Source organism: Thunnus thynnus, chromosome 1 (assembly GCF_963924715.1).
Source record: "Thunnus thynnus chromosome 1, fThuThy2.1, whole genome shotgun sequence".
In the NCBI taxonomy this organism is placed as follows: Eukaryota; Metazoa; Chordata; class Actinopteri; order Scombriformes; family Scombridae; genus Thunnus; species Thunnus thynnus.
The window spans coordinates 1414063-1485956 of NC_089517.1; the positions used below are offsets into that span (position 1 = coordinate 1414063).

The following is a 71894-nucleotide window of genomic DNA, read 5'->3' on the forward strand; positions in this document are numbered from 1 at the left end:
GCGGATGGTGTCACTGTGCATCGTTCAACAATTCAGCGCACTTTGCACAGGGAGAAGCTGTATGGGAGTGTGATGCGGAAGAAACCTTTTCTGCACACACGCCACAAACAGAGTCGCTTGAGGTACGCAGAAGCACATTTGGACAAGCCAGCTTCATTTTGGAATAAGGTCCTGTGGACTGATGAAACAAAGATTGAGTTATTTGGTCATAACAAGGGGCGTTATGCATGGCGGCGAAAGAACACAGCATTCCAAGAAAAACATTTGCTACCCACAGAAAAATTCGGTGGAGGTTCCATCATGCTGTGTGGCTGTGTGGCCAGTGCCGGTACTGGGAATCTTGTTAAAGTTGAGGGTCGCATGGATTCCACTCAATATCAGCAGATTCTTGAGAATAATGTTCAAGAGTCAGTCACAAAGTTGAAGTTACGTCAGGGCTGGATATTTCAACAAGACAACAACCCAAAACACTGCTCAAAATCTACTCAGGCATTCATGCAGAGGAACCAGTACAATGTTCTGGGATGGCCATCCCATTCCCCAGACCTGAATATCATTGGAAATCTGTGGGATGATTAGAAGCGCGCCGTCCATGCTCGGCAACCATCAAACCTGAACTGGAGATGTTTTGTAAGGAGGAATAGTCCAAAATACCTTCATCCAGAATCCAGACACTCATTAGAGGCTATAGGAAGCGTCTACAGGCTGAGTGCCCAAATTTATGCACCTGTCTAATTTTGTTTTGATGCATATTGCATATTTTCATTTTACTCCAATAAACCTCATTTCACTACTGAGATAATGCTGTGTCCATCAGTTATTTGATTGATCAAAATGAAATTGCTGATCCAAACACCCAATGATTTATAAATTAAAATAATGGAAATTGTCAGGGGTGCCTAAACTTTTTCATACCACTGTATAGGAAATGTTATACATCAGCTGTGCTACTGATCCAACATGTAAATCAGACAGCCAAGTTATTTAAAGGTGTATTTTTCTTTTTTTAATGGAACTAGGCTAACAGTTTCCTCCCTGCTAAGCTAGGCTAAACACATCTGTACTGGGTGCACAGAGATAAAAGTGAGATCCATCTGAAATATCTGGAAAAAAACAAGACGATTTCACAAAATATCAGCGTGTGTTGCTTTAGCTTAAATAAATCAGAGCTCAGAATGTTTCCATAAATAGCTGCTCTTGTACAGTTTCTCACGTTAGCTGAGTATTGATAGATTTTGTCCAGTGCAACTCGAGCAGCTCGATGAACTCGTCTGACTCAGAGGTTGTGTTGACCTGTGGGACAAATATTGACTGTGTGTTCTGTTCTGAGATCAGATAAACTCTCCATACTGATGCTGTTATTGAATCCCAGCAGAGAAATAATTTACAGTTTGAAGCCTCCAGAAAGTCTCTGCTCTCTTTATTACAACTGCAGATCAGTTTTACAGTTTTCCTCACCCAGAGAGACTGACAGTGAGGACAGCAGCTGAGCCGAGAGCATGAGGTCAGAGGTCACAGCAGCCAGATGATACATTAGACCATCACGCTGTGGCCTTTAAAGGGTCAGTATGACCTTTATTTTGTCATTTATTCCAGATGTGAGCTTCTTTTTTTATTTGTTCTTTCTTTTCTTCTTCAGTTTAACAATAGTTTCGGAAACTGATGTGTAGCTGCACATTAATAATAATGTTTCTGGAAAAGATTGTTTAATTTGGTCCTAACTGATTCATTTTCAGTCAGTGCACAGTGAGTAAAATTTGTCTCAAACATCCAATTCAAAATGTATTAATGGTAACACTTCATGTCCACCTATTTTATCATTGATAATAGACTATAAATAGTTAATAAATGGTTTATAACTCTCAATAATGCAGCTGTCAGCAGATATAAATGTTTATTAATGTATTAATCAACAGCTATAACTCCCCCTGTGGACACATAGAAGTGTTTGCTGCTGTATAAACAGATAATTAATGACAATATAGTAAAACACAGCTTCATAGGAGAAGTTATAATAAATACTGAACATTAATAAACACTTAAAATGTCCTTATATCTGCTCATAACTCTGTTATGATGTTCTATAAACCATTTATTAACTGTTTATAGATGATTATTATTGATAAATATGATAAATAAGGGGACTTGAAGTTTTGCCATATGAGGAGTAAAGTTTCAAATAATAACTGAAAAATTAATATTTACATGGTTTTATAGTCAACACAGCTAACTGAACTCATATAACTGACTCAGAACTACTTTGTGTTTAGAGCTAATTAGTTGTGGCATGCTAACACGTTAAACCAACAGACTCACATTATACCTGCTAAACATCAACATATTAGCAGTTTCATTGTGGACGTGTTAGCATGTCACTTTAGCATTTAGTTCAAAGCACAAGCAACAAGCATCAGTGATGTATGACGCACATAAGGACACTAAGTGTTTTCTATGTAAACCACAAACTGGCAAACTGACAAGTGCATCAGGATACACTTTCTTATTTTCCCAGCGTCGACACGCATGAACTCCTTACTGTGTTCAGACAGAACGCACAAGCACATAGATACACACACACACACACACACACACGTAGATATATATATATATATATGCATGCGTATATATATGCATACATACATAAACATATACATACATACACACACATACATATTAAACGGGATAAATATCAGTTAAGACATAGTAAAGGAGTAAAAGACAAATTCTAGCGAAGGGATAAAATCATAGTTGTAAAACAAAATCAATTAAAGGCGAGGTCATAGACGTAGGTTTTGAGTTGCTTCTTGAAACTGTCAACCGAGGTGGCCTGTCTGATATGAGGAGGGAGCATGTTCCAAATCCTCGGTGCATAACAACTGAAGGCAGCGTCGCCGTACCTCCTGCTGTTCGTCAGTGGCACCTTCAGCAGACCAGCACCGTGCGATCTGAGGGAGCGATTTGGAACCCACTGCAACAGGCAATCTGACAGGTAGGAAGGTGTTAGCCCATTCAGAGCTTTAAAAACAAGTAAAAGAATTTTAAAATCTATCCTCAATGTTACTGGGAGCCAGTGCAGAGATGCTAACACAGGAGTAACGTGAACTCTTTTACTGGTTTTTGTTAGAATTCTTGCTGCAGAGTTTTGGACGAGTTGCAGTCTATCAATCAATCAATCAATCAATCAATCAATCTTTATTTATATAGCGCCATATCACAACAGAAGTCATCTCAAGGCACTTTTCACATAGAGCAGGTCAAGACCGTACTCTTTAATTTACAGAGACCCAACAGTTCCCCCATGAGCAAGCACTTGGCGACAGCGGTAAGGAAAAACTCCCCTTTAACGGGTAGAAACCTCAAGCAGACCCCGGCTCTTGGTGGGCGGCCATCTGCTTTGACCGGTTGGGTTGAGAGAGAGAAAGAGAGAGGGAAAACTATCAATAGTTTTTTTTGGCAGTGTACAGTGCGTTGCAATAATCTAACCGTGAGAGTATTAGACGCAGCATGATTAATGCAAAATTAATACAAAGACGCAAGTAGATGCAAATTTGCCAGGGTGGCGCAAATTCATGTGAATACATTTGCACAAGTAGGTATATCCCGGGGCTTTGTGAGTGTGGCTGCAAATCGCTGCAGTGTTTTTAATGATGTTTTTATGGTAAAATACTTTTCAGTCACCGATTTCTCAGCTGTCTGATGAAGATTTTAAGATTGTGTTCTTAATGGATGCAACACTGATGAAGTTTTGGAGAATGATTGTACTTTCTGTCATCTGTTCCTCTCTTATCGAGACAAACTGAGTCCGAGTGTTGCAGCTAGGGGGCGCTATAGCGTGAAAAACTAAGCGAAGACTGACCTTTAGTTTAGGTTCACTTCATGCTGAGCAGATTGACGTAGCTCGAACTGTTCGGCATGAGATGTTCATGAGATGTTACTGCTGTAGTCATGGAAACGCTCTGATTAGCTTGAACTATATTGCCTCCTTCAGCACTGATCACCTCTCACCTGTACGTACCTGTTTGCGTACGTGCATGGAGCATGTTCATCTTGTTGCTGTGGTCAGGGGATGAAGTCGTGACTGTAAACTGATGGATATCAGGATAACTTTCAGGATATTACGGTCAGAACATCTGGTTTATATGAAGGAAAAACATTCAGAATATTCCTCTGAACACTCTGAGAAAGTAATCGTCATCCACGTTTCTGCTTTGATTGATTGTCTTGTCTCGTCTCTGTCACTGTCTGTGCTGTTCTTTGTCAGTGTCAGTGCATCCTTGTCTTCTTTGTCATCTTGTTTTGTTTTGTGTCCAAGAAGAAATTCAAGAGGAAATTAATTTTTACAGCCTTGGCACATAAAGAATGTGTTTAGGGGAAATTACATAACAGGATGACAAAGCAAATAGACGTCAGCAGGCATTTTTTAATCCTTATAACTCAGCAGAGACAGTAAGCATCAACGTGTTTTTCTACAAACTATTTCCGACTTAAATTAAATCTTTCTTCTTTTTACAGTGTGAGGAGGTCGAGGAGTTTGGCTGACTGACGGCTGCTGACAGGAGGACAAACAACTGTAATGTCAGATGTTTTATGAACTGAATTAAAAAAAAACAAAAAAAAACTTTTCCTCATTGTTTCCTCAACCCACACAAGAACCAAACTGGAGCCAGCCTCCTGCACATGAACAGCTCAGCATTTCTAACTGCAGGACAGAGCTCGGCAGTAAAGTAAAAAAGACTTTTTGATGATACAATGCACTTTCACACTGGGAAAGTTTCCCTTAGATAGTATTAATCCAAGCAGGAGAGAGTTCTCATCCTTCCATTAAAGCAGAAGGTAAATCCCACGTTGGTGTAACACTAACACCCTCCCTTGTCACTAATCATTGTGTCTGTCTGAGCTCCTCATCCTTTGTGACAGCAGTAATTCTTGTTCTGCTGTTGGAGAGATGATTCAGTCCTCACTGTGTTTCTGCAGTAAAGACGTTGTTTTCACTTGTCATGAATTTATTTCTTCCGCGAGGCAGAAAAACACGTTACACGAGCCTTCAGAAAGTGCTGCAGGTTAAACTGAGCCAACCAAACAGTTTAATGACTGAGCACTTCCAGAATACAGATCAACTTTCTATTAATCACACACAGAGTGTTACATGGATTAGCTCCAAGCTACATCTCTGACCTGCTAAGCTCATATATACAAGAGCAAACGCTTCCGCAGAGAAACTCTTATTGCAGAAACACATTAATGTTTACAATATCATTTCTTTTCAAGCTAAAAATGCACCTTTTTAAACTGGCTTTTAACTGTTTTAACCGTGTATGATTTTATATCACCTGGTTTTTAATATATTCATTTCATTTATCTGCTTTTACTTCTTGCTGTATAATTGTATTACTGTCTCTCATGTCCTTTCTTAAAGCACTTTGTAACTGGGTTAAGAAAAGTGCTCTACAAATAAAGTTTTTGTTAAGTTATAAAGGCCATTTCATGGTTGCTGTATCAGCAGACTTTCAGACGGACGTACAATCTTGGATCTGTGGACATTAACGTGTTCCACTGTGCACTAGAGAACAAGATGGCAACCTCACAATAGCAAGAGAGAGAGCTTTTGTTGTTGTATTTGGAAGAACAAGAGAAACAGAGAATAGGAGAATAGGACTAAGGAGCCTACCAGGGATCCAGTACATACATACAGTTCACCAAACAACCATGATTTGCTTTAGTAAATCACTAGAATGAATTCTAGTCAAATCTTACATATTGCACCTTTAAAGGACGGGTCCCGAGTTTTTCAAGTGTGTCTTTAACCAACAGTCAGGAGCCCAAATGAAAAGTGAAACATGTTTATCTTGCTGTAATCATTCCTCCTGTTCATACTGACCATTAGAAGATCCCTTCATAATGACCTTACAATGGAAGTGATGGAGGACAAAATCCACAGTCCTTCCACCGCAGCTCAACAGGGAAACACTGTCCGAAGAAACACAAAGAGGGAATTTGATGCTAAAAAGACTGTAAATGTGTCAGATATCCACTTGATATGACTAACTCAGACTGCTGAAGCTGAATAGAAGCTTCACACAGACTTTTAAATGACTGTGTGGACACACTGTGGATTTTGGCCTCCATCACTTCCATTGAAAGCACATTTGAAGGATCTTTTAATATCCAGTATGAACAGGAGGAATGATTACAGCGAGGAAAACCTCTTTCACTGCTCACATGGACACCTGACTGGACTCCTGTAAACTTGATTTTATGTCTGTAACCACACAATCACACAGTGTGTTCAGTTTTCTTCAGGGCCTGTTCCTCTGGATCTGCTGCTTTCCCAATCCTGCCTCCATCAACCCCCCTCTCCCCCCTCCCTCTCTTTTCTCTCAGTCCATTTTCACTTCTCTAACTCTCCTTTTGTGTCCAAAACGCCTCTGAACTCCTCCAACCACCTCCTCCTCCTCCACCCCCGCACATCAGAGCTGGCAGCTCCCAGCGCTGCGGGGAATGTTCTCCTCCTGCAAAACCTCCAGCTCTTTTTGCACATTTTTATTTCTGCCTCCACCCCCCTCCTGTTGAATTGTATTTACTGTTGAAGGGGTTTTGATGATGAACAGCCGTGCAGCACTATCTGCTCTGCTGGGAGGAGGCCGAGTCGGGTCACATGACCTCCACACTGGAAAGAAATGGGAATGAAGGCAAGGATCCAGAAGAGGATCCAAGCTGTACTGACACTTTAAGTGAAATGCAAGATTATTTTACTCACTTTACAAACACAATAATAATAAAACACATAATAATAGTAAAGGCTGTTTGGATGTAACAGCTCTTCAGTGAGTCTCTAATTAGATATTTGATATAAACCCAACAAACTTTATAACTTACAGCCCAGAAATCATCATAAGCTTCATTATGTTGAAAGTTGAAAACCGACTTCAGTCAGTCTGTCTCTCTCTGTCTCTGCAGCCAGCAGGACAAAGTCCGTTTGTCCTAATCAGATTTTCAGGGAATTCGATGCGATAAGCTGCAGGCCAGAGACCAGAGGGAGGTATGAGAAACCTCCACACAGAGCAGCAGCCAGCTCTCTGACAGCTTATCACACACACACTTCCACTCTTTGCTTCCACACATCCTCCTTTCCTCTCCTACCACCTTATATCCTTCCCTCACTTCTCCTCTCCTACCACTTTATATCCTTCCCTCACTTCTCCTCTCCTACCACCTTATATCCTTCCCTCACTTCTCTCCTACCACCTTATATCCTTCCCTCACTTCTCTCCTACCACCTTATATCCTTCCCTCACTTCTCCTCTCCTACCACCTTATATCCTTCCCTCACTTCTTCTCTCCTACCACCTTATATCCTTCCCTCACTTCTCCTCTCCTACCACCTTATATCCTTCCCTCACTTCTCCTCTCCTACCACCTTATATCCTTCCCTCACTTCTCCTCTCCTACCACCTTATATCCTTCCCTCACTTCTCCTCTCCTACCACCTTATATCCTTCCCTCACTTCTCCTCTCCTACCACCTTATATCCTTCCCTCACTTCTCCTCTCCTACCATTTTATATCCTTCCCTCACTTCTTCTCTCCTACCACCTTATATCCTTCCCTCACTTCTCCTCTCCTACCACCTTATATCCTTCCCTCACTTCTCCTCTCCTACCACCTTATATCCTTCCCTCACTTCTCTCCTACCACCTTATATCCTTCCCTCACTTCTCCTCTCCTACCACCTTATATCCTTCCCTCACTTCTCCTCTCCTACCACCTTATATCCTTCCCTCACTTCTCCTCTCCTACCACCTTATATCCTTCCCTCACTTCTCCTCTCCTACCACCTTATATCCTTCCCTCACTTCTCTCCTACCAGTTTATATCCTTCCCTCACTTCTCCTCTCCTACCACCTTATATCCTTCCCTCACTTCTCCTCTCCTACCACCTTATATCCTTCCCTCACTTCTCTCCTACCTTCTTATATCCTTCCCTCACTTCTCTCCTTTTACACCATATTATCCATTTTTCTGCCTCAGTTTTCCTTCTCTACCTTCTTGTTTCTCCTTCCTGCTCCATTCTCCGTTTTTTTAAATCCTAATATCCTCTCCTTCTTTATCTTCTCTCCTGGTTCTGTCCTTCCCTCCTTCCTCTTTTTCTTTTCTGCCTCCTTCCATCCCTTCCTCCTCCCTTCTTTCTCCATTCCTTCCATGCCTCCTAATGCCTTCCCTCCCTCCTACCTTCCCTCTCTACTTCCCTCTTTTGCCACTTTTTCCCTCTCTTCCTTTCCTCTCCCACATCCTGCCTCCTCATTTCCTTTCCTGCTTTCTCCTTTCCCTACTTCCTTCTCACCTTCTCTACCTTTCATTCTACTCTTATTCTTCTTCTCCTCTAGTTCCCTTCTTTCTTCCCAACTTTTTAATGTTCTTCTCCTCTCTCTTGCCTACTTCTTCCTTCCTCCATCTCCTTCCTCTCTTCTATTTATCCTTCCCACCTCACCTCCTCCTTTCCTTTCCTACCTCTGCCTCACCATTTTCTCCTCCATTGCCTTTTTCCTTTCTTTCTTTCCTTCTGTATCTCCTCCATCTCATCTCCATGTCTTACCAACCTCCAAATGTCTTTCCCCATCTCCTCTTTTGTTCTTCTTTCCTTCCTTACACTTCCTCTCTTTCTTCATTTGCTCTCATCTTTTTCCTCATAGGTCCTTCCCTATTGCCTCCTTTCCTTCTGTGACCCCTTTTTTCCATCCACGCCTCACCCTTTTTTCTTCCATACTCCCTCCTTTCCTTCTCGCTCTTCTCTACTTCCTCCCTTCCTCTCTTGCTCCCTAACTTCCTTTACCATCACCTTCTCTCCTCCTCTCTGTCTCTTCTCTATCTCCTCTTGTCTGTCACTCTATTCTCCTTCTTTATTTCAGTCTTTTATTCTTCTTTCCATGCTTCTCTCCTGCCTTTCCTCCACACTCCTTTTTTCACAAGCACACCTCATTTCCATCTTTACATCCTCCTTCTTTCTGTTTGTCCTTCTTCATCTGTCCTTATCCTTTCCAACCTTCTCATTTGTTCTTCCTACCTCATCCTTTCTTCTTTACTTCCTCCCCTCTTTCCTTATTACCCTCTTTCCTCCTCTCCATCTCTTCTCTGTCTCCTCCTTTCCTTTTCTATTCTCCTTCTTTATTATAGTCTTCTGTGCTTCTCTCCTTCCTTTCCTCTACACTTCTTTCACAAGCACACACCTAAGTTCCTTCTTTACATCCTTCTTTCTCTCCCTGTGTTTTTCTTTCCTTCCTTTTCCTTCCTCCACCTTCTCCTTTTTACTTTTTACCCACAACTTTCCTTCTCTACCTCCTCATTTTTTCCCTACCTCATCTTTTGTTTCCTTCCTCCAAACCTCACCCCTTACTTCCTTAATCCTTTTCCTTCTGCATGTCCTCATTTCCCTTCCTTCCCTGCTTCCACCTTTTAACGTTTTACCTGCTTCTCTCCGTCAATGCCTTATCCTTTCCTTTCTTCCATACCTACTCCCTCTCTTCTCTACTTCCATCGTTCCTTATCACTTTCTTTCCTCCTCTCAGTCTCTATTCTCCCTCTTGAATGCAACCTTTTATCCTTCTCTCCGTGCTTCTCTTCCTCTCATTCTTGGGATTCTCTCTCTCAGTGACGGTTGCGGTGTGTTGCCTCATGCAGCAGAGCTGCAGAGGGAGATCAGAAGCAGCTCTTAATGCTTTAGTCATGAGTTTTCTCTGCAGCAGCTTGAACGTTTGTCTCTTTAATATTTCAGGCGGCTGCTGCCGGCTCGGCATTATCACACCATGATGACATTTAGAGCCGAGGAGGTGTAACGCTGCCTCGACACAACCTGAGGACACGAAGAAGAGCTCACATCCTTCACTTCAGCACAGGATGTCAGTTCGTCTTCATTTAAGGTCATTTCAGGTTTAGGAAAAATAAACATGTATGATCAGTGAAATTAAATCAAGCATCAGAAGTAAATAATATTTATTTTTGCATGTTAACAGAAGTACATTAATGTATATGTTCAAGTTGGATCTATCTCTGACTCATTTGCCAATAAAATATCAGAAAATAGTAAAAAAAAAAATGCTTGTTACAGTTTCCCACAGTACATGATGATGTCTTAAAATGTCCAAAACCAAAAGATATTCCGTTTACTGTCAGATATGACAAGAAAAGCACTAAATACTCACACCTGAGAAGCTGGAACCTGCAAATTTTGGGCATTTTTACTTTAAAAATGACTAAAACGACTAATCAATTACTAAAATAGTTGCTGATTAATTTACTGTTGATCAACTAATCTGCACAACCTGAGGACATAATCAGCAGTAGAAGAACTCACTTCCTTTAATTTAGCGCAGGATGTCAGTTCCTCTTCATTTAAAGTAATTTCAGGGTTTAAAAAACACCTTTTCAGTAAAATCAAAAACAAAATCACTTTAAAATCCTTCATTTTGCATGTTAACAGAAGTATGTTAATGCTCATGTTTGGATTAAACTCTGACTCTATTGATCACTGAATTTATAGTAATATGTCTTTATTATAGAACTGCAACTAATGATTATTCTTTTCATTATCAGTTAATCTGATTATTTTCTCAATTAATTGATTAATGTTAATGTTAATGTATAATTACAAGTTCAAGGTTACGTTTTTAAATGTCTTGTTTTGTCCGACCAAAAGGCCAAAACCAAAAGATATTCAGTAAACTGTCATGTATGATAAAGAAAAATCACACCATCATCACATCTGGGGAGGTGGAACCAAAAATGATATTTTTTAATAAATAGTTTCAGATGAATTTACTGTTTATCAATTAATCGTCTAATCGTTGCAGTTTTACTTTATTTGTATGTCATGTAGAGAAAAGCTGAGAGAACCAGTGCTGATGTAGGACACAGAATATCATATTTATGTCTATACAGAAGAAATGTTTTAAACTGTGAATTATTCATATTTTTAGACTTTTGATGAAAAAGGCACAAAAACAAGTTAGAATAAAATCACTTTACATGGAAATGGAATGTATTATCATCTTATTTCTCATGTCTCTGTCTCTATTTGAATGTCTTTATCCTTCTCTCCCTCTTGTGTGAATAATGAATTGTCTCTTCTGGTGTGATGTGAGTCTCCCCTGTGTGTGTGTGTAGTCTGTCCTCCTGCCAGGTCTCCATGGTGATGGAGGTCACATGGCTCAGGTCCTATTCTGTTCTGGTGGCATCTGGAAGCTGCTCTTCATCCTCTTCATCACATTCTTCATATATATTATAAATCCATTATAATTTTGTTACTCTGTCCCATGCTGTCTTTCTGTTACTTGTCTTTCTTGATATACTCTGTACACACAAAATTTATTGCGCATCTGTCCGTCCGGGAGAGGGATCCTCCTCTCTTGCTCTTCCTGAGGTTTCTTCCATTTTTTTCCCATTAAAGGGTTTTTAGGGAGTTTTTCCTTATTTGAATCGATGGTCTAAGGACAGGATGTTGTGTTGCTGTAGTCTATAAAGCCCCCTGAGGCAAATTTGTGATTTGTGATATTGGAGTACACAAATAAAATTGACTTGACATGTTTTTCTTCTTTATTTGTGTGTATGAATAGTGAAACTACATTTTATACAACCTTAAAATGTTTCTATAATAATTTTTTCAGTGATTATCACTAAAGATTTGAACATGTTGTTTATCATGTTATCGTGATGGTTTTTCTTATTGGTTTTGTGTATAATTACATATTGACAGCTGCTAAAAACAACATGAATGCATTGAAAGTTGACAAAAATGAACCAAAGTGAACCTATGCTTTCCAGTTTTGAGGAGTCCCCTGCTCTCAGATCAGTTAAAGGATCATCTGCTCTTCTACAGGTCGAGTCAGTCTAAAATCTCTAGATAAGGTGTAAAAATTATGGTTTCATCAAACTGAAACATGGCTGATATTTTGGAGATGCAACACCTGACCACACCCGATAACTGTCATATTTATCTCATGTTATATGTCCATATAAATATAGTAGAAGGAATGCAGTGCAGTAAAAGGAACAATATTTCCCTCCAAAATGTTCTGAGTGTTCAGAGCTTTAAACTTGTTAACTGTGTGCAGATGGTGACACCTGGTGGTCAAAGGCAGGATTGATCTAAACACCTTCAACTCTGCTGATGTTTAAAATATTTGTCCTTACACAAACAAATATATGGTGGTGCTTAGGTGCAAAACACAACAACATTGGGTGAAACCCATTAACAAAATAGAAAACACAACATTCAGAAAACACATTCAGAAAATACATCGCTGCATACAACAAATTGACAAACCTTACTATTTAAGGTTTGTTACTATTAAATCACTATTAATCTCATAGTGATTTATGCCCATAGACCATATAAAACATCTAAAATAAAAGTAAGTTGTCTAAAAAAAATTGTAAGTAAAGCGCTGCAATGTGATAACAGTCTATAGTGCAAACAACAATAAAATCAGAAATGGGCTTTCACTGTCAATGATCGTGTGACAAAAGAGATGACACAGCGTCTAGGCTACATGATGAGGCAGTAAATGGACCAGGGGTTGCCTCCTTCCCTGCTCAGAGGTTTGCAGAGATGTGGGTAAAAGAAAGCTGGTTATCATTACTGATCACTTCCTAAATGAATCATTTGTTTATGAATTCCAGTTGCTAAGTTAGCATAACCTAAAGTCTTTTAGTCAGTTCACAGCAGGTCAGCCAAACATACAAACATGTTTTGTCTACAGAAAAACATACAATTAAACATAAAGTATATGAGAATAAAGTTTTCAATGATAAATGACTATGGTCGAAATGTAAATCTATAAATAGAACCAAATTACAATTAGACAACTCTTTATTGGACACTTTGAAGAAAATAATAAGAAATTATAAGAATAATGATCCTTTAAAATAAAGCGTAACCAAAAACTCAGGTGGCGTGTCCTGGTGGTCCAGTGGTTGGGCAAAAAAATAGAACAGATCCACAGATATCCACAACAAAGTTAACACAGTTTCACTCAAATACACAAAGAAAGAAAAAATAAATACAATCATAACATACAATCAACAATAGATGTATACATGAAGGTGAAGCTTGACACAGGATAAAATGCTGCAAGTTAATTTATTTCCACAGATGTTTCTGCAGTTAGATTTTGGTCTTTGTTTCCCACCACCCTCCCTTCAGAAGTGTATAAAACTTCTCAAAACCAATGTTACAGAATGCTTTACAGAAAACTAACACAAACATACAGGAAGAAAATGAACCAGTAAAACAGACATAACAGTCACATTTAAGATGTACAGCATATAACACAAAAATAATCAGTAGATCAGTGGATAAAAGTGAGTTTTAAGAAGTGATTTAAAGGAAGATAATGACTTAACAGACTGAGCTCCTCAAACAGGTTGATCCACAGCCCTGACAGCAAAGACCAGGGCCCATACTTATCTGTGCTGATAATCAGCACTGATTCATCTCCCAGAACTCAGTGTGAAGTTACAGAAAAACAAGCTGCATTCATGCAAATTGTGGCTTTATTTGTTTAATGATTCGTTAGTTTTAAACTGCTGATGGCAGGGATATGTTGAAGAGACCTGTAAGGACATATAAGTCAACAGGGGGTTTAGCTGGAGATGAGTTGGACAGTGGAGAAGATAAATTTCATGTTTTTAATGAAGTTGTGCCCACAGTCCATTTGCATAATCATCGCTGTGTGCAGTGTTGTACAATACACGCAAGATGCTGCACTAATGTAGAAAAAAGATGTAAAGGATGTGATTGCATAGGGCTGGATCACACAGCTGAATCACATGATCTCGCCTACAAGTTTAAATTATATAGTTATTGTTAAAGCCACCTGATTGGCTTACCAGTGTTTACTTACAGCCCAATACAAATGACTTGTTAAATATCATTATGAGATATGAACCATTCATTCTGAAATCATATTTTTGCATATAAAAGCTAGATACCTTTAATATTTACATACAAAGCAACTCTGAAATCTGGAGCCATGAAGAGCCTTTAAAAGTAATCAATAGAATGGAGTAATGTGATCTCTTTCCCTGGTTTTAGTTAAAAGTCTGACAGCAGCAGTGTTCTGTGCTAGTTTTACATATTTTATTTTAATCTTTTTTAATGGGGAAAACAGGATTGGACATGCTGCTGATATGATCATCAAAACTTAGACTGGAATCAAAAAATATGTTTTTCCACCACAGGCTTGATGTTGTTATCAACAGGACCAAGATATGATTTGACCTGTGCATGCAGGTTTTCTGGACCAATGATAAATTCTTTCAGAATTTAACTGAATAAAATTTGCGGGCTTCCAATCTGTCACATCTTTCACATCTGGGCCCATATTTATCAAGCATCTCAGAGCAGGAAATCACTCCTAACTGGCCAAAAATGGTTAAAGTGATGTATCTCTGGTCCTACTTTTAGGAGAAAAAGTGTTTTATCAAAGTTCCAAACTTGGTAAATGATTCCTATCTCTGTCAATATTTAGGAGCTGCGGGAGATGGAGTTCAGGCAGAGATATTCCCTGAGAGGAGAGATGTTTTGGGAGCGCTTGATGACAGTGAGCTTATTAAAAAATTATTTGGGCAAAAACAGAATAATTTCTGAGACTGACTTTGTGTGTGATGCAGACAGTGAGAAAACTACAACACATCATCATTATTTCTACTCTGCTGCTCTGACTGTTGTAAAACAGCGATGTCTCATTCTCTCCCAGGAGTAATCCTTCTCCTGCTGACAGTCAGAGTAAACTGCTTCATAAATTAGATTTAGTCCTCGGTTAACTCTCAGTGTGATTCTGAGATGCTAGATTAATATGGGCCCAGGGCCAGGGGTTTTTTTTATCTTTTCTGCATCAAACAGCTCATGTATAACAAATTTGTTAAGTGCTGACTTCAACGAAATCCAGAGTTCAGTTTGTAGTCAGTTCCTCTTGTAGATGTTTACCTTGCAAGGCAGCTGGATTTGTGAGATTACAACATCATGAGATCACAACATTGTGAGATCACGTGAGAATCCATCCTGTCAGGCTTCAAGTTATGCGTTTGTGTCCAAACCACAGGTGATTTAAAGTGCCTGCCCTTTTCCAAACAGTTTTAATGGATGACTTCTCAAATGGTTCTGTGTAACAAATCATCTGGCATGTCAGGTAAGTCACTTAGGCGACTTAAGTGAAGATGACATAATCCAGATCAAAACTCATGACAGATGGATCATCAGGTTACTGCTGATCCTCCGTCAACACACAGTCCTGGATGTTCACTCACACAGGGCACCTCCCCTTCCAGCTGATGAGAGAAAAAGAAACAACAGAGGTCATAAATCAGCGTTTAGTGAGACTCACTTCATCAGCTGTCAGTAAGTGATGCAGCACATCCAGTATAAAGAGCAGCAGGGACTTCAGTCCTGTACAGACCAGAAGTTGAACAGCTGTGCAGCGTAGCCAGCTTCCTTTCAGCTCTCATTTTAACATGTTGGAGTGAACACATTGAGCTCCAAGCTCACAGACCTGCAGATAATTTTGGTATCAAATCTGTTTACTCTGCAGATTTCACACAAGTACACAGAGGAAATAAACTGCTAAGAGTCATTAACACATCATTACTGCAGAAACAGAGACATTCACTCATCAGTTTACTGATGGATTTACTGTTGATACATGTGAACTGTCATAAAAGTTTAAAAGCTACAGAGTCTCTGTGGGATTTGAAGATCTTTCCTGCTGTTAAATCATCACACGACAATCAGTCAGAGCTCTTAGCTAAACACCTGCTGTGACTCCTGGACTTCAGCAGACATTCTGGTCTGTATAAAGACCACATGGTTTCTAAATGTAATGATGGTTCTGTGAAATCAAAGTCAGTGATTAACAGACTTCAGGCAGACTGATCTTAGAGCTCTCATAATGAACTGATCAATTCTTTAGTGTTGAAATGAGAGAACAAACACTTTCAGATCAGATTTGATGGTACAACAGTTTGATGATGAGGACCACTGTCTCTATACATTTTGTAAGGCTGTCAGCTGTAATCCAGCTTTATTTCCTGCAGACATGAACACAGCAATAACAGTCATCTTCATATCAACTCAAACACATGATCACAACAAGCTTCTTGCTGATCTGATCGGCTGACTGTTCTCTCTCTGTCTGTCTTTCTGTCCAATCCTGAAGTCCATCACCATTCTCCCCTCACAGCTTCAATGAGGAAAGCAGCCACTGAGAAGGTTGGAGGTTCACCAAGTAATACTAGATCTTTGCTTTGATACTGACTGTGTTTAATACAATACTGACGAAACCAGAACAGACTGACTCCAACTCTCTACTGACCTCAAAGTCTCCAGTCTACAGTATCGACTCTCCTTAAGGTCAGACAGCAGCTTCATGTCTGAACCCTGCAGCTTGTTTCCTCTCAGATCCAACTCTCTGAGATGGGAGGGGTTGGACTTCAGAGCTGAGGCCAGAGAAGCACAGCTGATCTCTGACAAACTGCAGTCACTCAATCTGAATAAAGAATAAATTGTGTCACTTTAGAAGACAAAGTTCATGCTTGAAATCATTCAATGTTTCGTAATCTGTTCAGAGCTGATGAAAGTTTAGAATCTAGAAGTTTAGAAAATGGAAACTCCAAACACCTGAACCCAACTGGATGCAGGTTAAAAACTATCAAATACAAACAGTGAAAAATAGCTCTCAATATTAATGACAACATGTTGCTTCTTCAATAAAGACGTAGTGACTTCACCTCTTAAACTCTGATCTCTAGATCTCCTACGAGACAGCCAGAGTCAGCTGAGTCACAACAGTCCTGCAAACTGCAGCAGGTCGACAGACTGAAACTATTCACATCACGGTTGATGGGATTGTGATGACTCAAGGCAGCTAATATAGCAGCTAGCTTCTACATTACTTTTAACTTAAAATTTTAAGTTGTAATAACTTGATTTCCACATAGTCAACATTTGACACATCATGCTACTCTAACTGAACCATTTACAACAAGTAACCACTACAGACACACAACAAAATGTACATGTACAAATTCACTGAGTAAAGGCTCAAATGCAAAAATTGATCTCTGGATATCAAGAAATCATTGTTGATCATTCACATAAGAATCGTGATTAACCAGAAAATCTATTTTTTGTCTAGCCCTAAAGTTTAGAAGACGGAAACTCTGAACTCCTGAAACTAACAGGGTGCAGGTTAAAAACTGTCAAATATAAAAGACAAAAAACAGAGTTTCAGAGGTTCACAGTTAATTATGACTAAATGACTTTATCTTCTCTACCCTCCTAGATTTCTTGTTCTTCACTGAAACCTGGTTGGAGTCTGATGAATATAGCCAGCCCTTAGAACTTTGTCCCACTGATTGTGACTTATTTAGCTCACCCAGGTTTAGTGGTCATGGAGGAGGTATCACAGGTATCACCAATTGGTTACAAAGTTTAATTTAATCTGTGGAGACATCTTGGACTCTGTCACCCCTCTGAAAGTAAGAAAAGCCAAAGCCAAAACTCAGCCATGACTGAACAATAACACCTGTGCTATTAGGCAACTATGTAGAGAGGCAAAACACAAATAGAAAAAAGATAGGCTATAGGTTTTATTTGATATACTGAAAGGTTGTCTGGCAAATTATCAGCAATCTGTCAAAGCTGCAAGAGCAAAATATTTTGCCACCATTATCTCCAGAAATTCCCACAGTCCCAAAGTTCTGTTCCACAATTCATTCAGTTCTCAACTCTGTTGCTGCCACCTGTCCTGTGCCGACCACAGTGAGGACTATTTAAACTCTTTCTTTCTCAACGAAAATTGATCACTTACGGTCTTTGTGAGTTTCAGCCTGTGTCTCTGTCCCACATTTATGACACAATCTCTCCCACGAAGTCCACCACCTGTGCCTTGGACATTGTTCCTACTTATTTTTTAAAGCAAGTATTACACACTGTAACTTGCACAATTTCCCTTATTATAAACAGCAGTCAGACAAAACTCAAGATGTACATGTTTTCAATGGTGTTTGGTTGCTCTTAGTGGTTTTAGTATTTTAGTGTATTTATGATCTTTTTTATCATGTTTTATTTTCTATGAATTGATCTTAGAAGTGTTATTGTTTTCTGAATTGCATTTGTGCACATATCCTGATATTGCCTTGTATTTTATCATTGCCATTCCTTGTTATTATTTGTGCCTTTTTACTGTATTTGTGCCTTTTTACTAATGATGCCATTTCACTCGCTACTGTTGTGCCTTTTACTATAATTTGTTTAGCAATTTGTTCAACTCTGGTTGTTTTTAAACATGCTGTATACATAAACTTGATTTGATTTGATTTGATTTGATGTCTGCAGTTTAGTGTAACCACAACTTTCACATCATATTAATCTCAGCACAGAAGTAGAAAAATGGTGTCTGACCGCAGAGTCTCCAGTCTACAGTATGGACTCTCCAGAAAATCACACAGCAGCTTCACTCCTGAATCCTGAAGCTTGTTATGACTCAGATGCAGCTCTCTCAGATGGGAGGGGTTGGACTTCAGAGCTGAGACCAGAGAAGCACAGCTGATCTCTGACAAACTGCAGCGACTCAATCTGAATAAAGAATAAATGATGTAGATAAAAATCTATTTATAATCCAATCAAATGCTTTCAGGTTTTAAATGTGTAGTTCAACATTACTATGTTCTCATCAGTGAGCTTTGTGTGTGTGTGTGTGTGTTTGTGTGTGTGTGTGTGTGTGTGTGTGTGTGTGTGTGTGTGTGCGTGTGCGTGTGTGTGTTCTGAAGGATCAATATCAATTATCAGACATTATTCATTTAAACACATTAAAGAATATAATGAAATATTTATCTTTCAGCAAATAAACTTAATCAATTTCAAACAGATAGTTTAGAGGATCTTCTGCATACAAATGTGACTCTTTACCAAAAATTATAAACATTAATTTACTTTAACAACTAACAGTGGACATTTTCTACAGATTCTTTAAGAATCATCTGCCTTTTATAACCATACACTAAACTTTGTACAGGAAAAAAGTGAAAATATGGAAAAAAAACAAAATTAAGTTCATGGATGTAAGTTATGTATGTACACAGTGCAAAGTAGTTAAACAATGAGATCAACAATAGTAACAGACAGTCAGTGAACTAACCCCAGAGTCTCCAGTCTGTAGTGTGGACTCTCCAGAAATTCACACAGCAGTTTCACCCCTGAGTCCTGTAGCTCATTGCCACTGAGCTCCAGCTCTCTCAGATGGGAGGGGTTGGACTTCAGAGCTGAGGCCAGAGAAGCACAGCTGATCTCTGACAAACTGCAGCGACTCAATCTGAATAAAGAATGAATAATGTAGATAAAAATCCATTTATAATGCAATCAGATGTGTTCAGGTTTTAAATGTGTAGGTCAGCATTACTATGTCGTCATCAATGAGCTTTTCACTAAAATGAATAGAGTGAAAAAATATTTTTCCTTCAGCAAGTAAAGTTGATCAATTTAAAAGATATTAGTTGAGAGGATCTTCTGTATACAGATGTGACTCTTGACCAGAAATTATAAACATTATTTTTACTTCAACAAATAATAGTGGACATTTTCCACAGTTTCTTTAAGAATCAGTCTCTTTTATAACTACAGACTACAATTCATACAGTAAAAAAATGGAAATGTGGAAAAAAAAGAATATTAACTTCATGGATGTAAGTTATGTATGTACATAAATTAGGTTCAGTTGTTAAACATTAAGATCTACAATAGTAACAGTGAGTGAACTGACTTCAAAGTCTTCAGCCTACAGTGTGGACTGTCCAGAACGTCATAGAGTGGCTTCAGTCCTGAATCCTGCAGCTTGTTGTCACCCAGATCCAGCTCTCTCAGATGGGAGGGGTTGGACATCAGAGCTGAGGCCAGAGAAGCACAACTGATCTCTGACAGTTGACAGCGCCACAGTCTGAATAAATAATAAATGATGTAGATAAAAGTTCATTTATAAACCAATCAGATGTGTTCAGGTTTGAAATGTGTAGCTCAACATTACAATATCCTCATCAATGAGTTTTTCCCCAAAATGAGTAGAGTGACTTTGTCATTGTGTTATTCATCACATCATCACAATGTCAGCCTTCTATAGACATCATCAAAATGTCACCACAACATTCAGACACCTATTCCTGTCAAAACTGATTAATAAGAAATACTTGATTCATACTTTACACACCTGCAATTATCTCTCTGTGTCCCTGTATGTATGTGCGTGTGTGTGTACATGTGTGTGCTGATGGATCAATATCAATGATCAAAGATTATTCATTACAACACATTAAAGAATATAATAAAGAAATATTTCTCCTTCAATAAGTAAACTTGATAAATTAAAAACAGACCTTAGGTGAGAGGATCTCCTGTATACAAATTTAACTTTTTAACATTAAATTAACATTACATTAATAAACATAAATTATTCACATTAATTCACTTTAACAACTAACAGTGGACATTTTCTACAGTTTCTTTAAGAATCATCTTATCTTATCATCTTTTATAAAGATAGTCGAATGTTTGCACAGTAAAAAATGAAAATATGGAAAAAGGAAATTAACTTCATGGATGTAAGTTTATATATACATGAATTAAATTCAGTTGTTAAACATTACGATCAACAATAGTAACAGACAGTCAGTGAACTGACCTCAGAGTCTCCAGTCTACAGTGTGGACTCTCCAGAAAATCACACAGCACCTTCACTCCTGAAACTTGCAGCTTGTTTCGACTCAGATCCAGTTCTCTGAGATGGGAGGGGTTGGACTTCAGAGCTGAGGCCAGAGAAGTACAGCTGATCTCTGACAAACTGCAGTGGCACAATCTGAATAAAGAATGAATGATGTAGATAAAGATCCATTTATAATCAAATCAGATGTGTTCAGGTTTTAAATGTGTAGGTCTCTCCAGGAGAAATCAACCTGTGGAAACCAGGTTTCTCTAATCCCTGATTACAGAAACCAGGTTTCTTGTTTGTTGTTGTGTAGATAAAAATCCAGTTAACGCAATCAGATGTTTTCAGGTTTTAAATGTGTAGTTCAACATTATTATGACCTCATGAATGAGCTTTTCCCTAAAATGAGTAGAGGAATTTTGTCATTGTGTTATTATGGATAATCATGTCAGCCTTCTACAGACATCATCCAAATGTCACCACAACATTCAGACATCTATTCATGTCGATGCTGAGTCATAAAAAATACTATATTCATACTTGAAACACCTGCATTGATCTGTGTCCCTGTGTGTGTGTGTGTGTGTGTGTGTGTGTGTGTGTGTGTGTGTGTGTGTGATCAGACATTATTCATTAAAACACATTAAAGAATATAATGAAATATTTCTCTTTCAACAAATAAACTTAAAAATAACTCAATTTAAAACAGATATTAGTTGCAAGGATCTTCTGTATACAGATATGATTCCACCAAAAATTAGAAACATGAATTTATTTTAACAACTAACACTGGACATTTTATACATATTTCTTAAGAATCAGTCAACTTTAATAACTACAGACTAACGTTTGTTCAGTAAAAAAAATAATTATGGAAAAAAGAAAAAAATAACTACATGGATGTAAGTTATGTATGTACATAAAGTGGGTTTAGTTGTTAAACATTAAGATCTACAATAGTAAGTAAGTAACAGACAGTCAGTGAACTAACCTCAGATTCTCCAGTCTACAGTGTGGACTCTTCAGAAAATCACATAGCAACTTCAGTCCTGAATTCTGCAGCTTGTTTTCATCCAGCTCCAGCTTTCTCGGATGGGAGGGGTTGGACTTCAGAGCTGTGGCCAGAGAAGCACAGCTGATGTCTGACAAACTGCAGCGCCACAATCTGAATAAAGAAAAAATGATGTAGATAAAAATCCATGCAATGCAATCAGGATTTAAATATGTTGTTCAACATTATTGTCCTCATCAATGGAGTTTTCCCTAAAATGAGTAGAGTGACTTTGTCATTGTGTTATTGTAGATCATCATAATGTCAGCCTTCTACAGACATCATCCAAATGGCACTACAACATTCAGACACATTATCACATCGACAATGAGTAATAAAATGCTGCTCAACTCAGTCAAGTCTGTAATTAGAGGATGAATATGAAATCAGACATGTTTGACTAAAAACTTGTTCTTAATTCATGTCAAGTCAATTTTAAGCCAATTTTTTGATATAGCACCAAATTACAACATAAGTTTTCTCAGGGAATTTTTCACATATAGCACTTATAGACCATACTCTTTAATTTACAGTCTAGACCTGCATTACATTTTATGACCTTCTTCCTGTATTTGGTAGTTGAGTAGGTATGTGTAATAAAAACATGTTACAGACTATTTAGTACAGAATTCCCTCTTTGAGTTACGATCACTCCACTGCAGCTCAGCAAGGAAACACTGAAGAAACACAAAGATACTTACTTGATATGTTTAACCCAGACTTCTTAAGCCTCATATTAGTTTAAACCTTGGAATCATTTTTACACAGAACAAGACTGTGGATTTTAAATTTCCGAAAAACTTAGATTCTACAGATTTGTGCTCAGGCAAATCCCCAAAAAAGTATGAAACAAATATTTTAAACTTCAGTAAAGGATTTTGATTTAATGTATAGAAAAAACTACCAAAGCTACAGCCAGTGAGCTGACCTTAGAGTCTCCAGTCTACAGTTTGGACTCTCCAGTCCAACACACAGTTGCTTCACTCCTGAATCCTGCAGCTTGTTGTGGCTCAGATCCAGCTCTCTCAGATGGGAGGGGTTGGACTTCAGAGCTGAGGCCACAACTTCACAGTGAGTGTCTGAGAGTCCACAGCCAGAAAGTCTGTCATGACACATATATTACAATATATGTTATCATGAAAGATGACACTTTATATTTACTTCATGCATTTGATCACAAAACAGTTTGACATTCCCTATTTTGATTGACATTTGCTTTTCACATCAGTGGTTCAGCTAAACTTTTTTAAAATTAAAAAAATAAATTCTGGGGCATTTTATTCCTTTAATGTAAAATGACAGTTGAGAGATAACAAGAAAGAAGAGGGAGAGAGACAGGGAATGACATGTAACAGAGATTGACCATCAGAATCGAATCATGAGCATTGCTTGAACATTGGGATGCATTTTAACCAGTAGGCTACCAGAGCACTCATAGTTCAGCTAATCATGTCTCACTGTATTTAAATAAAACAATAATTCTTATCACTCTCTCTGATACCTGCAGACTTAAATCTTTGTTTTGCTTTAATCTTGCAGATGAAGGGAGAGAAAATGAGTTACACTGAGGCTTCCATAATGTGCACAGTCTGTCTATGTCATCTGATCCCACAACCTAGTCTCACCAAGTTCATGAAATAGTTAGAAGTAGGTCTCATGTCTGCAGCATGTGTTCTCATTTGTTACTGTTTTTTTTAAAATATAACCGCTACATTACTCAACATTTAATCACAAGAATTTATCCTTGTTTTTATTTCTTTATTTTAATTTCCTTACTGTTGATTGTAATATCTTGAACATTTCTCAACACAAAATACGAAAGTGTCCTTGATAATTCAACAATATGAAAGGTCATGGCCAGTTTTAATTATTTCACCTTCAATTCAAGGTTTACATTATCCTCAGCAACTGTTACTATGGTGAAGACGCCAGCTAAAGCCATAACATAACCTGTATTCAGTATAATATTATATAGTACTGCAGATAGGTGCTTACAATCAGGAAAAAAATACTGCACTGTATATTGAAATGCAAAGAAAATAAGGTGTTTATGTATAATAAAATTATATCAGTCTTAAACTATACAGTAAACAGAATTTGAAGCCTTGCGATTGGTTGATTTCTTGGGGCAATGCAGTTTGGGATTTGTAGTTGACTAAAGCCTTATCATGTAGCCTACACAGTCCCCTAGACTTTTTCACTGAACTGGGCATCATATTTTGGTCAGTAAAGCATAATATGTTTAAAATTTAAATTTTCTTCTTGATCACAAAATTTCCACTACCTATATATATAGTATATATATTTGAAATGGAATGAAGCCTGACAGCAGACAACCCAAAATGTCATGTTACTGTCAAATTTCTGTCTGCTCAAACAAAAAAATCTCTGCCATTCCTTTTATTCTCAGTTGAAATTTCTATATTTTAAGATAGTTTCTGCATTAAAACGCATTTTGATAACATTTCTAGTGAAAAATGTGAAATTAATTTTCATGATCTTCATTCAGTGAATGTATATGATGTTTGATTTGTCAGTTATAACGGAGATTCTTGCAAGCTCTCTGTCATTGCTATGGTGGTTGCTATGGACGCTGCTATCGATGAAACTACATAGTTGCATGTTTTTTGAATCATAGTCTTTGTATTGTGTAGTTATCTGAGCTGTTATGTTATTTTTATTATTTTATGTAACTGTTTGAGGACTGTTTGAGTATGTTTTTTGAATCATTGTCTTTGTATTGTGTAGTTATCTGAGCTGTTATGTTATTTTTATTATTTTATCTAACTGTTTGAGGACATTCTTTCAATAAAAATGTCTATTTTAGAGTGCAAAAGGGATTAATTGAATTTGGAAATATTAATATTACTTTGTTTATTTCATTACTATTATTATTATCTTATTTATGTGTATTTTTATTCTTCTGTGTCGCGTTTTTTGGGAGCAAATGCCAAGACACATTCTTTGTATACTCACATTGGCTAATAAAACAGATTCTGATTGAATGGGCTATGTCATGCTGACTCAAAATCCCAAAACCAAGAATCATAAAGATACAAAAAATCTCCAGGGTTGTGTAAATAGTAGCCTATGCATGAATGACAATTGGTTGGTCTTTTTAGCCCTAACCCTAACCCTAACCCAAATCTGAACCAAACACTGCAGGCCTTCCTCCAAACCTATAGTAATGGCCTATATGGTGACTCATTTTGGTCACTTTTTCCACTAAAAAAGAAAAAAACAAACAAACAAACAAACAAAAGCTTCATTTTATATATTGGGCCTTCAAATATAAGTTGCATTTTGAAACTAGTCTTGGGATGGCTTTTGTCCAGGAAATGAGAACATTAAAACTTTGTCATAGAGCTAAACCAAATACAATGTAAAAAGGTCTCGACCTGGAGAGTAACAATTGTTAGAATGAAGATTCTACATGGCTCCTGTTTTGAAATAATTATCCATGAACCTTGACCTTGGTGCATGTTTGAAGGCTTATAATTCAGCAACAAAAGGGGGTACAGACATGGAAACAACTGTTATGGAGAGCTTAGCTATCATGTAAGTAAAGTTAACAACTGTGGGCGCCGTAAAATATGGGTGAAATATAGTTGAAATTAATTTTCACCCATTTCACAATTAGATATTTATAATTACACAAATTTGTATAAAATGCTGCTATGTGATAAACCTCAACCACAACGTCTAAGGTCCTTCATTTGTTTTAACAGGTTTGAATATGCCTCCATCACAAGAAAAAAAACTGTAAAATCTAATAATTACTAGAAATAAATAGAATAACTGTGTTCATCAACTTAACAGCAATAAACACAACCAATTGAAAAATTAACATTATTTGTACTCAACATTTGAAACAGCTCAAGAAAACCTGTTACCAAATATAACTGACATATTATTTCGGCTATAAACAAGTAGAGCATTATTTTAACAATAATAAGAATTTTATATAATTTATATTTGAAGAACTAAACTACTTATCTACACTGATTTATAGTATTAATTACATTTGGACTTACTGAGCCTTTCTGCAGTTCCTCACAGCTGGGATCAGTCTCCGTCGTCCCTCCACTGATGTGTTGTACTTCTTCAGGTCCAACTCATCCAGAACCTCCTCTGACATCTGCAACATATAGGCCAGAGCTGAGCAGTGGACCTCAGAGAGTTTCTTCTCGGATCTGTTCTCTGACTTCAGGAACTCTTGGATCTCTTGATGCACTGAGCGGTCATTCATCTCTATCAGACAGTGGAAGATGTTGATGCTTCTGTCGGGACAGATATAGTACATGCTCATCTCCTTCAACTTGTTGATGGCTCTCTGGATGATTTCTTGACTGTTCTCTGTCTGACTCAGCAGGCCTCCTAAGAGACTCTGGTTGGACTGCAGAGAGAGGCCATGAAGGAAGCGAACAAACAGGTCCAGGTGGCCATTTTTACTTTTGAGAGATTTCTCCATGGCACTCCTCAAAAAGACATCCAGAGATGGGTCACTGTTTTTTTTCCCCAGAAAGGCCTCCAGTACCTCAGTGTTGGTGTTGGTGTAACAGTGGTAGATGTAAACTGCAGCCAGAAACTCCTGAACGCTCAGATGAACAAAGCAGTAGACTTTTTTATGGAAGATCACACTCTCTTTTTTGAAGATCTCTGTACAAACTCCTGATAACACAGAGGCCTCTGTGACATCAAGACCACACTGCTCCAGGTCTTTTTGGTAGAACATGATGTTTCCTTTCTCCAGATGTTTAAATGCCAGCCTCCCCAGCTTCAGAAGAACTTCTGTGTCAGCCTCTGTCAGCTCCTGTGGACACGTCTCATGTCCCTCATCATACTTCTTCCTCTTTGGTTGAACCTGCGGACTCATCTGACATCCGTCATCATACTTGTGCATTTTCCTCTTTGTCTGAACGACCAGGAAGAGTGAGTATAGGTCAGTCAGGGTCTTGGGCAGCTCTCCTCCCTCCCTGCTTTTCAACACATTCTCCAGAACTGTAGCAATGATCCAGCAGAAGACTGGGATGTGACACATGATGTGGAGACTCCTGGATGTCTTGATGTGTGAGATGATTGTGCTGGCCTGCTCTTCATTACTGAATCTCCTCCTGAAGTACTCCTCCTTCTGGTTGTCAGTGAACCCTCGTACTTCTGTTACCCTGTCAACACATGTCAGGGGGATCTGACTGGCTGCTGCAGGTCGGGACGTTATCCAGATGAAAGCCGAGGGAAGCAGATTCCCCTTGAAGAGGTTTGTCAACAGCACGTTGATTGATGTCTTTTGTGTGACATCAGACACGACCTTCCTGTTCTTGAAATCCAGTGAAAGTCTGCTTTCATCCAGGCCGTCAAAGATGAACAAAACTTTACAGTCATCTTCTCTGAGCTTCTCTGCTGTGACCTTCTGTAATGTTGGATGGAAATCATGGATCAGCATGAGGAGGCTGTACTTCTCATCTTTGATTAAGTTCAGCTCCCTGAACGAAAGTAGAATCACCAGACTGAGATCTTGGTTTTCCAAGCCCTCTGCCCAGTCCAGAGTGAATTTCTGCACTGAGAAGGTTTTTCCAACGCCAGCAACACCGTTTGTCAGAACAACTTTGATGATGCATTTCTGTTGGTCAGGTAAGACTTTGAAGATGTCATGACACTTGATTGGAGTGTCATGGAGAGTCTCCATCTTGGAAGTTGTCTCAAGCTGCCACACCTCATGTTGGGTATTAATGTCTTTACTCTTTCCCTCTGTGATGTAGAGGTCAGTGTAGATACTGTTTAGCAGGGTTCTACTTTCTGCTTCATCAGTTCCTTCAGTCACATTTTGACATATCCTCGTCAGACTGATCTTATATTTATTTGTAATCTCCTGTAGATCACAATCTGTTGAAAGAGAATAAAAATTTAGATCTGAACAACTATCAGTGTGTAAACATGCACTTACATAACCAGAGAAAAAAGGTTATGTGGGTAATCAGGAAATGTGTTAACATGCACAGTAGTAACCTGGGTACTGTAAATCTGTGTGTAAAAGTAACAAATTCAACAAACAGTGAAATGTTAAGTAGTGGAAACCAACTTATGTAGACTTCTAGACAATATTTTGTGCTAGATTAAGTTTTAGTTGGACTTTAAATACAAAGTTAAATCGCTCTGTGTAATGACCTCTTGTTTCATTCAGCTGATCTACTTTTCTTATCTACAGTCTTTTGTTAAGTACATGTTATGTGTATAGATGGCAGATAAACTGGCAGTCTCCAGGAGGAATCTACCTGGGGAAATAATAAATTTAATAAAATAATACATTTAATTCATACTGCATTTTTCATTCATAGTAAACTTACAGTTTCTCTGATCCACAATCCCAATTACAGTAACTTACAGTACTTTGTAGGACCACCAGAATTACTTCACTGCCCAGCTGACAAGAGTTCAGGCATGTTTTTCACAGTTGCACCCACAGTCTTTCAATTATCTGATAACAACCCCCCAAATTACTTGCATAATGTGACACCATCCTCCAGGAAGTATTGTATGTCTCAGAGTGTCTGTTGGTCAGCGGAGGAGATTTGCACTATGTGTGAAAAAGGTCTATATCTCCCTCACAGTTCTTTCTATGTTGACGTAAACCTACTCAACTTAAAGCTGAGACTTATCAATTACTTTATTTTAAATTGAATGTGCTGAGGCACAGAGCCAGAAGAACAAAAAATGAGTATGTGTAACTGTCCAAATGCTTACTGTCTGGACTGCATCTAAAATTATGAAAAATATAATGACACAGGTTGTTTCTCCTCACAGATCTGCTGTCTGGATGTGATGTCATGTTTGTCTCTTCCTGTGACTGACCTTCTGCTCTTGAGACGATGTTTGGCAACTTCCCCACCAGATCATTCCTGCTGATCTTCTTCAAAATACTATTGATCACCCCCACAACTCCAGCAAATTCATATTTCTGCACCATCAGATCCACCACGTCCCGCCTCTCTGCCTTCGACAAAGGGCTCTCTTTGATGGGTTCAGTGTCGCCCACCTTTTCATCCTTCAGGTACCACTTGAAGTTCTTAAATTCATTATCATTTAAATCGTCCAGAATGTTGAGGAGGTCACTCTTCGTCATCTCGGCTCTCTGGTAAAATAAGAGAACAGTTGTGTTGCTGTCTGTCTGCCAGAAGAAATTCATTCTGTGTTTCTACTGGATCTGATTGATTTGACAAAAAGCCCAGTTTGGCCACAATCATTCAAGTGTCAGAGAAACTTGAGAGGATCTTCAGTAAAAACATCTCACCAAAAGTCTACTCAGTAGCTGTTCTGGGCTTTTCTATTGGATCAAGTTTTCTCAGTTATGAAAGCCTACCTGTTAAAATTTTCATTTTTCTGGATTAAATGTTGAGAAAAAAATTCAGTCTTAAAGAATTGTTGACAAAAAATCTCACCACAAGGTCCAATTAGTCTTCTGCTTTCATAACTCACCTGTTTGTTGTGGTTCAGTTAACAGTGGTGTCTTTACGTGTTTTGCTTGATTCGTTAACGCTGGTGTGACAGCTGTCAAAGGAAAGCAAAAAGGACAAACCACAGGATTTTAATAGTAGGCTACAGTGACTATCCTCCTGTAATATCACACTTTTTCGTCCTGTTTCATCCTTCCTGTCTGTTTCTAGTTATGATAATTCATGTTCTAGTCCTTACTAATGATGCTGACAGTAAGTTATTTCTCTTTGAGCTCTCTGTGACACCGGATAAGATCAATATACTCAGCAGATCCAGTCTGTGATTTTGATGATTGTATGAAGCGGTTTAAGAACTCATCATCTTGTACACACTATGAATATTAGGTCTGTGCTTCTTTTTCTATTTACAGCTGAAAACAGATGTGAGATCAAAGAGTTTTGAACTTCTAAATGTGTAAACTCGATGCATGAATATGACACACATCCTGCATATTTATGTCCTGTAAATTAACAGTTTGTTTTTAGAGTCTGATGTCTGCATGTAGTTTGACTGTATCATTTACAATCATTTTCATGAGCTTTGCTAAACACATCAGGTGCAACTTTATATTTAGATGGCTCAACTTGCTGCAGACGATATTCAGACTCTCACTAATAACTGATGGAGATGGTTGTAGTAGAGTGTGGGTTGTCAGTCAATAGTGCTTGTTTTTAAATTACATTTCAACACTGAATCATCTTCAGGTCAGTTTACAGTAGAAACAGTCTCTTACTTTGTTTCTGAAGGTCCAGGTTCATTACTGAGGTCTGGAGGATCATATTTTGACCGGTCACTCTTCATAGACAGACAGCTGGACATAAGACACTGCTCTGTCCTCCTCTTCCTTCAAATCATTCATCTTCTGGAGTGTGAGAGGTAAACCAGTAACACTAGAGACACACACTCATAAACAGTATAATAAAACCAGTCCTTCCTCTCAAGTTATTAGCTTTCTATTAGTTTACATTACTTTAACTACAACCACAAGATAAACTTTGACCCTGGTTTAAATCCAACAAACAGACTTCAGGTAAACATGTGTGTCATTCTTAACTGTGACTGCTTTCTATTTTGACCACACCGTGAGGACACAGAAACCAGGAAAAGAACAAAGGAAACAACGTTTGAAGACGTCAACACTGTGATTCAGTATTTTTCTGACACAGTTTAACCAACTAAACAATTAATCTGAAAAATAACCAGCAGATTAATCAATAATAACAGTAATCATTCTTTGCAGCCCCGATATTAACACTCACCTTGCCACAGACATGCTGGTTTCTTCTTTGTGCCCTGTTGACTTAAGAGAGGAGTCGTTACGGACTTTCACCTTTACTCCTTCCTGTTTGAGCTTCCCCCCTTCTTCTTTACTAGAGGTCACGTGTGTGTGTGTGTGTGTGTGTGTGTGTGTGTGTGTGTGTGCGTGTGTGTGTGACAGTTGCTCCAGACAGAGATAAATGTTTTGCTTGTAAAGTTGCTCCAAGCTTTCTCGCTTTCATACTGTGAGACAATTTTTGACAAGCCACCAAAAGAAGGGAAAAAGGACTAAAGTGTTTTGGTGCTGTAATATGTGTAGCTTATATCTACTTTCTCTCATTTCATGTTTACATACATAAACACACACATATATTGTAGCAACAGTCCTCATTTCCCATAATGCCTAGTGGTAGACTAGGTAGTTTATTAAGTTTGCTGTTCTATGTTCCAAAATGCAAATGTTATTTTTTGATAACTTGCAGAAAAAGACTGGAAAGAGACTGGCAATGGCACACCCAATCAGCCGCATCCCCACTGGCTGGCACTGGCCAAACAGAAGGCAGATGATTCAGGAGATGCCAAAGCTGATTCAATACCACAGCAAAACCCTAGGAGCCTACGCTGCAGATGTGCACTTCTACACACATCTACCCCACCTTCAACCCAGCTACATGTGAAGAACTTGCCCTGGATGCCTTCATCTAGGGGTTCGCACCAAAACAGCTGAAGAAGCATCTCTGCATTATAGCCCCAATGACCTTCAATGGGGCCCTGGAGGAGGCAGAGAGAGTGGCGGCAGTGCTGATGCCACGTAATCCACTAAGACACCAGTTGCAGCAAGCTGAAATCAGTGATGAGGAGCCAGACACAGTGATCACTAGCTCAGTCAGACTGGCAGCGACCCCGCTCCAGACCCCAGTTGTGTCACTCTAGTGATCTGTGGGGAGGCAGAACACATAGGCTGTAAATCCTGACATATATTTGGACTGTTTTTCTACAGTCGACTTTTCTGAACTAATTTCAATGATTTCTTCATCTAAACCATCAACCTGGCTCTTAGACCCAATCCCAACTAGGTTGCTTAAGAAAGCCTTACCCTTAGTCAGCACTTCTTTACTAGATATGATCAATCTGTCTTTAGTAACAGGCTATGTACCATAGTCATTTAAGTAGCTGTAATTAAACCTCTTCTTAAGAAGCCTTCTCTTGATTCAGGCATGTTAGCCAATTATAGACCCATATCTAACCTTCCATTTCTCTCTAAGATCCTTGAGAAAGCAGTCTCTAATCATTTATGTGACTTTCTACATAACAATAGTTTATTTTAGGATTTTCAGTCAGGATTTAGAGGCATCATAGCACAGAGACAGCACTGGTGAAAGTCACAAATGACCTCCTAACTGCATCGGACAAAGGATTTGTCTCTATACTTGTCCTGTTAGACCTTAGTGCCGCATTCGACACAATTGATCATCAAATCCTTTGCAGAGACTGGAACATTTAATTGGCATTAAAGGAACTGCATTAAGCTGGTTTAAGTCCTATTTATCAGACCGATTTCAGTTTGTACATGTTAATGATGAATCCAGGTTCCACAAGGTTCTGTACTTGGACCAATATTATTCACCTTGTATATGCTTCCTTTAGGTAATATTATTAGGAAACACTCCATAAATTTTCATTGTTATGCAGATGATACCCAATTATATTTATCAATGAAGCCAGATGAAACCAATCAGTTAAACAAACTCCAAGCATGCCTTAAGGACATAAAAACCTGGATGACCTGCAATTTTCTACCACTAAACTCAGATAAAACTGAAGTTATTGCGTTTGGCCCTAAACACCTTAGAAACACATTATCTAATGATATAGCTACTCTGGATGGCATTACCCTGGCCTCCAACATCACCGTAAGGAATCTGGGAGTTATCTTTGATCAGGATATGTCCTTTAACTCCCACATGAGTCAAATTTCAAGGACTGCCTTTTTTCACTTACGTAATATCACAAAAATCAGGCACATCCTTTCCCAAAAAGATGCAGAAAAACTAGTCCACGCATTTGTTACTTCTAGGCTGGATTATTGCAATTCCTTGTTATCAGGCTGCCCTAACAAGTCTCTAAAGACTCTCCAGCTGGTCCAGAATGCAGCTGCATGTGTACTGACTAAAACTAGAAAAAGAGATCATATTTCTCCCATTTTAGCTTCGCTACATTGGCTTCCTGTAAAATCTAGAATAGAATTGAAAATCCTTCTCCTAACTTACAAAGCCCTTAATGGTCAGGCACCATCATATCTTGAAGAGCTCATAGTACCGTATTATCCCACTAGAACACTGTGCTCCCAGAATGCAGCTTACTGGTGGTTCCTACAGTCTTTAAAAGTAGAACAGGAGGCAGAGCCTTCAGCTATCAGACTCCTCTCCTGTGGAACCATCTACCAGATTCGGTCCGGGGTGCAGACACCCTCTCTATGTTTAAGAGTAGGCTTAAAACTTTCCTTTTTGATAAAGCTTAGTTAGGGCCGACCAGGCTCGCCTTGGATCAGCCCTTAGTTATGCTGCTATAGGCCTAGACTGCTGGGGGACTTCCCATGATGCACTGAGCTCCTCTCTCCTCCTCCTCCTCTCCGTCTGTATGCATTCATGTAAGATCAATACATGTCACTAACTTGGCTTCTTCCCTGGAGTTTTTTGTGCTTTTTCATCTCGCAGGAAACCCTGGGTTGCAGGCCAAGCCTTTGCGGTCCCTTCACAGTCCTGTTGGCGTCCTTCCCTGGCTATTGCTATTGCTATTGCTGCTGTTATTGTTACTGTTATGATTGTTGTTATTCTGCCTGAATTGTATGGCTTCGACCTGCTCTATGTGAAAAGTGCCCTGAGATGACTTCTGTTGTGATTTGGCGCTATATAAATAAAAAATTGATTGATTGATTGCACTATAATTTGTACAGCACTTTGGTTGTTTTTAAATGTGCTATACTGAATAAATAAACTTGACTTGACATGACTATTGTTTGTTTTATTGGAGCTGTTTGTGTTTGTGTTGAAAAACCTTGTAAGGTTTTGTTAAAAAATAAATAAATAAAATCATTATGAAACAACGAAGGAACAAGTTTACATCCTCCTTGACCGCCTCACTTCTTCTTTTCTCTAACCTCCTCCTCTATCCTGCCTCAGTCCCGCCTCTCTCCCAGCTCTGTATCAGCTCTCTCCTGCCTTTATCCCGACTCTGTCCTGGCTTTATTTATGCACAAACTCCGCAAATTACACCACCAAACTGACCTTCCATCCCCCGTCCTGATCTCTGTCCAGCTCTTCCCAGGTTCAGTTAGTTTAAACCCCCTGAAGTTTAGCAGCTTGGTCTTGTTACAAAGAGCAGGGAGGGTCTGTGTTTTCTGTGTAGTCGAGGGGGTCTCAGATTTGGATCTGTACAAGCCTCTTTCTGCTGAGCCAGGCACTTTGTTTGAGTTGAGCAGCGAGAGATTTTATAGATCACTGAAGGGGTGTGAGTGATTTCAGGCTCAAAGAAAACAAATGACAAACTGTTGTGTGCTTTGGATGAACATTCAATACTCAACACTCAGACTCATTCAGCTTAGGCTGCAGAGGAAATTATATTGTTCTTCAATAAGAAAGATTAAAAAATCTATCTATCTATCTATATCTATCTATCTATCTATCTATCTATCTGTAAATGATCAGAAATCGAGTATCCTGACCTCAGTGTAAACTGACTATGTTTTCGTTCTACACTATAAAGTGTAAACATTATGCACTAATTCTGACACCTTTTGGGAGTTAGTACACAAAAAATCAACATACTGTTTTGTATTAAAACATTTATCAATCTACTCTGACACCTTCTCTGCGCAAAATAACTGCAGTTTTTTTTTTTTTTGGTTAATTGATTGATCATTTGGTCTATAAAACATCATATGACAGTGAAAAATGCCCATCACAGTTTCCAAGAACCCAAATTAATGTCATCAGAAGTCTTGTTTCGTCCGACTTAACAGTCCAAAACCCAAAGATCTTCAGTTTACTGTGAAGTTGAGACAAGGAAAAGCAGCAATTTAAGAAGCTAGAGCATTAATGTTATTTGCACGGAAATGACTTATTGGAGTTTTTTTCTGTCTCTCTGTTTCTCCATGTAATTAATCAAAGTGCGACTCCTTAGTTAAAGGAGGTTTATTCCTTCCATGGCACCAGCATACAGACACAAACCTTGATCCATCATAGACTTAAATCTATAAAGGTTTCAGTTTACTACACTGGCTCTGGTGTTACATCTACGGACTTTCTTAAGATAATTGTAAAAGTTGCTGGGGGCACATCTTATCTCTCTCCCTTTCTTGTGATTTGGTCGTGATCAGGACATGCTTATCAAAATCTCCAGTTGTTCTCTTTGGAAATCTGTCTGGACTTTTTCATGACAAAAAGACCGTAGACGTGTGAGACTGTGTGCTGTCTTCAAATGTGAAGCAGGTATTTTCTGGTGTTTAGTTTACAGCCTCATACTGTCCTCCGTCAGTACAGGTGAAAGAAGAAGAAACAAAAGAAGAAATGAATGAAACGAGGCACGAGTCTGTTGTCTGTTCCAGGACTGAAACCTTTGGTGAGGCAGCTTTCAGCTTTTATGCTCCGAGCTGCTGGATCAGTCTCATTGGGATCTGAGAGTAGCTGGAAGTGTAGATATCTTTAAATGTAAACTTAAAACGTACCTCTTGAGCCTGGCTTTTGATTAAGAATGATATTTATACATTATTTATTTTATTTCATTCACTTATGTTATTGTATACATTTTGTAAAATTGTATTTTATATTTTATTATTATCATTATTTAAGGTTTACTATGCAGGATTTGTTGGTTGGTGTTTGTTAACACACAGCATTCAAAATTGGCCCCTCCTCCCCGGCTCAGAGAGAGAGAGAGAGTGCAGCGGTGGTTGAGGGAGCTAGAGAGTGAAGGAAGAGAGCAAGCAAGAACAAAGCCGTGAATCAGAGCAATAAAAAGTTATTTTATGATTCTTTCAAGGTGGTTATGTTCTAAAGCACAAATAAACACGCCCACACCTCCACACAACCCTGCAGGAAGGTGCAGCATTGCCACATTTAGTGTGAATGCAGAGCTTCATCCCGTCAGCAGTGACCTTTCAGCTCAACCCCGGCCTCAGTCAACAGACACACAGACCTGCAGCTCTTTATACATCCATGACACAGAGACAGAGAGCAGAGCGGAGCAGAGGAGAGAGACGGAGACAGCCATGTAACCTGGTCACTGCCCTCACATCCTGAGCTGTTATAGGCTGGGAGCTACACACCCCATGACCAAAGGCTGATACCCAGGAATGTTTCAAACACAGCAAATAAGAAAATACAGAAAATAAGAAAATACAGGCAGAGGGCAGAGTCTCTGCAGATACATACACCACCACACACTTCTAGTGTGTTATAAGTGATGATTGAGAGGGATTAATGTTGTAAAAGTCTTTTTTTAGAAAAATACTGCATAGTATAGCTTTAATATTACATTGATTGTATTTTTTAATCTATCTGCATGAGAAGTGCTGTAATAATAAAGTTTGATTGAAAGTTTGAGGTTAAACAGTATTTAATTGAATACAACATACTCTGGCTGCCAGTGAAGCTGTAAGAAAACGTTGTTGGGGGGGAGGGAGAAAATAAAAATAAAGAAGAAGAAAATAAAAAAAAACTCAAGTAAGACTTCACCTTCAGCTCCCAAATTTGTTCTTACATGAGGAGCTGAAAGGGAACGAGTGTGCCGATACACTAGCAAAAAGCCTGCCTGGAAAATGAGAAGGGAAAGCAGTGATTAAGAGAAAAAGAATGGTGATATGGCAGAAAAGGTGAAGGAAGACCAGAAAGGAAGGGGACAGAAAATACAAAAGTTAGTCATAACAAAGAACTATAAAGAAATGAACAGAAGGGAGGAAAACATTATAACAAGACTCAGACACAGAATTATACGGCACTTTGGTTGTACTGGGGAAAAGTACTGGCAACAGAATGAGATACTGGGATCTAATGGGGATTTTTACTTTCTTTACTTTCTTAAGTTACACAAGGTTGATTGGTAGAATTTAAGAAATGGGGTGAAATGACATGATATTGAATACTCTTGTACAGTAGGTGTCGGTAAGCACCTTAAAGTTGTTTGCGATCCACCAGTAAACCGAGAGAAAAATAAGAAGTTTGTCCTTCCGTACGTACCGTAGTTGTGGTAAAACATGGCGTCGGACAGTGACAGCGACGAGGATTTTGTGAGTTATGGGACTCCTTTAGAGCCTCTGGAGGAAGGTACAGTATGTTTTTAATAACTCTGTAATTCAGCCGTTTGTTCTTTAATACTTTCCTCGTTGTTTATGTGGCGGGAAATGAGCTGCGACGTCTCCTAACGATGCTAAGCTAACGAGCAGCTAGCCGATGGTTTGTAAACAGACTTCATTCAGAAATCTGTCAATTTTATATTTAAGTAAATATTACCTGAATGTACACAACATGTGGCCTGTCAATTAAGATGTTTTTAGAATCGATAGTGTTTAATGTTGAATTCGGCTCACGTGATTCACAAAGCACGAATTATTTCATTAAAACGTTAAGTTTTCATCTGTCATGCTGCTTCTTCACAGTTAACTTTATGTTCACTGTCGGTTTAATGCAGCAAAGAAATGTTGTGAAGGAATGAGGCGATATCAACATGTAACCCAGTTAATTTAGAGATTATATGTTTCTGTTGAGTTTAATGTCTCAGGTTAATGTACAATTTAATTATTCTTATATTTTATAGTGTTACCTTTGCCAGTTAGCAAGGAAACAAAATATACCAGATTATTGTATTGAATCTGGTTCTGCATGCTGTAATAAATCATCTGTCGTTAATCAGAATCAGAAACAGGTTTATTGATAAGTAGGTTTACTCCAACAAGGACTTTACTGCGGTGTTGTGGTGCATAACAGTCAGAAATAGAGGGTGAAGTATTAATGTATGTATCCAAGTCACATGTACGTTTATGTATCATTGAGTATATTGTTTATGTCCCCTGTAAACATACAGTCTAATTACCGTGTATTGATGTTTCCACTTGAAAAATTAAATAAAAATTGGTCACAAAAAAGAAGGTCAGAGAAAACACAAGAATCTACACAAAGTTACAGAAAAATACCACAAAGACAACAGAGAGGCGATATAATTAACTTATATAGATAAAAATGTACAAGTAATTGTGAAATATCTCAAATAAAGTAAAGATATCAAATATAACCAGAGGAGGAGCAAAGTAAATACAATATTCTCAAGTGTTATGAAACACTTTTGAGTGTAATTAAATATTTCTGTTTTCCTCTACATCAGATGGAAACATCGTAGAGTCGCAGAGATTAGTCGATTAATCGATTAATTACCAACAATTTAGTCTTTTTTTTTTTTTGTCGTGACATTTTTCAAGATAAAAAATGTCCAAATTCTCTAATTCCAGCTTCTTAAGGGGCGCAAATAAATAAATATCAATATGTGAATATACAATAAAATATGGATGGTGTTGTGATAGAATTAGAGCTGCAACGATAAGTCGATTAATTGATTATAGTATAGTTGTCAATTATTAAATTAAATGGCAACTCCAAATTCTCTGATTCTGACTGAATATCTTTGAGTCATCTCAGGTTTTTGGAAACATTGATCCACATTTTTCAACATTTTCTGACATTTTATGGACCAAACAACTAATCAATAATGAAAATAATCAATAATGAAAGCTATCGTTAGTTACTTCTACTTGTACCACTGTATTTATCTGACAGTTGGTTACTCTACAGATATATTTTTGAATGCAAAAACATATAATCTTATACACATTATGCATCTTTATAGATTAAATTGCCTCCCACCATATCAACCAGGAGATTATTTTCATTAATTATAAATCTGCCTTTTCTCAATTATAAATTAATTGTTCGGTCTTTAGAATAAAAACCAGTGAAAATGACATAATGTTCAGATTGCTTTTATTTTGTTAAACCAACAATCCAAAACCCAAAGATATTAGATTTACTACAATGTAAATGTCAGAAGTTTGACACCAGCTTGAAAACTGACTTACATGATAAATTAATTATTAAATAGTTGGTTAATTTTCTGATTAATCTACTGATTGTTTCAACTCTAATATAGTAACTATAACATTCAAATACTTTTAGTTTGCAGCTAATTCTTCTACTCAAGTCAAAGTTTGAATGCAATACTTTGAATTGTGGCACTTCTACTAAAGTAAAGGACGTCATTGTGTAAATGTGGTGTTGTGTTTATGAAACGTGGATGTTTATATTTCTACGTCCGGTGTGTTTTGTTGCAGACGAGCCGCTGAGGAAGCCCGTCCCGCTCCACGAGCAGACGGTGAAAGACGAGAAGGGACGATATAAGAGGTTCCACGGAGCGTTCACCGGAGGCTTTTCAGCCGGTTACTTCAACACCGTCGGCACTAAAGAAGGTCAGTGCTGCTGCGTCTCGACACCTGATTACCAGCTTTTATCAGTTTGTCCAGAATCGGGATCAGTGTGGAAACGGTGTCTGATGTTTCTGCTTCTATCAGACACACACACATCTAGTTTAGTTCATGTCAAACATCTTTGGCAGCTTCTCACATGGGATTACAAGACTATTTTACAGAAACATGCATCTTCCAGTAACATGTACAGAAGCATGTTGAAAATAAAACAAACACAAACAAAAAATGTTCACATGTAATGTTCATGTTTCATATGTGAACTCAGTCTTTGTGCATCATCCATATTTATAAAATCAATGTTTTTATCTTACTAAACAAAGCGTTGTGCAGTTAACAATAAAAAGAACAGTAGAAAACTAAATAGAACTCATTTTCTATTATTCAGACAACACATAGAATAAATCTGCTTTTCTTCTTGTAGATTAACAAACCGTCCAGCTGATCTCAGCTGCTTTTTACACAGATTATTTACAACATCGTTCTCAGTATCACATTCAGTTTTTATCATCCTAAATATGACTTACTTGACTTAATCCTCTTTACCCCGTTGAGGCGTCCAGCAGAGCTCTCCATCTCTTCTGGGCCTTTGCTTCCTGCCGGCTCACTCCGATGTTCTTCACGTCTTGGAGTCGTGGAACGTCTCCAGATGTTTCTCAGCCTACCTGCTTTCCTCTTCCCCTGCGTGTTGTAATCCAGGGCCTGTCTAGTGATGTTGTTTGATGCCCTATCCAGTTCCACTTTCTCCTTTTGATGGTGGTAGCTATACTTACCTGGTTCGTTCTCCTCCACAGCTCCTCGTTTGTGGTTTTGACAGTTTGAGGATGTAGCGCAGGCGTTTGTTAACAAACACTCGGATCTTGTTTGTGAGGCCCTCGGTAGTCTTCCACGTTTCGGAGCCATAGAGCAGGACAGTCTTCACGCTGGTGTTGAAGATCCGTAGCTTGGTGTTGTTGGAGAGTTGCTTGAATGCTACCTGTGCTTTGCTGATGCGTGCCTCAATGTCCATCCGAAATATACACACATCATTGTATAGGAGGTTATTTTTTGTGATCAGTAATTTATTGTATAAAGACGTAACACAAATCACACAGGTCAGCTTCATTCAGCAGCTGAACTATATTACTCAAACCTTTGCCCTCCAAGCTCCGGTTCTTTTGGAATAAACTACGTCTGCATGTTCAGCAGGATCTTTTCTCTCCTGTCTCACTGGTTCTGTCATCAGTAGATCAGACCTCAGGACGATGCAGAAACAAGGAATTTGATGATAAAAATGGAATCAAATGTAAAATGCGGAATATTGTGGAATTTGCCAAAATGTGGATGTAATTTATAAAAATCAGGGTTTTGCAGACCATTATAAGCATTTCATCACAGTGCTTAGACAGACAGACAACTTTATTTATCCTGAAAGGCAGTTCAGTTTGGCAGCGTGTCCCAGACCACGAGTAAGAAGAGACAGTCACTACACATGTTCTATAATAAATAGATGCATAATAAATAAGTAAAATCCCAACAATAACAGGCCCCGCGATGTGTAGTTAAGACAAATAAAAACTCCAACAGTATGAAAATATTATTCACTCCTATCAAGGTTTAACAGCCTGTAAAGCGACGGCCTGAAGGCGTTAAAATGATGTGGGAGGACAGGAAGTGGTCGGGTTGGGAGTGTTTTAAGCTGAATGAACAGAATAAAGAGTGTTTTGGTGTCTGTCGTCTGTGTGTCTGAGGGTTTACAGCTGGTTAGTAGCTTCACTCTGACTTTGAACAAATAACTGTTCAAATCCTTCACTATAAACCTGTTTTGTGTTATTTGTGATTATTATCTGTTGTGATCACCTCAGGCCACAGTGTTTATATATCAGTTTACTCCTTCATGCTAATATCTGACTGTGTTAAAGCACTTTTTTGATTAAACAATAGTTTAATGTGTTGATTCGTTACAAATGCTTTGATATATAATCATTTCATTCATTATATGATTTTGATTACTTTCTTATTGAATTGTATTGATCCACCACCTGATTAGAGACTCTTTCTGATGACAAAATGTGCTTCAATGCTTAAACACAGAATTCAGGAGAATTAAAACAGAAAACATGGAATTTAGGGAAAACAAAACAGAATCTGGAAGAAATTAAAGCAGATTTCAGGTTTCTATCCCGACCCTGCTCTGGTTAAATGATCTCTGGTTGTAAATTCCTAAACTCAACCCTGTCGTTATATTAACATTATTACCTGTGTATGTAACTCCGGTTGATCTAAACTCTTAATAAACTGAAGTTGAAGAGACAGAAAGACAGAACAGTTGTGAAATATGATGATGTTCACTAGAAACCATAAAACATTTCCAGCTGATACCAAAAGTGACAAAAGTAATAATTTAACGAACATCAGTCTCTGATCACATCAAATATCCTGTGAACTTGTGTTGTCGTGTTTTCAGGGTGGAATCCGTCAACCTTTGTGTCGTCACGGCAACAGAAAGCTGATAAACATCATGCCAGACCAGAAGATTTCATGGATGAGGAGGTACGACTGTGCTGAGAGTTTACGCCCAGTTTGTTTCTGTCATGCTGGTTCGGATCATGTTTTATACATTTCAGACTTTTGCCTTGATGACGACATTCCAGTCAGAGAAATAAGACACAGGTTTCTTGAAAAATAATACTCAAAAATTAATGAAAGAGAATTATAATTAGACTTTTAAAGATGTTTCTTTGTTTCTTGACCCAAACAAAACAATCACAGCTGTTCATTTGTTCAGCAGAGGAAATGTTTGTCTCTAAAGGTTATAAAGATAAAATCAGTGATGTTTCACTTGTTTTTCTTTCTTTATTAATTCGTTTATTAGAAACTGATGAAATTGTGACTGATATAAGTTGAACTGAAACAGATTATTGGTGTGAGAGCAGTTCAGAGCGCTAAAAATGATTTAAAGGAACCAAATAAATCAATCAATAAATAAATCAATCAATATTAATATGTGAATAAACAGGAAATCAAAAATAGATGTGATAGATTAGAGCTGCAATGATTTAGGGCAATTAATTGATAAGTTGTCAACTAATAAATCAATCGCCTACTATTTTGATGATTGATTAATTATTTTGAGTCTAAATTCTCTGATTCAGCTTCTTCAATGTGAATGTTTTAGTCTTTCTGACAGTAAACTGAACGTCTTTGTGGACAAAACAAGACATTTGAGGACGTCGTCTTTAGGAAACACTGATCGACATGTTTCAGTATTTTCTGATAATTTTTCTAATCGATAATGAAAATCATTGATAGTTGCAGCTGTAGCTAAAATCATTTCTGTTCTGTTTTGATAATTCAGATTAAAAGTTCATAACTTCTGCATCTCACATGTTTATTATTGAGGACAAACAGATTAATGTAATAATAGTTAAATTACAATATTTCCATTTTTTACATTAATGTGAGTTTATAAGATGTGTAGGGCTGCAAATAACGATTCATTTCATCATCGATTAATCTGCAGAGTATTTTTTTATGAATTGATTCAATCTTAGTGTAAAATAGTAAAAAATGTCCTTGGTGATGTCTTCAATGACCAAAACCCAAAGATGTTTAATGCACAAGGATATAAAACAGAGACAAGCAGAAAATCATCACACTGGAGACACTTCACAGAGAATTTTTGGTATTTTTGCTGAAAGAAATAACTTCAACAATTAATAATGATAGTTGCCAATAAATCTTTCTGATTATTGCGACCTGCTCTGCAGCTGCAGCTCAAATGACGTGTGTGGAATATTTTCTTTTGGCCAAAAGAAAGCTGCTTATTAGGGCCAGAAATCAGAGGAGTGTGTTGTTTTCTCGTCAGGACTTCGGCGAGCACGGCATCGCTCCCAGAGAGATCAGCACCAGCCAGGAGTTCTCGTCCAGCCGCAGAGACGAGGCCAGAGAGAAGGCGAGAGCGGTGAACGCTCAGGCCGCTCTGATCCCCGGAGACACTCTGCTGGAGGAGCTGATCTCACCCGCCAGGTACCCGAGACTCACTTCATCCTGCTGAAAGCTTCTCTCGTTAGTAGAAACATTTGAAAGACCACAGATGATGTTTCAGACAAAAAACCTGCATCAGAACCTGTGATGATTGAAGGCTTGTTCATTAAAACGTGTGTGTGCTGGAATTAATCTGGTATTTAGAGGATTTTAATAAAACGTGTTCATTCTGTTTTTCAAAGGTAAATAACTAGTGATGTTAATGTTGATTGTTGATAATAAACAGTTTCCCTCCCGACATGAGCAGCCGGCGGTGTCCACAATCTTCTTTGGGGAGTAAAAACTTTTACCTGCTCAGCTATCGGAGAGTTTGTACCATCATTTAATGTCTCCAAACGCTAGATTGTCTCTCTTCGCTTTTAAGTCACTTTGGATAAAAGCGTCTTGCTGAATGAGGAAATGTAAACGTGTGTTGTTTGTGTCTCTCAGGACGTCCATCGGGGTGGAGCTGCTGAAGAGGATGGGCTGGAAGGAAGGTCAAGGCGTCGGGCCTCGTGTGAAGAGGAAAGCTCGCCGACAGCAGACGGGTACGTTTCCACCAGGCGCTCTCCTCTTGTAGACGGAAAGGACATTGTGGAGAGTTTGTTTTGACAGAAAACAGCAGCTGTGGTCACTTTGATTTGTCTGTTATTTAACCTGCAGTGTTGAACTTTTACATATAAATGAACGTCTGTTACATTCGAGCCAGATGAGTTCACACATGTCTCTGTATTTCACAGGATACAGAGTTTTTATTCTGCTGTCAGGTTTGACTCATACTGAGCTCTATGGGCAGAACATGCACCAAGCAGCTAACTGCTGGTTAGCTCTTTGCTAACTTGAATAGGGACAAAATAATTAAATCCTGCGGCTCTTCTAGACTTTCCAAATGTTATCGGACTGAATGGATGAAATGAGTCATTTTGCAGCGGTTGTGTGAGGCTCAAAACAATTTATCCACAGTTTTACAACAGTAGCGACGGAGTCGGCTACGACGGAGGCTATGACGTAAGCACGTGATGACGGTGTTTTAGTAATTACTCTCACCGCCAGAAGGGGGAGACAGAAGTCCCGCGCTGCAGCTTTAATTCCAGTTGTGACAAGTTTTTATGGTGGAATAAAATATCCAAATGTTCATAGAAAAACACTCAACTCATTCAGAATACAAGTAAATTTAAGTAAAAGCACAGATTCTGTCTCAGTCCGTCTGAATGAATCAGGTGATCAGCTGTTTTCTGTTTTCATAATGAACTAATGATGATTTGTTGATGTAATTTAGTGATAAATAGCAGCTTCTAAGATAAATATGTAATTTGGTGTTTCATCCAGCTGTTTTATCTTTTGTTCAGCTTTTTCCTTTCCTCTTTATTTATTGATTTAAAGTGTCATTAATTGATCCTGTGTTTTTATTTGTATTGTGAGTCTGTTGTGATTTTGTAATATATAAATGTTTAAGATAAAGACCGGTTAACTACAGGACGTCTTTATTGGTGTTTTTTGTAAACTGCTTCTCGTCTTCCTCCTGACAGATGGAGGAAGCAGAGTTTACGGCTGCTCGCTGCCTCCTGTTGGCTCGGAGGACTCAGAGGTGAGTGATTGATTGATTATTGTGGTTGTTCGAGGGGCTTTTAGGGGAAAACTTGTTTTTATAGACTGATCTGATACGAGAAGAATCTCTTTCACAGCGTTTATTTTTCTTTTACATGTTGTTTTTTGATATAATGGCAGCTGGCTGTAGCTTCATATTTAGTGTACAGACACATGAGAGCAGTATTGAGTAGTATTAGTAGCAGTATTGATCATCTCATCTAAATCTCAGCAAGACAGAATTTCCCAGAATGTTGAACTTCCCCTTTAAGCCAGCGGGAGGAGGCGGAGTCAGGTGACCTTTCAACTTCCTGGGTGGATTGTTTTTGTTGTCAAGCTGTACAGATGTTATAAACAGCTGCTGAGATCAGATTACAGATTATTAACGTGCGTTAATAAAACAGATCACATGTTAGTGTGAGATGTAAATACTCAGTGTAAACTACTTTATTTATTACATGACTTAACCAACAAACAAAGTAGACTCAACTAGAGTGACAATGTTGTTTAATGGCACACAGTTATCACAATTACAAGAATCACTGGTGGAGACTAACTGGTGGAAATGAAGATTAAAATAAAAAAGGCTGCAGAATACACAACACAGTCTGTTAATTTCAGTCACTGCCAACATGTCTCGTTACATTTTACCCATAAAGTAAAATAAATATCTGTACGTGGATGTTTTGCAGGATTACTTGCAGAGTTCTGTTTCAGAATCATGTCAAAGCTGCTTCCTGGGAACTTTAATATCTCCTTGTTTCTTTCTCTCTGTCCATCAGGAGGATGACGATGAGGAGTTTGCTCCAGAGAACGTGACCTTTGCCCCCAAGGATGTGACTCCAGTGGACTTCAACCCCAGGCTGGGGGTTCAGGGTCTGGGGTACCGCGGTCTGGACCCGGGCCTGGCTCTGCTGGGCCGAGGAGCCCCCGAACACATCGACCTGTTCAACCCTCAGTCCGACACGAGGAGCCGGCTGTTTGGAGACGCTCAGAGGGGCTCGCGGCGCGGCGGCGTGGCCGGACAGGTGGGATCTCTGATGTCTGGATCTTTATTTTGGAGAAAGAGGATCTTACTCTAAATGCTGATGGTGACCTTTGACCTGCAGGCGTTCGGAGTGGGAGCGCTGGAGGATGATGATGATGAAGATGTGTACCACAGAGACTCCATGTCCAGATACGACACGGTGCTGGGAGGAGAAGAGCCCGGAGACGGTCTGTACGGCTGGACGGCGCCGCAGCAGTACACCAAGAAAAGAGGTAACAGAGCCTGCAGAGTTTGTGGGTTTCATTAATATTTAATTATTTATAAGTTTCTATGAAGCTTTTTGTTTATTATAATGTTCTCATGGACTTGACAAGGCTTTATTTTTAAAATAACAGCATAAAAGCAGAATGTGAGTGAGATATTTGACTTTTTTTCTTAAATATCAAAACAATATATTCAAATTAAAGGGAAACTTCAGTATTTTTCAACCTGGACCCTATTTTCCCATCTTATTGTGTCTAATTGACTAATATGCACAACAGTTTTTGAAACTGGACCAGTATTGATCGCTTCAGCCAGCAGCAGAGAAACAGGCTGCGATGTAATCCTTTGGGGCAATTGTACGTCCACTAAAAGTGTTTTTGCTGCTGATTATTATCGGATTATTATAAGTGTCTGACAGCATTATGGAAAGGACCATACGGAGAAATAAAACATGTTTTACCGAAGTCTCATTCTGAAATCTTATGAGAGATTTCACAGGTCCTGACTTCTAAACTACATGAAATCAAAGTCAGATAAGTGTCGACTGACTTGAAAATCTGCAAAAAAGATGTAAACGAGTTAACGTAAACACATACAGTATAAAAGAAGACACATATATATATATATATATATATAAGTATGTTTCTGTGTGTCTTGTTTTATCTTTTCACTCTGCTATATGCACTTTATTTGCTGCATTCACACTCTACACTTTACAACAGATGCTGTGTGTTTGTTCTGGAACCTGAAACAAACATTTTTGATTTCAGCTGAACTTTTCTAGTTGGAATCATTTTAGATTTTTTTAGCCTGAGTTTGAAAAGCTGCTTTATAACTGATTCTGAATTGTTGAATATTGGAGCAGCTGGAACACTAGTTTTCAGTAAAATCAGTAATAAAAAGTGTTGGAAACAATAATTCAGACTTATTTTTTCTCCTTTTTTCCAGACAAAAGTAAAGATGCGTCGTACCTCGGCAAAATCCTGGAGGGATTCACTCTGGCGCAGAAACCAGTGGAGGAGAAAACGGTGAGCAGCTTTGGACTCCTGATGATGTGTCGCTCTCTGTATCTGAGAAAACCGTCAGTAATATCTCTGTGTCTCTCTGCAGATCTTCCCTCCACCCTCTCTGCCCCGTGACTATCGTCCTGTCCATCGTTTCCGTCCATCAGTCGATGTTTCGGCTCTTTCCGGTGTCAGTCCCGCGCTGGCCGAGGCTCTGAGGGCCTCCAGGGGCCACATGGTCAAGGAGGAGCCCCAACAAGGAGGACGCCACCAGCTGGACTCCGGCCAGAGGAGGGCGCTGCTGGGGGAGGACACACTGCAAGGTACCAAAAGAATCTGTTATCGACGGTGTGAAGTGCTGCTGCTGCCCCCTACAGGCTGCAGTGCTCAGTGTTTCCTTCTTCCTCCTGTTGTCCTGTTCAGGTCCCAGTTCAGTCATGGAGCTGCTGAGGCCCGAAGACAGAGAGCGACTGTTCAACCTCCGCAACTCCTCCAACCCGCCCTCCATTAAAACCACCACCCCGGACTCCCATGATGCCTTGCGGCCAGTAGGGGCATCTGCTCTAAGTGGCGCAGCCTCCTCCTCCTCCTCCTCCTCCTCCTCATCAGGCCTCCAGCAGCAGCAGGAGGCTCTGGCAGCCTGGAGAGGCCAAACCTCCGCACAGACCTTCAGACCGTTTGAGAAGAACCCCAGCAAGCAGGCGCGCTACGAGCTCTACCTGAACCGCCTGAAACAGGGAGACAAAGGTGGGAGGCTCTGTCCTACACGTCCCATCATGCACTGCAGGCAGCCTAAACCTGGAGTCAAACGTAAACCTGTTTTCTGTCTCTCTCAGACGCTCTGGAGCAGAGTCTGGACTCGGGGATGACGGAGTGGGAGCGCAGCAGGGAGAGGGAGGAGTTTGTCCGAGCCTCCATCTTGTACCGACCCACCTCCTCCTCGCTCTCCTCCCGCTTCACCCGAGCCAAAAACCAGGAGGACGACAACACTGTGGAGGTCAGCTGCGACGAGGAGGTAGGACGCAACAACACACCCCAACCAACCGTAGACTTCGCTATCCCCAAATGCTAACAGTGTAATTTATTGGTTTTTGGTAAAGAATTTGAATTCTGAGACACTTTAGAAATGACAATAATTTAGTCAATTTAATGTTTTGGGTTTTTTGGACACATTTAAGCTCAGAAACTCAGATTTTGAGTTTCTCAGCTTGTTGGTAAATCTGTGTTGATGTTTGTTTTGTCGTCAGGGCGACGTAGACGACAAACAGGCTGCCGTCAAGATGAAGATGTTTGGGAAACTGACCAGAGAAACGTTTGAGTGGCATCCTGACAAACTGCTCTGCAAGAGGTTCAACGTCCCCGACCCCTACCCCGGGTACCACACACACACACACACACACACACACACACACACATGCTTCAGTATTTACCTGAGCTGATGGAAAAGGTCTCCAGCTGTGTTTCACCTGTAACTAAATGTGATTGGTCCTGCAGGTCAGGTATGGTGGGGATGCCAAAGGTGAAGAGAGACAAGTTTTCAGTCTTCAACTTCCTGACTGTGACGGAGAGCCGAGAGCCGACAGGTACGTTCAGTCGCCTCCAGGCTCGCAGAACAACACACACTCTTACATGTTTACACTTCTGCTTTATACAAAACGAACAATAAAAAGATGCAGGAACAAAATCTAAGATTAAAGCATATAAAACATGATGCCGTATTAAAATGTAAATATGATTGTAACACCAACGAATAGAAATGAGTTTTAATTAAAGATTTAAATGGATAAATGCTCTATATAAATACAGTCTATTAACTGGTAGTTAATGACATTCAGATACAGATATCTTGTGTGCAGCTCTTCACACACACTTACAGTCACTTCTGGTCTTGTTGTTAAAACTAGTTTGTAGAGTCTGAAGCCTGCTCTCTTAACTCTTAACATTGAATAAAGGCAAAACTGCCAAAAACCATCTTAGTAAATGGCAAATTGTAAATAGCAAAAAGGTAAAGTGTCAGAAGGAAAACACAACTTTATGTTTTTGTTCTTCCCTTTTTCATTCTCTGAAGTTTAGTGTTTCTGTGTACTGCAGCCAGTTACAGTTTCAGCTTTTCAATTTGAGCTTTGAAATGTACATTTTAAGCTTTTCTTGTACTCAGCTTAAGTTTTCTTTTTACTTGATTTTCAAAGTGTCATTAACAAGATATTTATTTGTCATGTCAATATTTCTCTTTAGCATATAAGTAAGACATAATGATTCATAGTCTTATTAGTCTCTTCATATTCTCGTACTTCAGCTCCTCCAAAGCCTCCAGAATCCAGCCGGAGGTCTCGGTGGGACGTTTCAGACCAGAAGGAGGAGAAGAAGAAGAAGAATGACCCACTAAGTGAGCTGCTCAGCGCTGCACGAAACCAAACGTCTGAGACCAAACCGGACCAAACCTCCGTACCTGCTTTACCTGCTTTACCTGCTTCCACCAGCACCAACAATCAAACTGCAGACATCAAAACTGAGGTAAAAGACTGAGAAACCTAAAGAGTTCATCCTCTGTGGAGCAGGAGTGTGATCTGAAAATTTAATGGAAATCGGAACCTGTGTTCTCTTTATACAGACAAAATCAGTGGATCAAGCAAACTCTGAGAAGAAGAAAGGAGATGAAGAGGAGGAGGAGGAAGAGGAGGAGAGCAGGCCTCCCATGGATCTGTTCAAGGCCATCTTTGCCAGCTCCTCCGATGAGAAGTCCTCCTCTTCCTCAGAGGGAGAGAGCGAGGATGAGGATGAAAAGGATGTAAAGGAGGATCAGGCGAAAGTCGAGTCGCAGCCACTGAACCTGTTTAACATCACCTCCGCCGCCACCGTCACATCTTCCTCACTCTCTTCCTCCTCCGCCACCGTCACATCTTCCTCACTCTCTTCCTCCACCGCCACATCCAGCCAGCAGACGGGTAAGAACAGACAAAACATCACATGCCTCCACACAGACACAGAAATATGCATAAAGTACAGAAACACAGTTTTATGTCTCAAATCTTTAATCACTTTTGCATTATCTAAATCATTCTCGCATGAGGCCCGGTGAAGAAGCCCGACAGGGACAAATCTGCTTCTAACTTTCTGTTTTCATGTTGTTTCTTTCAAAGCGGTGGTTCCCGGTCAGACCTCGACGCAGGAAGAGGAGGAGTTTGGTCCGAAGCTGCCGCCTCCTTCAGCTGCTCTCAGTGAGTCCACAACCACCAGACTGCAGCTTTCACTCCAAACAAACACAACAACAGCTCAGTTTCAATAGAAACAATGGAGGTCTACAGCACAGAGGAATAAGATATATCGGGCTTTGACACACAAACAGTACTCGTTAATAGATCACTTCATTGTGGAAAACTACCAGCGTTCAAAAATGTGGATTCATTTAGAAAACAGAAAAGAAAGAACAGCTTCCAGCCAGTCCAGGATTCTTTCTCTCTGCATGTTAGTGTTGTGTGTTTTTACCTGTTAAATTTTACCTGTTGTTCCCTGTTCAGTCAGAGAAGGCGCCACCTCCGTCTGCCCCCCCAGCAAGGAGGAGAAACCCAGAAAGAGGAGTAAAGAGAAAAAGCACAAGAACAAGAAGCAGCACAAACACAAGAAGGACAAGAAGGTAGAAAAATAAAATTTGTTCCCTGTTCAACAGAACTGCAGGTCTGCTTCTTCTCCTCTGACTTCATGTTCATTGTTTCCCCAGAAGAAGAAACATAAGAAGCACAAACACAAAGGGAAGCAGCAGAAGAAGAGTAAGAAGGAGACGTCAGACAGCAGCTCGGAGGACAGTGAAGAGGACAGTGACGGTGAAGCAGGACAGGTGTCTACAGATGAGCTGCTGAAAAGGTCAGAGGTCACAGAGATTCAGTTTATAAAGCTTAAAGTAATATCAAACTGACAACAGATGAGTTTCATTTTGTCATCAAGTGGCTCACAGAATTAATTAGTGACAGTTGATATGAGCTGCAGCCCAATGCGTTGAACATGAGAAGCTGCTAGATGAAGCTTTTCTACTCTCAGCTTTGATCAGAAGAAGGAGAGAAGAGAGATGTAGAGATAATATTATGTAGTATCATATAATATATGTTTATGTGTCAGATTTTGTGTTTACAGCTTGCTTTTACAGTTAAGAATCTTATCAAATATCCACTGCCAACCTTCACAGTACCTGACAGTCTTTAGTTTGTAATTAGAATGTTGTTTTTCTTGTTTGATGTCTTTAATGTCTTACGTCAGGGGTCAGAAGTTAGTTTTAACCATGGGCCAGTTTTTTCAGGATATTTCATTGGGTTGCTGTTAACTGGTGCAGTGGAAACTCAGGACTATATGTTTTGTTTATTTCTTTTAGTTCATTTAAGACAGATTTATAACTCTGTTAATGACTGTATCTGAGGGGGAAAATGGCATCAATAGGCCATTTCTGTTTGACTACCAATCATTGTTTACCAGTCAAACAATGTTTGGCAGTTCCTATTCTGGTCACACAGGTTAAAGTTGTGGATTTCACACATTAACCTTTAATTTCTGGTAGGGTTATTAGACTTAATTTCAGCCCCATTCACTGTTCAAATAGCAGGGCATAACCATGGTTTTAATGCCTCTCCTGGTGTGGACAGGATTAGATGTAACATGGTTATATTACAATAATTTGGAGGAGTCTTGTGTCAATTTTGTTATCTACACTAGATTTATGAAAAATTATGTAAAAGTTTTGAGGTAAACTATGAAAGTCAAAACTTACATCAGGGGGCCAAATATGTTTGCTGCATGGCCAGATTTGGCCCATGGACCGCTGTTTGCCCACCACTGTCTTACGTGTTCTGTCTAACCTGTCTGACTTTCTGACCTACCTGTGTTTCTGTCTCTCTCCTTCCAGACTGAAGAGCATCCGATCACATCAGACCTGGTGAATCAGCAGGAAGTGTGTCCTCTGTGAGGACGACCAGTGAAAACGCATCAGAGTTGACCTCTAAATTAATTTTAGATAACAGATCACCTGTTGTTCTTGTTTTGAATAATAAAATGTTTATCAAATGTTTATGTATTGTTTTTTAATTGTTGAGGCTTTTTAGTGATTTAATGTTCAGTTTTTATTGTTTCAACATTACCAAGTCAAAGTTAAAGTCAAATCAAGAGGGAGGAAGTTGGGAGGAAAACCCAACAGATGACTGTTGGACAGGCTTTTTTGTCTGACCAACAGTCCAAATTAACAAAGATCTTTAGGGCCGCAACTAACAATTATAGTCATCATCGATGAATCGGTCGATTATTTTCTCGATTAATCAATTAGTTGTTTGGTCCATAAGATGTTAGAAAATGGTGAAAAATGTGGATCAGTGTTTCCCAAAGCCCAAGATGACGTCCTCAAATGTCTTGTTTTGTCCACCACCCGAAGATATTCAGTTTACTGTCATAGAGACTAAAGAAACCAGAAGAGATTCACATTTAAGAAGCTGGAATCAGAGAATTTGGACATTTTCTTCTTAAAATGATTCAAAACGATTAATTATCAAAATAGGTGATTAATTTAATAGTTGACTACTAATTGATTAATCAACTAAGTGTTGCAGCTCTAAAGATATTTACAATTAAACAAAATACTAAAAAGTAGCAAATCCTCACAGAGAATATTTTACATCATTTTAGCACTACAAACAACTCTTAAGGAAAAGAAGTGGGAGAGTATTAACCCTCAGTTTGACAAAATCAAAATTAGTAATCAGCAGTGGTGGAAGAAGTACTCAGATCCTTTACTAGTAACTACTAGTAAAAGTACCAATACACCAATGTAAAAATACTCAATTACAAGACAAGTCCATCAGAAGTAAAAGTCCTGCAGGAAAAATCCTACTACAGTAGTACCCCATCCCACCCCACTGCACAGGGTCCAAGCTGGATCACTGCAAACCCAACCCAGTCATATAACCCTAACCCATATAGCTGGTGGAGGCCAGGGAGGAAGAGAAGAGAGGGGTTAACAAAGAAGCCACCTAAATAGGCTGAGGCCTAAACTACCCAGATGCAGTCATCCTCTCCAACCCTGCCCACTGTCTCCTGAGCCAGGAAGCCAAAGCAACCTCACAAGCGGAAGGCAGAGAGAAGGACGACACAGTAGTAAACGTATCGCAGTAAAAGTACATAAGTATTATGAGCTTGATGTAGTTAAAGTATTGCAGTAAAAGTAGTGGTTTGGTCCCTCTGACTGATATATTATTATATATGACATCATTAGATTATTAATAGTGAAGCATCAGTGTTAGAGCAGCATGTTACTGTTGTAGCTGCTGGAGGTGGAGCTAGTTTCAACCACTTTATATACAGTAAGCTAGTTTATTCCAGTGGTTCCCAACCTAGGGGTCGGGCCCCTCCAAAGGGTCAGCAGATAAAGGGGTCGTGAGATGATTAATGGGAGAGGAAAGAAGAAAAAACAAAGTTCTGATACACAAATCTGTTTTCAGTTTTTGGACTTTTTCTCTAATCTTTGATTTTTGCTGAAATATTGGATCATTTGAACATTTATTGGAAAGAAAGCATGTAAGAAGTTTAGAGGGAAAAATCACTATTTGGTGGAGCTGTTAACAACTCATAGACATGTGAAATGTGACCCCGACTACACACTGCTTTTTGTAAGACGTCAATAGCCAAAAAAGTTGGAAACCACTGGTTTCATCTTTAACAATGTGTTGTATTTTAAAAGCTTGTTATATTATCCATTGTGTCAAAAATAATGCCATGAATAGTTTTTATTGATGATTACGTGATAAAATACATGTGAGAACCAAAAAACACTGTGGGCTTCCACAGCTGGACAGATGTTATTATATTAAAACATGAATGGAGCTGCATGCTGCTCATTGGATCCTGACAGTAACAACAGCAGAGTCAACTGAGACAAATCAATGAATCATGTAGAAGGAAAAATAATTGAGTGTTTGAGTCCAAGACAGATCTGCTTCACAGTGCAGAGTGTGAGTGATGTTTGATTTCAGCAGCTGATCTTCAGTCAGCAGAGTTTCTGTACACAGGAGTGATTCTCCTTCCTACAGACCACACAGAGACACTGAACCAGACCAAACTGTGAACCCAGCATACAGAGGCTGAGTGAATGTGGTGTTGAAGGTGTGGATGTGGATCAGTGTGTCAGAGGAGACTCTGTAGAAGGATAGAGTGCCAGCAGGATAGTCCACATATACTGCTACTCTGTTAGAGACGGAGGAGGAGGAGGAGATGGATGTTTCTCTCTTATTGTGCCAGACAAAGTAACCATTAACATCAGAGCAGTTCAGGCTCCAGGACTGATCATTCCTTCCAAACTTGCTGTGATTATTGACATCTCTCCTTCTGATTCCTCTGTAAGTCACTGATATAGTAACCTTTCCTCTCCACTCAACCTCCCAGTAACAGCGACCAGTCAGAACATTTCTACACAGCAGCTGAGGCCAGTATTCAAATCTTTCTGGATGATCAGGATATGACTGATCGTCCTTCACACGTGTCACCTTCCTGTTGTTGTCAGACAGTTTGAGTTTTCTGTTTGTTGTGTTTGTGTCCAGTTCCAGTTCACAGGCATCTGATGGTGAGAACAAGACACAATACAGCTGCAGTTTATCATCTGTTGATTTATTAACAACTTTACTGACAATCACTGAAATTAAACCATTCAAATTTAAACCATCTCCATGACAACAACTGACACACTCCATCCACTGAGGAAGGCCATGAGATGTGACTGAAAGCTTTGGAGATGCAGAGTGAGTGGACCTTTGATGAGAATTTTTTGCCAGATTCAAACTTAAACTTCATTCCAGCTACATCTGATGTTTGTCTAAATGTAAATTCAACAGTTCAGTTAGAACATTAATAGTCAACATGACAGTGAAGATGTCAGTAATATTCATATTTTTTTCAGTGAAGTTTGGTGTAAAGTGAAGGTCTTTGCACATCAAGTCTGTTATTTTAATCTCAAACTGTCTGTTAGAGACAGATTTTTGTCCAAATGCTCCAAACAGCTGAAGTCAGTATGAATGAATGAACTTTATCTGCAGGAGAGACATGAGTGACATTTTGGAGCAGGTATCGCCACCATGTGGCCCTTTATAAAACATTTCTCTTTTAACTCCTGAACTGTGACAAACAGGAAATTTCTGTTTGATGGATTCATTTGAGATAACATTCAAGATAAATGTCAGTTTAGGCCAAAACAGATTTTCCATTATTTTGAACTTTTTTGACTTCTTTTACATATTTCATCCAGTTTTTCTCAAAGTTCTCATGAATCTAACTGAAAACACACTCACACTTCCTCAGACCAGGTTTCAGTCTCTGCAGTCCACCATGGTCCACCCTGGAGGAAGAGACAAAGTCACAATCAACTTCATACCACTTCACTCATATCCATCATTAAACATGAACCAGAGTCCCTCAGTTAGTCAGAGTGTCTGTCCACCTGTCAATACCTGAGAGTGTCCAGTCTCCAGTGTGGATTGTCCAGTACAGCAGACAGCAGCTTCTCTCCTGACTCTCCTGGATGATTGTAGCTCAGTTCCAGCTCTCTCAGATGGGAGGGGTTGGAGCTCAGAGCTGAGGCCAGAGAAGCACAGCCTTCCTCTGTGACCAGACATCCTGACAGACTGAACACACATAACAGTTGCTCTAATGAGCTTAAAAAGATTTTCAACTCAATAAAGAGTATTTTGTCCTTCAGGTCTTTATGTTTGTTGTGTGCATTACACTTGGTGCCCCCTGCTGTATGTTGGTGTGATGCAGATACAGTTTCGGTTAGTAGTGGAAGAGAAAGCACATGTTCCTGGAGGCTGCAATTGCTGAGGCTCAGGGTTTAATCTGATACTATTCTGTTTTTACTTTGACAGAAGAAATGCCTTAAAAGTTAAACATTGTTCCACAGCATATCCAGTAAGAAGATTTCATGGAGATTTACTTATGTTTTATGTTATTTTATATTTCTCATTCCAATGATGTTCACTGTGTGATTGCAGTAATTTAATTAGCCAACTTACTGTCTTCCATCATATTTCTGATTTTATTTCATTTAGTATTGAAACATTTAATTTGTAGTATTTCCAAAAAATGAAGTGACATTTTTGCACACTCCTGAGTACCTTTCCTCTCTCCCGCTAACATCAACAAACAACCAGCATAATGACACAACAACACAACAAAAATGATGCCATCCGACTAAAAGAACCCTGCAGATGTGAACTCTCCAGCTAATGAAACAGCTGGCTACCTCCATCAGCCACTACACATTTCATAACAAAATAATGAAATAGGAAAAAGCCATCACCTGCAGTAATCTTGCACCACGAGCATGCGCACGAGCACCAGGATGTTGACTACAGATTACTTAATGGTCACAGGTGTCACCAATGAGAAGGAATTTCTGATTCCTACATTTAGAACCTTTACATGTTAAGAAAATCATGTGCAACATTTCCTGAGCAGCAGATCTGCTTTGTATATTCACCTGCATGTAGAGGACATGACAGTAATTCTGTGATGTATATTTCTGTTATTCTTTCCATTATACTAGATTTTCATGACTTTATGCGCATTGAGTCACTGAGGATTAAAGAACAGAAACATATATCCTGACTCATGTTGGCATGAAAGGAGTTTCACTTACTGTATACTTGATATTACAACACTTCAGCTCAGAAAGTACATAAAATCTTTTTAGTATCAAAAACTCTTCCTGTAAACTAGAAACTGGGGAGAAGCCAAAATATTACTTTAAAGACATAGTAATAAAAATGACCTGAGAGTTTCCAGTCTGCAGTGTGGACTCTCCAGTCCAACAGACAGCAGCTTCACTCCTGAATCCTGAAGGTTGTTGTCACTAAGGTCAAGCTCTCTCAGACTAGAGGACTTGGAGCCGAGAACTGAGGACAGAGCTGCACAGCTTCTCACTGAGAGGTTACAGCCACTTAGTCTTTAGAAGAATCAGCAGAAAAAAGAAAGAATCGCAAACATTAGTTTTCTTCCCTCAGCAAAGATTAAATTACATGAATCCGTATAGTTCTATGTGCACCTACAGAGCTTTGTTGGAGGCTTTGACCACTGGCAGCAGCCTCAGAAAAGCCTCCTCTGACGCAGAGTATTTCTTCAGGTCAAACACCTCCAGATCTTTTTCTGATGACAGCAAGATGAAGACCAGAGCTGACCACTGAGCAGGGGATAGTTCACCTGTGGAGAGATGCCCTGATCTCAGGTACTGTTGGATCTCTTCCACAAGAGAACAATCGTTCAGTTCATTCAGACAGTGGAACAGATTGATGCCTCTCTCTGCAGACAGATTCTCACTGATCCTCTTCTTGATGTACTCAACTGTTTTCTGATTGGTCTGTGAGCTACTTCCTGTCTGTGTCATCAGGCCGTGTAGGAGAGTCTGACTGGTCTGCAGTGAAAGACCCAGGAGGAAGCGGAGGAACAAGTCCAGGTGACCATTTGGACTCTTTAAGGCCTTGTCCACAGCACTCTGGTAGAAACATGTTGATTCAGGTTTGTCTTTAAATAGTGTAGACCATATGGTTCTTTGTTTATCTGACAGCAGATTGACTCCAGAGTTGATGAATGTCAGATGGACATGAACAGCAGCCAGAAACTCCTGAACGCTCAGATGGACGAAGCAGAACACCTTGTCCTGGTACAGCCCTCTCTCCTCTTTAAAGACCTGTGTGAACACTCCTGAGCACACTGAGGCTGCTCTGATATCGATGCCACACTCTGTCAGGTCTGATTCATAGAAGATCAAGTTGCCTTTCTGCAGCTGCTCAAAAGCCAGTTTTCCCAGAGACTCAATCATTTTCCTGCTCTCTGGACTCCAGAGTGGATCTGTCTCAGCTCCTCCATCATACTTGACGTTCTTCAGTTTGGACTGAACCACCAGGAAGTGGATGTACATCTCAGTCAGGGTCTTGGGCAGCTCTCCTCCCTCTCTGCTTTTCAACACATCCTCCAGAACTGTAGCAGTGATTTGGCAGAAGACTGGCATGTGGCACATGATGTGGAGGCTTTGTGATGTCTTGATGTAGGAGATGATTTTGCTGGCCTGCTCCTCATCTCTGAATCTCTTCCTGAAGTACTCCTCCTTCTGTGGGTCAGTGAACCCTCTGACCTCTGTCACCACGTCGACACACTCAGGAGGGATCTGATTGGCTGCTGCAGGTCGTGTGGTTATCCAGAGGCGAGCAGAGGGAAGCAGTTTCCCCCTGATGAGGTTTGTCAGCAGCACATCCACTGAGGTGGACTCTGTAACATCAGTCAGGATCTCATTGTTTTGGAAGTCCAGAGGAAGTCGACACTCATCCAGACCGTCAAAGATGAACACAACCTGGAACTCTTCAAACCTACAGATTCCTGCTTCTTTGGTTTCAGTAAAGAAGTGATGAACAAGTTCCACCAAGCTGTACTTTCTCTCTTTCAGCACATTCAGCTCTCTGAAAGTGAATGGAAACATGAACTGTATGTCCTGGTTGGCTTTGTCTTCAGCCCAGTCCAGAGTGAACTTCTGTGTTAAGTCTGTTTTCCCAATGCCAGCCACTCCCTTTGTCATCACTGTTCTGATTGGTTCATGTCTTCCAGGTGAGGCTTTAAAGATGTCTTCTTGTCTGATGATTCTTTCTGGTCTGTATGGTTTCCTGGATGCTGTTTCAATCTGTCTGACCTCATGTTCATGATTGACCTCTGCAGTCCCTCCCTCTGTGATGTAGAGCTCTGTGTAGATCTGATTCAGAAGGGTTGGGTTTCCTGCTTTAGCAATCCCCTCAAACACACACTGGAACTTCTTCTTCAGGTTAGACTTGAGTTTATGTCGACACAGTGGAGCAAGAGTTCCTGAATGAATAAACAACAAATGAAATCAGTGAGTTGATCCTACAGAAAGTCTAGAAATCTGAACATGTAAGTGTGTCTGTATCATTTTTCCTCCTCCATCAGTTTTATTCAGCTCATCAGTGGAGGACAAACAGTCTCTGAACTGATGCAGATGTGTGCATCATATTTACAGCAGAGTTTGAAATATAAACCTCCCCCAACTGCAAGCACTTGGCACCAGTGGTCCCAGGGGATAAAGCCTTGCTGCAGCTAGGCTGTGGCACTCTCCTCTTTGTTGTGGCCACTTAAGCCGGGTAATAACAACAAACAGCCTCTGATCTGATGCAGATGTGTGCAGCATATTTACAGCAGAGTTTGAAATATAAACCTCTCCCATGTTGCCTCCATCATGTTAAATCTGTTAAAATCCTCTTACTGCTCTGCAGATGGTCAGCCAGCTCCTCCTGCTTCATTCTCCTCAGGAAGTGCACTGTGATAATCAGAAATGCCTCTCTGCTGCTCCTCCACTGCTCTTCCTCCTCACCATCCAACACCTCCTCATCCTCACTCTGACTCTCTAAGTACTCTGGGTAATCTGTACTCAGACCCCTCTGGACTCTCTTCAGCTCGTTCTTCACAAAAGTGATGATGTTCTCCTCCAGCAGCTGGAACAGGAAGATAAACTGAACATTTAATTTAAACTGGTAGAACACAACATGTGATTCATCTGTCAGTCTGAAGGTCTGCTGGTCTAAACAGAGCAGCATGGACACTGTTAGGACCTGAATGGTACTTTAGTATTTCATCTGTGGTTGATGGAGTTAATAGTGTTTGTACATGTACACACTGTAAGTATAGAATCCACATGTGTTGGATGCTGCTGTGCAGACTGATCACTGGGAACCTTTGAGCTCTGCTGCTGAACTCTGTGGAGAAAACATCACGTTTAAGGACATTTAATGACTCAAATCTGCACACAGCTTAGCTTATTAAATGTGTTCTGTCATGATGACAATGAACTTCTGTAAATGCTGCTCTGATTACTGGATGTCAAATTCTTACCTTTGATCAGCAGATTGTCCAATATTAAAGTTAACAGGATGACCAATAGAGCGGTCACTCTTCATGGACACACAGCTGGGTTCAGGAGAGTCTGCTCTCTGCTGCTGCATCCTGATACAAATAAAACAGTGACAAAAGCATGCAGTTAACACCACAGAAATGAAGGCTAAATCCCAGAATTAAATAGAAAATCTTTCAGAACAGAGTGACTAATGAGTTCAAATTCCTCCAGTGATGAAAAGAGGATGGCAGGCGACTTGGTCATGAGTCAACAGAAGAAGAAGGAAGTGAGGATGTTCTACAGGAGTTCTATGGCTCAGTAACAATCTGTAACAACCTCAATAACTAAAGATGGAACTATAAACATCCCAGTTCAGCCTTCAGATGGATGAACACAGCATCAAGCAGCTTTTACTCTGTACAGACTCTGTTAGAGGAGGTACAATGTGATCCATACATCTTTTTAAAAACTGTCCCTGGTGCTTTATGTGTTTTCAGAGATGTTATGACATCAGCTTCCTCTTTTTGTGTAACATCTTTATCCATCCATTGTTTAGTATCTTCTTTCGAATTTTGTCAGTGTAAGATTCCCTGTAAACTATGAGAATAATCTCCTGTTCATTTCCCATCTGATCTATACAGATCCTGATAATAATTTTCAAAACATTTCTGATTCAAATGGGGCCATTTATCATATTGCCCTCTTGATCTGTGAAAGAAAAAAGGAAAAGATGCTTTTTACTTAATTTCCCCCGTGTTATTGTTTGTTTCTTTATTGTTTAGAAGAGAGGAGGGGGAAAGAGGAAGAAAGAACAAATAATGTATGAAACTAAACTGGTATAAACTGTGCTTGATGGAGCTGGTACGTGAGGATGAGCTACAAAGGGGTCGGGATCAGGTGGATTAATATTGTAATTATATCAGTGTATTGTCTGTTAAATTGAACAAGATGAAAAAAATAAAGTGAAAAAGAAAACAATAAATCAGAGCACAGAAACAAAGTGAGGAGGTGTGTTACATGTCAGTGTTGTCCTGCAGAGGGCAGCAAACACCTGCCAACACTGAATAAGAAGCTCTGTGAGAGAGGGAGCTGAGTCTTTCTGAGATGAAGATGTTCCCGTCAATCTGAAAAATAATCAGCCGTCCAATCACAGCTTGGAGGCAGCGCCATGGGCGGAGCTTATCAACACCAGCACAAGGTGAAGTCAAACATGACAGACAGCCTTTCACAATAAAACAGTTTCCTGTGGGCTGAGGGACAGAACTACTGACTGTATGTTTAGTTACTTTTGTGAGGGCCTGTTTGCAGTTTTAATGAGATGGATTGTGCTGCATGAAAGAACGGACAAGACAACAAACACTGAAATGTAAAACACCTTTTCAAGTTTCAACACAGAAAGTGTTCTGGTTTGATTTTAATGTGGCCTGAGAAATCTTCATTGTCTCTTTACCAAAGGTTTTTCAATTAATTATGACACAATAAACACATGAAAAGGAAACACGTATACATAACGTGCATTGTATCTCATTTTCTTTCTCTCTTTGATTTGTCTTTAATGAGCCATTTTAGATTTTTTCTCATCTTCTATAAATATAAAACATTCTTGTGTCTAGCGATCCTTTCTGTCAATTATCAATCCAGTCAGTTTATCAATCCTGAGATCAATATTCTGACCTTTGCTCAGCAGGATCCATCTTTGAAGCTCCAGACAGACACATCCAAGTTAGCTGCTGCTCTGATTATTGGATGTGATGTTTTCAAAGTTACACACACATATTGATATAGTGACCATGTTGGTGTCTTATAACACTGAACTCTTTGACATGTGACTGTTGCACAGGTGGACACACTGTGATGTCACTGCTGAAACAATATATTGATTCCTCCTCTAAGGAGAGTCAGATAATAACAAACTTCACTTTTAAATTCTTACCTTCCATCAGCAGGTTGTCCATCTTTAAAGGTAACAGGATGATCCATAGACCAGTCACTCCTCATAGACACACAGCTGGGTTCAGGAGAGTCTGTTCTCTGCTGCTGCATCCTGATACAAAAAAACAATTAACAAATCAAAGATTAATTTTGAACAGCCAGTCAGCAGCTGACGTTTTAAAAGCAGAATGAAAATCAGTCAGAAGACAGTAGATGAAAAATGTTCTGTTCATCAAAATGTCATCTGATGAAAGATGCTGTCTCGTCTTAGTTGATTAGTTGACTAATCAGTCTTTGAGGTTTTTGTTAACTCAGAAATTTAGTGGTTCATTCTGAGTTATTAGGACAGGAGCACTGAGTGGTACAAAAGCCCTGTTGTAATGCAAGGAATCATTCTTTGTTCAAATTAATCGCATTTTTGAGTTGCTAAAGGTGCTCAAAAACTCAAAAACTTTGCACATGCCTTAGAAGTGGTGAAAAATTAAATGTTTTATGGGTCTTGAGCTTGGGTGTGGCAAAATGGCTCTTTATTGCCCCCTACAAAATTTCAAAGTCAAAACCTCCACCTTTAAATTTGACGTAGATGAATGAAATTTTGTAGGCACATGTATCATGTCCAGATTTACAAAAAGCCTCTTGGAGCCATACCCTAAGTTCAACAGGACGTCAGCAATTTTGAATTTACGGTGCAATTCTTTCTCAGTTTTTGCCATTTACAGGCATTGTACATTAACAAACTCTTCCTACAGAATTAACCAGAGCAACTTCAAATTTGGTCGGTGACATCTTAAGACCTTATTGGTGCAGAGTTGTTAAGCTTGCAAGTTTTCATTGAACACCGTTGCCGTGGCGATGCGGCGAATTTTGATGTTTCACCGTAAAACAGGAAGTTGTTGTAACCCAAATGTACATTATCTAATCTTCACCAAATCCCAGACCAGACCAGACCAGATCCACCTCATTTTATGTTAAGTTATGACATGAAAAAAGAAACAGTTGTAACTTGACTCCACATCATCAGATCTTCCCCAAATTTCACATGTTTGATAAGACTCCTGGTCTGAAGACATGTACAGGCCAATATTGAATAATAGTCATAATGCCACCTACTGGCAATAGGACGTTATAGGCCCCATACTTTTAATAACTAGTCCTAGCAGGTTAACCAGATCCACTTAAAATTTGGTCAGCTAAGTTTTAAAAACTTGATGATGCCATTTACAGACGTTGTACTTTAACTCCTCCTAGAGATTTAACCCAAGCAACTACAAATTTGGTCAGTGTCGTCTTAAGACCTTTTAGATGAAAAGTTTTAAGAAAAGCTTTAGTTTTCATGAAATACCCTTGACGTGGCGTGCCAGTCAATTTTCATGTTTTGCCATGAAACATGAAGTTGCTTTAACTCCACTGAACTTTGTCAAATCTGCCCCAAATTTCTCATGCTTGATTGGAGTCCAGGCCTGAGCACATCTACATGTTAATACTAAATCATACTCATAGCGCCACCTACTGAAAACAGGAAGTCAGCCTTATTGACAAACATTATCTGATTTACATGGAATTGACATGGTTTGATTTACACATTATATACAGCAGCATGACATATAATTAGTGGGTGTTCTCTAGCACCACATAGTGGACACATGAAGTGATATTTAACTCCATCTTGCAATGTCAATATTCATGAAAATGTGTATGCATGTCAGGTGACCTCCACTAAATGTATTGCTGCATTAGTGACCCACTTGTGTAGCACTGCATACTTGCAACAGGAATTCAATTCAATTTCAATTCAATTTTATTTATATAGCGCCAAATCACAACAAAAGTCATCTCAGGGCACTTTTCTCATAGAGCAGGTGTAGACCATATTCTGTATAGGAAGCAACCCTTATGTTACAAACTTCCTTTGATTTACATTAAATTTAAAGTGTGTGGTCTACATGTGATATGCACATTCATATTTGTGTTATGTGGCTCTCCCATCTCTGGTATGAAAACAAGACAAGACATGTCCTATCTGAGTCTGACCAACCCATTCTTGCTCTCTTTCTCCACTTCAACAGCAGCTCACATGTCCCATTAAAATACCCCAAACCTTTTTTGGATTTTGTTTATTTGTTTTTTCTTGTAAGCTCCGTCTACATAAATTTCACATATTAATATATTTAATTGTATTCATTGATAGGCCTATAATATAGCCTCAAAGGCTAATATAATATGAGATTGTTGAAATCAATAAGCATCTGTACAAATATAGGCTATGCAAGTTATATTGGAGGTTGGGTTGCTCGGGGTGCCATACCAAAAAAAAAATCCTTTGAAGGGGTGCCGTGGTCTGTTTGTTTGGGAACCACTGCTCTAGATATAATGCATGTATTCTCTAAGGCTTCTGGGCTACTTGAACATAAACAAATGTGAATTATTGGCAGTGAAAGACTCTATTATTCGCCCAATATCAAACATTCCTGTCAAAGATATAGTGACATACTGTAACCAGTGGCTTCTAAGGGATCTGTCTTTGAAAGGTAGAACTTTAACAACCAAAGCAGAGAGTATTTCTAGGCTTACCTATGCTGCTCTCTCTTTACATATTGATAATAAAACAATCAAAGACATAGACCAGCTACTATTCAAATTTTTATGGAAAAATAAATCACATTACATAAAAAAAATCAGTCATCAGGAATTATATGAGAATGGGGGCCCCAATTTTATGGATTTCAATACCTTGAACAATATCTTGATTAATTGGATAAGTCAATTCTTAAAAAATCCAAATTCAATGTGGAATTGTAGCTCTAATCATATTTTCTCTAAAATTAGTGTGCAATTATAACATTAACATTATAAAAAAAGATCCCTATTCGACTTTCTAACTTCCACAAACAAACACTGCTTGCGTGGTCTGTGATGTAAAAGCACAATATTTCACTGCACCACTATTCAATAATAACATTGTTTGGGTGAGTCAGTTATTCAGTGGTAATGGTGTTTTATTTAATTATCAGGAATTTCTTCAACATTATCAGACACTGATAATGTAATAATATTATTTGTTATTTTTTATGTTTATTTATTTATTTATTATTATTTGTTTGTTTGTCCTCAGAGTTGCCTATCTGTATGCTTACCTATATATTTGTTTAAATCATTTAATCAAGTTATTGATTATTTGTATAATCGTATTGTTAAAAGAATTGGATGTGATGTTTTCAAAGTTACACACACATATTGATATAGTGACCATGTTGGTGTCTTATAACACTGAACTCTTTGACATGTGACTGTTGCACAGGTGGACACTGTGATGTCACTGCTGAAACAATATATTGATTCCTCTTCTAAAGAGAGTCAGATAATAACAAACTTCACTTTTACATTCTTACCTTCCATCAGCAGGTTGTCCATCTTTAAACTTAATAGGAGGATCCACAGAGTCGACACTCTTCATGGACACACAGCTGGGTTCAGGAGAGTCTGCTCTCTGCTGCTGCATCCTGATACAAACAAACAATTAACAAAACAAAGAGTTTAAAAAGACGAATTTTGACCAGACTGTCAGCAGCTGAAGTTTTAGAAGCAGAATGAAAATCAGTAAGAAGACAGTGGATGAGTAATGTTCTCCTGTTCATCAAAATGTCATCTGATGAAAGATGCTGTCTCATCTTAGTTGATTAGTTGACTAATCAGTCGTTGAGGTTTTTGTTAACTCAGAAAGTTAGTAGGTCATTCTGAGTTATTGTGAGTTATTATTCAGTAGTTGAGTATCAGATGTGACAGTGAGTGTGATAATAATGGTGGAGTGATGTGAGTGGAGAACAGCCATGGAGAGTTAGAGATCCTCATCTCACCTCTGAGCTTTGGTCTGGCTGTCATGTTCCCCACACAGAGAGCTTTTAGAGGGAGGGACTCCCTCCTCTTTGTCCTCACACTGATCCATAGCAGAGAAACAGCTGCTGGGAGAGCTGCACTCAGTCACTACAACAAGGTTTCATCACAGGACACATTAGTTCTCATTCGTCTCTAACATGTCACAAATACTGTAGAAAACAGGGAATCAGCAGCTCTTCCCATCAGACACACTGACCAGGTCCATCTGAGGACCCTGCAGCCTCTGGGACAGTTCACAACATGGACTGAAAAACAGCTTTCAGTCAAAACAAGTCTGTCTCAGTGTTTGAAGGTGGTTGTATTTTGGATTAAAATGCATCACAGCCAAGTTGATCCAAGCTGTCCGACCAGTTCTGACACTTTGCATTTTTCACTAATCATATGAGCTCAGGTTATAATTTAGGTGCTGTTGGTTTAACCTGAGAAACACTAGCAGTAATACAAGGAAATCATTCTCAAACTGCTCTCCTTTAACTCATCAAGAAACAAATGGTCAAGAATCAAAATCATCTGTAAAACCTGAAGGATTAAATAAATATTGTGGAACAGACAATCATCATCCCGAAACATATCTACTGTCCAGTCAAACAGATTCAACACAATGATCAAAGTGATTGTTCATCAGACATTTACAGATTTCTCTGGTAGGATTCTCACCTGCTGAAGTCACTTCAGGTCAACTTACAGACACTTTCCACCTTCATGTGTCGAGGAAACATTGGGAGACAAGAAGCTGCTCATTCTCTTCGTCAGTCCTGGTGTTTGTGTGCATTTAATCTGAGGACGCAATCACATCCTCATAACTTCAGAGTCCACATCTAAAACAACATCAGAGTGATGTCAAAACCAGTCTAACCTGTGGCAGAAACCCAGCCAGTGTCAGAGAAATCACACATCACATGATGTGGTTCTACTATTTGTCCACTAGATGGAGCCAACAGAAGATCTAATGAGCGAAAGATCAGATATTAGTATCTCTGACCAACAACATCACTCAGCAGCTTGAATCAACTTGGCTGTGATGCATTTTATCCCAAACAACCATTATCTCTGAGTTTATTTTCAACTTCACATTTTCTACTAAATTACACCATTACAGGTGTCTTTGAAGGGCTTTGTAAGATAGGAGAAATATGTTAAATTCAATTCTGGATTATATTGGAAGCCAAAGCAGCAAAGTTAAAATGGAAAAAATATGATCTCTTTTTCTAGTTTTTGTCAGTACACGTGCAGCTGCATTCTGGACCAGCTGGAGAGTCTTTAGAGACTTGTTAGGGCAGCCTGATAATAATGAGTTGCAATAAACCAGCCTAGAAGTTGCTTCCTTTTTTTTTGTGCTTTCTCATCTCGCAGGAAACCCTGGGTTCCAGGCCGAGCCGTCGCGGTCCTTCACAGTCCTGTTGGCATCCTTCCCTGGCTGTTGCTGTTGCTGTTGTTGTTGTTGTTATGATTGTTGTCATTCTGTCCCCCCCCTTTCCCTCTTTCTTTCTCTCTCTCAACCCAACCAATCAAAGCAGATGGCCGCCCACCAAGAGCCGGGTTCTGCTTGAGGTTTCTACCTGTTAAAGGGGAGTTTTTCCTTATCGCTGTCGCCAAGTGCTGCTCATAGGGGCATTGTTGGGTCTCTGTAAATTAAAGAGTACGGTCTTCACCTGCTCTATGTTAAAAGTTCCCTGAGATGACTTTTGTTGTGATTTGGCACTATATAAATAAAAATTGATTGATTCATTCATTCATTCATTGAAGTAACAAATGCATGGACTAGTTTTTCTGCATCTTGTTGAGAAAGGATGTGCCTGATTTTTGCAATATTACTTGAGTCAAAAAATGCAGTCCTTGAAATTTGTTTTATGTGGGAGTTGAAGGATATATCCTGATCAAAAATAACTCCGAGATTCCTTATAGTGGAGCTGGAGGCCAGGGTAGTGCCATCTAGAGTAGCTAAATCATTAGATAATGTGTTTCTAAAGTTTAGGACCAAACACAATAACTTGATGTAGACAAGTTTTGTCTACATCATACATGTGTGGAAGTAAACAGCATTTGTCCACATCAGCGAGCACCAAACTTGTCTTAAAGGTGCTGCTGTATGTTGTGTGAAATGTTTCAATCCCAATACAATACTCAAGAGTTTCAGCTTATTTCTCCTTTTTTGGACCCCTGAATTTGCCAATTGTTTTTTTATTGAGGAAATATTTATACAAATTTTTTTCAAGATTTCATTGAATAAGCCAGACTTTTTAATGCACCAGTGTCTAATGTCTTAACACAAACAAATGCAGTATAAAATGAATGGAGTTTCAAATCAATTATCTGATTCAGGCATAAATAAACCAGACAAACCACACAGCAGCCATGTCACAGAGTGCTGTGTCAGAGAGAAGATGTCTCACTCTCTTGGAGTTGTTGTACAGTGGTGTTACAAAGTGGAACTTCTTCCCTCACAGATGATCTTTGGTCAAGTACAGACACAAATTGACAACAAAGGAGTTTCATTTTGTCATCAAGTGACTCACAGAATTAATTAGTGACAGCTGCTGCCCAACACGTTTGTCATTTAAACCAAGCTGAAAGTGACACTCAACATGAGAAGCTGCTAGATGAAGCTTTTCTACTCTCAGCTTTGATCAGAAGAAGGAGAAAGGAGAGATGTGGAGATAGTATAATGTATTGTATTGTATTGTATTGTATTGTATTGTATTGTATTATATTGTATTATATTATATTATATTATATTATATTATATTATATTATATTATATTATATTATATTATATCATATCCAGACTGAAGAGCATCCAATCACATCAGACCTGGTGAATCAGCAGGAAGTGTGTCCTCTGTGAGGACGACCAGTGAAAACGCATCAGAGTTGACCTCCAAGTTAATTTTAGATAGTAGATCACCTGTTGTTCTTGTTTTACATGATAAAATGTTTATGGAGTTTATGTATTTGAGGCCTTTTACTGATTTAATGTTCAGTTTTTATTGTTTCAACTTTACAAGGTAAATCAAGGAAGAGGAAAATGGGAGAAAAAACCAACAGAGCTGACTGTTGGATGGTCCAACAATCCAAGTGAACATAAAGATATTTAGGGCTGCAACTCTTCATTATCGAAGAATCTGTTGATTATTCTCTTGATTAATCGTTTAGTTGTTTGGTCCATAAAATGTCAGTCTTGTCTTGTTTTGTCCACAACCCAAAGATATTCAGTTTACTGTCATAGAGGACTGAAGAAATGAGATAAATTTTCACATTTAAGAAGCTGGAATCAGAGAATTTGGAAATTTTCTCCTTAACTTGACTCAAAAGAGTTAATTGATTATCAAAATTTGTTGGCAATTTATTTAATAGTTGGCAAATAATTGATCAATTGAATAATTGTTGCAGTTCTAAATATATTTACAATAATACAAAACACTAAAAAGCAGCAAATCCTCACATCAGATAATGTTTTACATTGTTTTAGCACTAAAAACAACTCTTTTAAGGAAATTTAGTGGGAAAGTATTCACCCTTAGTGTGACAAAATTAAAGTTAGTCATCAATCAGCAGTGCTGGAAGAAGTACTCAGATCCTTTACTGCAGTAAAAGTACCAATACACCAATGTAAAAGTACTCCATTACAAGTAGAAGTCCTGCATGAAAAATCCTACAGTAAAAGTACATAAATATTATCAGCTTGATGTAGTTAAAGTATTGCAGTAAAAGTACATAAGTATTATGAGCTTGATGTAGTTAAAGTATTGCAGTAAAAGTACATAAGTATTATGAGCTTGATGTAGTTAAAGTATTGCAGTAAAAGTAGTGGTTTGGTCCCTCTGACTGATATATTATTATATATGACATCATTAGATTATTAATAGTGAAGCATCAGTGTTAGAGCAGCATGTTACTGTTGTAGCTGCTGGAGGTGGAGCTAGTTTCATCTACTTTATATACAGTTAGCTAGCTTAGTCCAGTGGTTCCCAACCAAGGGGTCGGGCCACTCCAAAGGGTCAGCAGATAAATCTGAGGGGTTGTGAGATGATTAATGACAGAGGAAAGACGAAAAAAAAAAAAAGTTCTGATACACAAATAAGTTTTCAGTTTTTGGACTTTTCACTTTTCGTGGAGCTTTTAACAACTCATAGACATCTGAAATGTGACCACGACTACACAATGCTTTTTGTAAGATATCAAAAGCAAAAAAGGTTGGAAACCACTAGTTTCATCTTGAACAATGCGTTGTATTTTACAAGCTTGTTATATTATCAATTGTGTCAGTAAAGTGAGGATGCTTTCAAAAATAATGCCATGAATAGTTTTTATTGAAGATGATATGATAAAATACATGTGAGAACCACAAAAACACTCTGGGCTTCCACAGCTAGATAGATGTTATTATATTAAAACATGAATAGAGCTGAATGCTGCTCATTGGATCCTGACAATAACAACAGCAGAGTCAACCGAGACAAATCAATGAATTATGTAGCAGGGAAAATAATCTGATTAATTAATTTTGAATTAATAGAATTTTAATTCTGAAAAAGATCTGCAGAATGTGTGTGATGTTTGATCTCACCAGCTGATCTGCAGTCAGCAGAGTTTCTCTACACAGGAGAGACTCTCCCTCCTACAGAGGACACAGAGACACTGAACCAAACCAGACCCTAAACCCAGCATACAGAGGCTGAGTGAATGTGGTGTTGAAGGTGTGGAGGTGGATCAGTGTGTCAGAGGAGACTCTGTAGAAGGACAGAGTGCCAGCAGGACAGTCCACATACACTGCTATTCTGTTAGAGATGGAGGTCGAGGAGGAGGAGGAAGATGAGGAGGAGGAGATGGGTGTTTTTCTGTTATTGTGACACACAGTGTAATGACCACCATCATCAGAGCAATTCAGACTCCAAGACTGATCATTCTTGCCAAACTCACAGTCAACACTGTATCCTCTCCTTCTGATTCCTCTGTAAGTCACTGATACATCAAGTCCTCCTCTCCACTCCACCTCCCAGTAACAGCGACCAGTCAGATCATTTCTACACAGCAGCTGAGGCCAGCAGTCAAACCTGTCTGGATGATCAGGATATGACTGATCCTCCTCTACACGTGTCACCTTCCTGTTGTTGTCAGACAGTTTGAGTTTTTTGTTTGTTGTGTTTGTGTCCAGTTCCAGACCACAGGAATCTGATGGAGAGAACAAGACACAGTACAGCTGCAGTTTATTATCTATTGATTTATTAACAACTTTACTGACAATCACTGAAATTAAACCATTCAAACTTAAACCAGCTCTATGACAACTGAGACACTCCATCCACTGTAGCGCCACTATGGCATGATTTGTAAAAGAAAAAAATCTCTTTTAGCTCTTGAACTGTGACCAACAGAAGGAAATTTCTGTTTCATGGATTCATTGGTTCAAGATAAATGTCAGTTTAGGCCACACCAATTTATGCCAAAATAGATTTTCTATCATTTTGAACTTTTTTCACTTCTTTTACATATTTCATCCAGTTTATCTCAATGTTCTCATGAATCAACCTGAAAACACACTCACATTTCCTCAGACCAGGTTTCAGTCTCTGCAGTCCACCATGGTCCACCCTGGAGGAAGAGACAAAGTCACAATAAATTTCATACACCTTCACTCATGTCCACCATTAAACATGAACCAGAGTCCCTCAGTTAGTCAGAATGTCCACCTGTCTGTCCATACCTGAGTGCATCCATCTGTCTGTCCATACCTGAGAGTGTCCACCTGTCTGTCCATACCTGAGAATGTCCACCTGTCTGTCCATACCTGAGAGTGTCCACCTGTCTGTCCATACCTGAGAATGTCCACTGTCTGTCCATACCTGAGAGTGTCCAGTCTCCAAAGTGGACCCTCCAGTCCAGTAGACAGCAACTTTTCTCCTGAGTCTCCTGGATGATTGTAGCTTAGATCCAGCTCTCTCAGATGGGAGGGGTTGGAGCTCAGAGCTGAGGCCAGAGAAGCACAGCCTTCCTCTGTGATCAGACATCCTGACAGACTGAACGCACATAACAGTTGGATGTGTAAATCTGTGTTGTATATTTTCTGTTATTCTTTCCATTATACTAGATTTTCATGACTTTATGAACATTAAGTCTTCATTGAAAATTAAATGACAGAAACATATATCCTGACTCACATGTTGGCAACACTTCAGCTCAGACAGTACACAAATGTTTTTAATATCAAAAACTCTTAATGTAAACTAGAAACTGGGGGGAA

The 71894-nt window shown here is 39.1% G+C and overlaps 4 protein-coding genes across 13 annotated transcripts in view; 1 reads left to right on the forward strand and 3 right to left on the reverse strand.

The window, feature by feature from the left end:
• Nucleotides 1-11639: 11639 nt before the first annotated feature.
• On the reverse strand, nt 11640-30663 carry LOC137179625 (NACHT, LRR and PYD domains-containing protein 12-like). Of its 9 annotated transcripts, XM_067584492.1 has the most exons (13): nt 30545-30660; nt 30019-30147; nt 29268-29339; nt 28644-28923; nt 25829-27677; nt 22723-22896; nt 21735-21908; nt 20720-20893; nt 19808-19981; nt 19187-19360; nt 18451-18624; nt 16361-16534; nt 11642-15320 (listed from the first exon to the last, which is right to left on the reverse strand). In XM_067584492.1, the coding sequence occupies exons 4-13, from the start codon at nt 28912-28914 to the stop codon at nt 15296-15298; spliced, it is 3363 nt and encodes a 1120-aa protein (XP_067440593.1). In that variant the 5' UTR covers nt 28915-28923; nt 29268-29339; nt 30019-30147; nt 30545-30660; the 3' UTR covers nt 11642-15295. The 9 variants fall into 9 exon arrangements, with proteins under 9 accessions (XP_067441181.1, XP_067440763.1, XP_067441009.1 ...); XM_067584662.1 differs by lacking the exon at nt 21735-21908 and having other exon boundaries at nt 11641-15320; nt 30545-30661; XM_067584575.1 differs by lacking the exon at nt 19808-19981.
• Nucleotides 30664-36753: 6090 nt separating this feature from the next.
• On the forward strand, nt 36754-51970 carry gpatch1 (G patch domain containing 1). 2 transcript variants are annotated; one of them, XM_067585417.1, is made up of 20 exons: nt 36754-36865; nt 38920-39054; nt 41516-41601; nt 42917-43077; nt 43525-43622; nt 44604-44662; nt 45444-45689; nt 45771-45921; nt 46862-46941; nt 47024-47240; nt 47341-47664; nt 47754-47932; nt 48165-48292; nt 48412-48500; nt 49214-49431; nt 49529-49862; nt 50058-50135; nt 50436-50551; nt 50636-50778; nt 51809-51970. In XM_067585417.1, the coding sequence occupies exons 1-20, from the start codon at nt 36796-36798 to the stop codon at nt 51840-51842; spliced, it is 2946 nt and encodes a 981-aa protein (XP_067441518.1). In that variant the 5' UTR covers nt 36754-36795; the 3' UTR covers nt 51843-51970. The 2 variants fall into 2 exon arrangements, with proteins under 2 accessions (XP_067441518.1, XP_067441596.1); XM_067585495.1 differs by having other exon boundaries at nt 50639-50778.
• Nucleotides 51971-53719: 1749 nt separating this feature from the next.
• On the reverse strand, nt 53720-59642 carry LOC137180060 (protein NLRC3-like). The gene is made up of 6 exons (XM_067585289.1): nt 59201-59642; nt 56985-58785; nt 56708-56881; nt 55389-55562; nt 55230-55276; nt 53720-54502 (listed from the first exon to the last, which is right to left on the reverse strand). Exons 1-6 carry the CDS (start codon nt 59529-59531, stop codon nt 53973-53975), a joined length of 3057 nt encoding a protein of 1018 aa, XP_067441390.1. The 5' UTR covers nt 59532-59642; the 3' UTR covers nt 53720-53972.
• Nucleotides 59643-70234: 10592 nt separating this feature from the next.
• The window catches only part of LOC137180259 (NLR family CARD domain-containing protein 3-like), an 11690-nt gene continuing 10030 nt past the window's right edge, over nt 70235-71894 (reverse strand). The window contains 4 exon segments of the mRNA XM_067585597.1: nt 70235-70297; nt 70299-70825; nt 71199-71245; nt 71497-71670. Of these exon segments, the coding sequence (XP_067441698.1) occupies nt 70235-70297; nt 70299-70825; nt 71199-71245; nt 71497-71670 (811 nt within the window).

Bases quoted from the DNA above. Each gene is read 5' to 3' on its own strand.
- LOC137179625 (XM_067584492.1), bottom strand. From the start codon at position 28,914: ATGACGAAGAGTGACCTCCTCAACATTCTGGACGATTTAAATGATAAT. The intron at 27,678-28,643 runs GTCAGTCACAGG...CTCTTTCAACAG, and splicing joins CATCGTCTCAAGAGCAGAAG to ATTGTGATCTACAGGAGATT. The intron at 18,625-19,186 runs GTTAGTTCACTG...TTCTTTATTCAG, and splicing joins TACAGACTGGAGACTCTGGG to ATTGAGTCGCTGCAGTTTGT.
- gpatch1 (XM_067585417.1), top strand. From the start codon at position 36,796: ATGGCGTCGGACAGTGACAGCGACGAGGATTTTGTGAGTTATGGGACT. The intron at 43,623-44,603 runs GTACGTTTCCAC...TCCTCCTGACAG, and splicing joins AGCTCGCCGACAGCAGACGG to ATGGAGGAAGCAGAGTTTAC. The intron at 45,690-45,770 runs GTGGGATCTCTG...TTTGACCTGCAG, and splicing joins GCGGCGGCGTGGCCGGACAG to GCGTTCGGAGTGGGAGCGCT.
- LOC137180060 (XM_067585289.1), bottom strand. From the start codon at position 59,531: ATGCTGCTCTGTTTAGACCAGCAGACCTTCAGACTGACAGATGAATCA. The intron at 58,786-59,200 runs GTAAGAGGATTT...TTATTCATTCAG, and splicing joins GGCTGACCATCTGCAGAGCA to GAACTCTTGCTCCACTGTGT. The intron at 55,277-55,388 runs GTATTGACAGGT...CTCTTCCTCCAG, and splicing joins TGGAGACTGGACACTCTCAG to GGTGGACCATGGTGGACTGC.